General features: G+C 40.7%; 1 protein-coding gene and 1 pseudogene across 1 annotated transcript; both read left to right on the forward strand.

Moving 5' to 3' along the window:
* Window positions 1-20,034: 20,034 nt before the first annotated feature.
* LOC132485237 (adiponectin receptor protein 1-like) lies at window positions 20,035-22,027 on the forward strand. Its single transcript, XM_060091723.1, has one exon. It carries the CDS (start codon window positions 20,210-20,212, stop codon window positions 21,335-21,337), a length of 1,128 nt encoding a protein of 375 aa, XP_059947706.1. The 5' UTR covers window positions 20,035-20,209; the 3' UTR covers window positions 21,338-22,027.
* Window positions 22,028-36,863: 14,836 nt separating this feature from the next.
* On the forward strand, window positions 36,864-58,231 carry LOC132486767 (B-cell CLL/lymphoma 9 protein-like; annotated as a pseudogene).
* The last annotated feature ends 13,858 nt before the right edge of the window (window positions 58,232-72,089 follow it).

Here is a 72,089-nt window from a genome sequence, read left to right on the forward strand (position 1 = left end):
TTGGCATACAGCCTAGAACACTCCTTTTCTTCACACTTTGCTTGTTCATCTTCCCTAGTCATCTTTCAAATCTCAGCTAAGATGTCCCTTCCTCAAGGAAGCATTAACTTTGCCACTAGATTAGATTAAATGGTCTCACTAAACTTGCCCATGGCAACTATGCTTCTCTTCTTAATACCTTCTTCAGAATGAAATTACTTCAGTGTATGGATTCCCATCCAGAGGCTAAGATCTCTGTGGAGAGACGTTATGTCTGGTAAACCATCCTATCCCTAATTCTTAGCACTATGTCCAGGGCATAAGAGGGACTCAGTATTGTTGAATTTCAGTCCTTTCTTCATTACTTCCTCCCTCTTCTTTATTTCCTCTCCTGAACACTACAGGAAACATGAGTAGTTTCTTACCCAATATTTATTTCCCGGTCTTCTTGTTTGCTAACAGAGCCCTGATTTTGTGAAAGTTTATGTCTATAATGTGTCAAGAGATGGTGGAACCCTTTTGAGGATATTCGATGAGAAGACAGTTACCTTATTTCCAGTGCAGATACAGAATTAAAAGCACACAAAACAAACTAAAACAAAAAAGTTAAAAGCAAGAAAACTCTTGATTCTGCAGTATGAAAGAAACTCATGCATTCGTCCATCCACCTATCCAATAAGTACTACTATGTGTGAAACAGTCTACTAGGCACTGGGGACCAATGGTGAACAAAGCAGATATGATTTCTTCCCACATGAACAAGTAGGAGTTGCCCAGGTGTGTGTGTGTGTGTGTGTGTGTGTGTGTGTGTGTGTGTAAGTGGACAGTGGTGTTCCAGACAGAGGAAATATCATGTGTAAAAACCTGGAATTAAGAGTCTGCATGACTTGGTGGAACTGAAAGCAGCTTGATCAGAGCAGAGAATGAGGTGGGAAACAGGGAGATACGTGGCCTACTATATACATAGAGGCAGATCATGAAGGACCTTGTTAAGATAAATCCCTTAATGTGGCTAAGAACAATGGGCAATTTTGGAAGGAGTTGAACCAAGGCAGGGTATTTTAGCAGGCTCCACCTTGATGTGTGTGGCAGTTAAACTGGAGAGGGGAGAGAGGAAGCAGTGAAAGTAGAGGATGCTGTGGAAGGTCATTAATCCTGTCATTCCTGATTTTTTTCCCATCATGTAACATGTGGAAAAAAGTTGATGTTTTTCTCTATCAATATTTCTATATTGGTTAAATTGAAAGGAATTTAAATCCTCTGATTTAAGTTTTCAGCTCTTGGAGGGGACAGGCCTGGGGACCAGTTCTCCCAGGCCAGTAGACTACTCCAAGGGCTAAAGAGAATCACTAATCTAGGCATTTCGGCACACCTGTAAGTTTTTTTCTGCACATCAGAGCTTCTGAAAGCTCTGATTCAGTCCTATCTCTGGTGCTTACATTCTCTCTTGTAAGAAATCAATGTGAAATGCAAATGACCTCAGTGATAAGGAAGACCTTTGGCTAAACTGCCAGAGCAGTTCCTACTACCCATCTCTGCCTGGTCTTCTCCTGTGGCTTCTAGAGAACTTTCTCTACCTCCTTTCAACTCTACACAGCCAGCCCTCTGTGCACATTCATTCCCTCAGGGCTCTACTCCAAGAAGAGGACAGTGAGTACAACATCCATAAAGCCAGTTAGTTCTGTCACACTTATGTTTAAGTCAACACAGTATCACCCCACCAGAATAACAACACATGGGTGTCAAGAAGGTCATTAATGTGAATGATACTAGTGGGATTTTCTGACGGGGAGCACACTGAAACAATTGAGGTGAAAAAGTAGAGAGGAATTGGGAGGAAGTAGCAAGGACACCCATAGAGCCCCTGACCTAAGCTTTCTGCTGGCCCAGTAATTTGCCAGGTGGATTGAGATGGTGCTTAATTTGCATAAAAAAGCAGCTAGGCCTTGCTGGAGACTGCACTTTCTCGAGGCTGGACCTCCATATTAAACAACACTTTGTAGTTAGAAAGTTTGTTTCATCAAAAGGCTTCATGGAGAGCTTTAACAAGCATTTAGTAATTAAATTTCACAACATCCCTAGGTAGCACGGAGTTCATGACAGTGGATGTCTCAGGAAAGCTAGCCTCTTTGTTTCTGTGTTTCACAAAGCATCTGACATAAAGTGAAGGTTCAGTAAATGTCTCCGTGAAAGTAAGTAACTCCTCCTAAAAGGTTAAGGATATCCATAGGGTGAGTAGACTGATACATCACTAAGCTCTATAGACCAGTGGATCTCTGTTTTTGTGACATCAAATGTATCTCTTTCAAATTTTTTACATGTTGGGGCCCTAATACCTGGACATTCTCATTGGTGGGTTAAAACCAGGCCTGTGGATCTTTAAATAAGTGTTTCTGAGCGAGTCTTAATAGAGACTATATTAATTTGCTAGGTCTGCCATAACAAAATACTACAGACTGGGTGGCTTAAACTATAGAAATTTATTTTCCCACAGTTCTGGATGCTAGAAATTTGAGATCAAGGTGTGGACAGGGTTGGTTCCTTTTGAGGCCTCTCTCCTTGGCTTGCAGATGGCCACCTTCTCCCTGTATCTTTAAATGGTCTTCTCTGTGTACTTGAGTGTTTCCAAATTCTTCTGAGGATGCCGGTGTTATTGGTATACAGTCTAACCTAATAACCTCATTTTACTTAATCACTTCTGTAAAACCCTATTTCCAAATATTGTTGCATTTTGATGTACTGAGGGATAGGACTTAAACATGAATCTTTGGGGGGCGGGGGAGGGCACAATTCAGTTCATAGCATAGACCAATTGTTTTGGTCCTCTGCTATAGGCCAACTCACTAAATGTGAATGTTAAAATAGAATAGGCTTTGAGACTGAAGTCGTTGCCCTTTGTTTTATGGATAAAAGAAGCCTAAAGACGAATACCTTCTTGAAGCAGAGTGATAAGTAACACTACACCTTCCCTTCACAATCCAGGAGGGCAGGAACTTTCCAGTTTTTATTCATTATTTATCCACAGAGCTGAATACTGTGCCAGGGCTTAATCAGTATAGGTCAAACGAGTGAACAAATGAATGAATCCAGTGTTGTTTCCCCTGTAGCACTCTTCCCCATATCATCAGAAGATGATGATGGCTATCTGTTGCTCTTTTCAAGTTGTGAAAAGGATAATGAAATGAGGATCCTGGAAATATAAATTCTTTTCCTAAGTGGCAAAAATATAAATTCTTTTCCTAAGCTTGATGAAAGGCAAGAGCCATTGTTTTCTCTGGAATTCTATTTCATTTTCTTAGAGCTCTTTTTCTTCATACAAGTTGACAGGAAAACTCCCCTTGACCAGAATCATGAGGAAAGGGAAGCTTTTGTTCTTCTTCTCAACTTTGTCAGTACATGTCCCCCATCTTGTGCCATTGGCTTGATGAGCACTGTGTAACCGTGTGTCTAACTAAACAGCAGCAAGTATGGCTTTGTCCAGGGCCAGGGAAAGGTTCCTAGTCTTATTTTATGTAATACTCAGGTGGGGGAACTACTTGTATTGTAGCTTTGCTACTGGAGATGCCCGATACGTGAAGAAATGAGTGCCTAGTTGTCACTGCCACCGATCACTCTGTGGCAGCATAGACCAGAGCTTAGGAGAGATTCGAGGGAGCTACCTCCTTGCCAGAGTGGTTTGTATCCCTAAGCTTACACCTACAAATGGTAAGCTTATCCATTCCAGTTTGATTCAGAAGCGAGGGGTTCTAAAATCTCTAGTTTATTTAATCTACCCATCTCTATCCCTCAGAACTTCCTTGAGAACACGGAGACTAGCCACACTTACCCACTTGGCCTCGTGACCACACTTCCTCTCCCACGGCACATGGCAGGTGGCCTTGGGGTTTTGAAGAGGCTGTGAGGACCCACCGTGCAGCAGGGTGTGACCTCCTCCACCCCTTCACAAGCCGTTTTGAAAGTCAGCGGCTGCAATAATTTGCTGTAAACATCCCATAAGGCTTTTGAACCTAAGAAATAGGTTACATAATTTTACAAAGGCAGAGATGTGTCAGCTATAAACCTCAGCTACTGCAGAATCTGTAACAGTGACAAGGATTTTGCAAGATTCATGGCTGCCTTTCGGGAAAGGTAGTGAATGGTTCTAACCAGGCCATGTGACCTTGCTGCTTTAAGAGAGCACTGAAGAGGGAGGGAAATTTTTCTAGCGGGATTTAGCCCCTTTTCCATTGTTTATAAGCCCCACCTCAGGTTTAGACCAGGGTACTGCACACACATTCCTCTTTCTCCCAGAAGGTCTCACCTCTTGGAGGTTCGAGGTCCTCTAATATGGGAGCAGCCTTCTTGGCTTGGTGCCTCCCAGCAGTCTCTCTAACCCAGTGGCTCTCGACCAAGGGTGATTTTGCCCCTGCCTCCCCCAGGAGACATTTGGAAGTATCTGGAGACCTTCTGATTCTCACACCTGGAGGCTTGCTATTGGCATCCAATGGGTCGAGGTCAGGGATGCTGCTAAACACCACACACAGAGTAGCCCCTCACAACAAAGAGTTATCTAGCCCAACGTGTTAACAGTGCTGAGGCTGAGAAACGATGCTGTAAGCAATGGCCGCACCTCACCTTGTCCACAGCTCATGGTCTGGAATTCCATCGTGCTGTCCTCCACTTCTGCTGTTTCAGAACAGGAGGTTCCCTCCACCCCCTACCCTTCCTTCTTCTTCCTCCGAGTCTTTACTCCATCACCCATCCCCCTCCTTCTCTTTCATCCATCATTATTCCTCTTGTAATTCCTCTTTCCCCCTTGGTCTATAAATATAGACCAGATCTTTCTAACTTAGTAGGCCTCCCCCAAATAGATATTAAATGATTGGTGACTCAAAAACTCTTCTCTCAACCATTTGAAATACACCCTCTTTCTTTTTTACTGCAACATTTCTCATATACGAGTAAAAATGTCTTCTTCCCTCTGTCCTTCCCCACCCCCATTTTTCTAATTCTGGTTTCTTCTAATGTAACCCTTACAAGCCTTAGCTTAGACTTCAGGCTTCACTGGACATTCAGCATCATCGTTGACCACACACTTTTTCATAAAGCTGTCTTCTTCCTTGCCTGCTATGTGTGCATTCACCTACCTCCAAAGCTGCTGTGTTATCTCAGTTTAATAATCATTAACTGATGAAGCACTGCTAAAATTCAGAAGTTTTTTTTTTAGCTGAATTTTTTTGCCACATGGTGTCGATAACACAGCTTCTAGCATCTGATGTGTGAATAGTGAATTGGCAGCAGGTTTTGGGTAGTGTTAGAAATCTCTTTCAATCACATTTTTATAAATCCCAAACTTCTGTCCCTGCCTTTGATCCTCACTTTCTACCACAAAATGGAGAGGTGAAAGTTCACTGTGGTCACCCCTCTGTCTTTGAGAGTCACACTCCTTCTTCCCATATGATTGGCACATGTTACACTGCCCCTCAGAGATTTCATTCATCAGCATGGCTTCAGTTGTTACTTTTACTGAACCCCTTTTACTGAACCCCTTATCTACATACCCAACTACATTTTCTCTTAGAATCATGGAATGCTCCCATTATTTTTTCTCTGAACTTCTTGAAGTTATTTTCCTAACTAAACATGTGTGTGTGATCTTTGGATTTGGTTGGCCTTTGCAGTGAGAGGCCAGAATGGTCTGCCCATTTGATGAGTTCCTGCTGAAGTATGACTGGTCCTGTCTGGCTCTTTGGAAAATTCTTCCAACAATCAAGGTCCTGTTCATTTGCCGCCATCTTGAATTTCCTGCCTACAGAGACATCTTCTATCCCTCCCTGTGCCTTTGCCACTCAGCAGATTCTCTCAGAACCTCTGCATTTCCTCATGAACCCCCCCAAGGACTTCTCGGCTCCTTGACATCCTGTGCAAAGTGTGGTGAACTGAAATGCTCTTGCAACATCTTTCCTCCTTGCTGCCTTCTCCCACACAGACATTTCTGTGTTACATTTGTGTTAGCATCAAATTGTAGGCTGGGGTTCCTCCAGGGGGTTACAGGTTACTCTTCATTGTGACTAGCAAGGCAGGCCAGTACCTCCCAATGTCACTCATCTAATGTTTCTAAAGTGTCTTTCTTCCTGTCTTCCTGTCACCTCTCTCCTCCCCCTCCCGCCAAGGTTGGAGCACAGACTGAGAATGGGGATAATAAAATCCAGGCGTGGGGTTTCATTCCTGATTTCACTCTCTCCTTTTCCCTACTGTCCCTCAGATCAGAAGAAGTGAGCTTCAAGGATTTTCTTTTTGTGTGTCTACGCCCAGCCTGGGACAGAGAAAGTACAATAACCTCCACACTCACCTTGGAGGTTGGGTTGGTCCAGGTTATCCCAGTCCTTGGTGATCAAATCCTCTCCTCTCTGAAGGCTTGTAACACTGTAGTGAGTCAGTAGTGCTCAATGATGATACGTATTTTTTATTGTTCATTATACTGTTATGTCCATGTCCTGCCTCCACAACTTGGTTACAAAACATTCAAGGGCTGTTGACCCTGTATGTGGTATAATAGGTATTTGGTCTTTGTCCTCAGTTCCTGGTTCAGAACTCCTAAAACTTTTGGAATTTCTAAGTGATAAGGGTGATGGGAATGTGTTTTGTCCTAAGGAGGTGACTCTTGGCGGACCCCTAGTTTCAGTATGGGAGTTGGTTGCCAGAAAGCCCAAGCCTTTAATTTTCAATTGAAGTTTGGAAGATTTAGCCTCAGTCCCCAATCTACAGGGAGGAGAAAGGAGCTGGAGATTAAGTTAATCGCCAATGGCCAATAATTTAATCAGTTATGTCTATGTAAGGGAACCTCCTTAAAAGCCCCCCTAAATGATAAGAATCAGGGAGCTTCCAGCTGGTGAACACATTCATGTGCTGGAGGGTAGCACACCTGAAGAGAGCATGGAAGCCCCCCCCACATACACACCCAACGCCTTGCCTATAAATCTCTTCCATTTTGTCGTTCCTGAGTTGTACCCTTTATAATAAGCCAGTCAATGTAAGTTGTGTGCTCCTGAGTTCTGTGAGCCATTCTAGCAATTATCAAACCTGAGGAGAGGGGGTCGTGGGAAATCCCAATGCAGAGTCATTCAGTCAGAAGGATGGAAGTCCTGGGACTTGAGACAGGCATCTGAAGTGTGGGGGAGGGGTCTTGTGGGACTGAGCCCTTAACCTGTGGGGCTGTGCTAACTCTGGACAGTTAGTGTCAGCACTGAGTTGAATTGCTGGACACCCAGTTGGTGTCTGGAATCAGAACTGGTTGCTATGAGGGAAACACACACACACACACCCTCTTGTCTGGTGTCAGAAGTGTTATGAGTAAAAACACCTCACTGTCGTATATGTCTTTGCATTCCCAAGCCCTGCATTTCCGTGGTTTTGATAGACCCTCTACTAGTGTCAGAGAAAATGCTTTGAAACCACTGGGGGCAAGTTAGGGGGCAATATTGTGGACATTTCGAGTTGAAACTCAAGAAAAGAATCAGGGGCAACTAGTCAAACTTTCTTCTCACATGGGGTTCTTTCATCCTCTATTAATGAAGGCTGTTGTTCAGGTGCTTAGCTATCTCAATTCCTCAATAAATGGAGGTCATGGAGCCTCAGATCATCATAGTATTCTCAGGTTCATTTGGCTTATGTTGTAACCATGAGTGAAATGTTGGACTTCCATTTTGGGAGTCCAGTAACCTGTGAATGTGAAGTAGAAGTGGTGAAAATGGGGAGGTAGGAGGTACCCTAATAAACTGTAAGTAATGATCCCAAACCATAATTTTGAGTGAAACTCTATCTGATATAGTAAATTACAATAAAGCATATTGTTTGAAGACTCTTATTGCCTTATACCAATTTTATTTGCCTAGCTTATGATAAAACTCTTTCTAAAAGCTATTGGTTGATGCATTCAGGAAAATTTCCCCACAGAGTGCACTGCAGTGAAGATAAATACCCAACATCTGATATGTGTCTAATGAACTAGCAGTAAGTTGGATGTCACTTGGAATTTCTTCCCATGAGAACCAGATGGGCCACAGATAGATTACCTCTGACATCCATCTAACATTCAGATATTTTCCCTTGATTATCCAAAGAGTAAAATGTGGAGATAAACAGTCCTGTCTGTTTACTGAGATAGAAAACTAATATTCTCTTTCCTTTTCCTTGCTTCTGCCATCTAGCTATGTTCCTGTGAGGTAAGTCTCCCCAGCTAACTCACCAGTAATTCCATGTATGGAAGGAAGATAGATAAAGGTAACTGGATTTGGCACAACTAATTGCATTTCACTTGCTCCTCTGAGTTCCTCTCTATCTGTTAGATCCAAGTGGAATATAAAATCTTCGAATTCATTAGAAACTCCACATGGTGGCCATCTGTTGCAGATAGAGCAATTGGCTTGCGCAACATCATTCCAACCCCCTTGTAGCATGCTTTGCCTCAGTGGTGCTGTGGTCTCCAGGACAGGCAGCTTCAGCATCACCTAAGAACGTGTTGGAGATTCAAATTCTCAGGCCCTACTGCAGACCTACTGAATCAAAAATTCTGGAAGTGGGCCTTAGCAATCTGTGTTTTAGCAAACCCTCCAGGTGACTCTGAGGCACACTAAAATTTGAGAACCACTGCAGTGCATCTCTACTACTAAAAGCCTCATCTGCCTCAGCCTTAGCATCACCTGAGAGCTTATTAGAAATGTAAAATATTGGGCCCCAACTCAGACCAACTGAATCAGATTCTGCATTTTCACAAAATACCCAGATTATTCATGTGTACAGTGAAGTTTGAGAAGCCATGCTTTGTGTCTCTGCTAGCTACACATTGCAATCAACTGTGATGCTTTTTATTAGATAACACATGAAGCCCCATAGATTTAAATTGACTTGTTATGAGGTGTAGCCTGGGTATTTGGATTCTCAAAACTTCCCAGGTAGTTCTATAAGCAGCAAAGTTTGAGACCCACCACCTTATGTCATGATAGTAACTGGGGAAACTAAATATTTTATTTTCTACTGATCTATGTCTTCAAATGACCTGACTTCCTCCAAATAAATGTATCTGAGCACTAGTTGGGAGGCATATGTATGGAGGCATACGTTGGTACATAGTCGTGGTTTTCCTGTAGAAGCAGTTCAGGGGCCTCAATGTTTATCTCTGGTTTCCCGCATGTCAAAAGGTAAGGTAACCATTTTTCTGAGCTGAACTTCAGCAGAGGTGCAGTGGAACAAGAGCCTGAATTTGGAACAGAAACTCCCTGATTTCCTGGGTGCCTGATGATGATGGAGAACAGTGTCCCTGGTGAGCAGGTTCTGCAGTGTTGTTCTGTGAGTCACTTATGCAGAAATCAGCCTAGAGCCCTTTGATCCATTTTGTAAGCATTTAATTCCTTTTAAATCCTCTTCCACTTAAAACATCTAAAGTGGTTTTGTTATCTGAATTCTGACTGATCATTTGTGTGAGATATAAATTCATGTCCATGTCAATCATTGATTGTTCATAAAGTGGCTGAATTGAGCCATGTTATGTTAATATGAGTGCTTTTCTTTCCATTTAAAAATTGGATTTTTGTCACCAGAAACAAAAACTAGTCATAGGAAAACAACTATGCAATCCAAACTTATGATCCTAGGTAAGAATGACTCTTTTCCTAAATGTTATCCCCACCATTCCCACCAGGATGCTTCCCTCCCAGACTTGAGAGTTCAAGTCATATTTGTGGTGATTATAAAATCTTCTGTACTGCCACTTGTCCCATCCAAGTTTTCACTCCTGGCTAAGAAATGTAAAATGATTTTTTTGGACTTATTTCGGGAGTTCGAATCAAGCATGAGTTTTATCCTATAAATTCACATATCTGCTTTATATCTACCCAAAAGAACGAAATTTAGTTAAGAAACAATTTTATTTTCAAATGATGTTTGTGATGACTATAGTCTTTTACATTAGGCAGCTCTGATTTTTCAAGAGTTTTCTACACAAAAAGGGTGAAAGTGGCTTTTGGTGTCCGAAATGTTTGGTCCATTCAGGGGACGAATAGGAAGATGGAAAGCAGAAAAGGGGTGGGTGAAGGGGAGACTGAGGAAGAGGAAATTCCCAGCACAACAAAAGTAGCCACAGATACCCTGCACATGTGAGTTAAAAGTTGCCTATAGGCCCCCACCCTGCATTTTAAATACAGTTTTTAATCTTCCATGTGTTTTTGGATGTCCTCTTGCACATTGGTGGTTGGAAGTTATTAAAGCATTCCCCAAAAGCTGTTTATATGGAATCTCCTGCATAGGGATGAGTGGACATTCTGTATAGACTTTTCACACAGTGACCATTATTCTCAAGAAGTAGAGTGGCCAGACTCAGTGGTCCATCCTTATTAAGACTATCCCAAGTGCTTTTTGTAGGTTATCTCATTGCCTTTCCCAAACTGAGCTCTGGTAAAGGAAGCAACGTAGGTAGTTGAAGATAATTTCTTGGGCTCTCCCAAGTAAGAAGGCTCCCTTTCTCATTGCCTTTGATCTTTCTCTGAAAATTGTCTTAAAGAGTATCCCCCATCGTACAACAGCTTCACTCCCAGATGGTGCTGGGGTATGTGCAGTTAGACTTGCGCTCTCAGGGAAGGTAAAAAGAGAAACCTGGCAGCCTGAATTGGACTTTCTGAAGTCACGCTTTCTGGATATATCAATATAAGCATTAAAGATTTTCTTCATCTGCAGTGAGTGGAAGCCAAATCCCACATGGAGGTTGACATGTACTTAGAGACCCAAGATTTACTTACACTCTCCTATTATGTGGGTGTTTATCATATTTAATTTGTTGTAGGTTTTATGCATTTTTCTTTCATTGGTTGTGGAGGTTTGTGGCTTGCCTTTTAACTTTGCAAAACTTTGGTGCAAAGGAAATTTGAGAACACCAAAACATTTTCCAAATAATTTCAAAATAAACTGGATCCCCAACTAATTTGATTTGTAGGAAATAAAGAACAAAGGCTTGTTAACAGAGAGCTTTAAAATATAATTATTCACATGTGCAAACATGTTTAAGTGTGGGTTCTCAGCAAAGGCATATCATGCAATACTTTCATGCTCTAACTCTTGCCCATTAAAAAAAAACTCCTATGCCATATGCAGGTGTGATAACACAGCCAACTGCCAATTCTGACTAGCTCAAGGATCCTTTTAAAAATGTCCAGATGGATATGAATGTCAGATTTGGCAGTTAAATTATAGAGCCCAATATATCCCTTTTAAGTACTAAGGCATTGATGCAGAATATTGATGTCCCCCCCGCCCAAATGGATTTCAAAAGAACAGCTTGGTTTTTAAGCTGGGAATTATATTTCCCCATTTCTTTTGAATCTCAGGACAAACTTTGTTCTGACTTTTATCACTTTTCTTGAGTGTAAATATGTTATGAACAATGTTAAAAACATTTTTTTGGTGGATATGCAAAAAAATGAGTCAGAAATTGGCTTTTCAGGGGATGAGGTGTCTTTAAATGAGTGCACAGGGAAGGGGAAATAAAGCAATGGCATCATAGCTTCCCTGGGTAGTTCCCCAGAGCCTGTTATCTGCCCTCCAGAGACCTGGTTTACAGGAGGAGGACATTAAAAGAGAATAGAGAGACAGGAAGGCATTGCCTTGGTTCTTGATGTTATGGATCCTAAAGGTACACATCTGCAGCCCTCAGGAGAACAAGGCTCAGCAGTAACTTGCTATCAGCACTGCTGTGGGAAACACCATAAATGCCATTGTTACTGTTTCCCTTGCTCACATTTCAAGACCTCAGTGGTAGTCAGGAAACTCCAGATGATTGGTCCTCTTTTCAAATAATCTGTGTGGCTGATAGAATATGGGGTTGTCTCATCTAATGTGCTTCTTGCAGATAGGAGCATGTGCTACACATCCCTGGTCCATTACCTAGGGCAGGGCCTCTCCACAAGATTGCTGAAGTGGGATGCTGCCCCATGATAGACCCAGCAGAGCATATATAGGTGCTTCAGGCATGGGGGGGGCAAAAGAAAGGAAATGGTCTTTTATACAGTGCCTGCTTCAGTCCCTGTGGAAGGCAACCATGCTATGGTATTTGTAGTGATGACTTGGGGGTGAGCTGTCAAGTGGTCCAAGACTCCCACTGTCTGCCACGGGACAGCCAAACCTTACTCTTGCACCTTTCACATTTGGAAATAAGGTCGGAATGAACATTTTAAATGAAATGTAACAGAAAAAGGAAATCTGGAAAGAAAATCTGGAAGTCTTGAGGCTTCATATACCTGTTTAAATACTTTGAAGTATAAACAGTGACCATGAAGAGAGGAAGCAGGTGATAGGCAATGGGATTGAAGCAGTGACCTCACATTTTCTGCCCTCAGCTGGGTTCCTTGCAGGCACATGCTCCCTGCACAACCTACTCCATCTGCTTCCTCCTTACATAGGTACAGCTTAAGGATTCATCCAGATTACATACTTTAGTTCCTTTGAGCATCACGGAAATGAATAGACATGACTAAAAGACATCCCAAGCCTATCCTGCCTCAGATTGAACTCCTAAAGTCTGTATCCTGTCTCACTGATGGCAAGTCCAGCCTTCCCATTACTCAGGCCAAAGACCTCCATGTCATCGTGATTCTTCACTTGCTCTTACATTCTACATCCAGTTCTTCCCAAAATTCCTCAGAAGTGTTACCCTCAAAATACTTTTCATGACTTCACTGTTACTACCCTGGATCTGAGCTGATGTTACCCACCCCACGCCCCACTCCTTATCACTGCAGTAGCCACACTACTACTGACACGCATGTAACTCTAGAGTTTATTCTCAGCCAGAGGAGCCTTTCACACATAAATTGGATCAAGTTGCTTCTCTATGCCAAACCCTCCAATGGCTCCCCATTTCACGTAGAGTCAAAGCCCGGGTCATCATCAGGGTCCGTAGACTTCTAATGACCTGGCCTCTAACCTCTTCCCTTACAGGTCTCCCCTCCACTGGACTCCTTGTTGTTCTGCTGCCTTAGTGCCTTGCACTGCTGTTGCCTCTACCTGGAATGCTCTTCCCATGGAGCTGACTGCCTTTCTCACTTCACCATTTCTTAAATGTTACCTTCTCAATGAAGCCTGCCCTGACCATCCCATTTATTATGATAACTGAGCCACCATGATGCTCTTAATCCTCCTTGACACCTTACTTGCTCCATTTCTTTCCTTCTGAATACTTACTACTTTTTATCATGCTGTAGCATTTATTCATTTATTATGCTCCCTGTTCATCACCCCTAATAGACTGTAAGCACCATGAAGGCAGAGATTTTCCTCTTTTGTTCTCTAATGTACCCTAAGTGCCTGGAACAGTGTTAGCACATGGTAGGTGCTCAATAAGTATTTATTCAGTGAATGAGATCACCTCAGCTATAATGTTATCAGATTTTACCTTCATAATCCAGACATATTTGTAAGGCATTTGCACATTTGTGTGGCACCACTTAAGCCACACAAAACCCCTATGTGGCAGGCATTATTATCATCCCAATTTAAGGAATGAGAAACAAAGGCAAGAGAGGCAAAAAGCCTAATTTAACACGACCAGGAAGTGGTAGAGCCCGAATTGAAACCCATGTCTCTCCCACCGCAGAGCCCAAGTCCCTCACCCATTCTACCTCTCAGATCTCACTTATGTGAATCTTCTAAGTATTCATGACCCCTTCTGTCATCATTCTCAGTCTCCTTCCCTTCCCCCTCTGACTCTGGGGATTTCAGTGTCCTTTACCACTGCTCAGGTGTGCCTCTCTGTATTTTTTCTGTGTTTTTTTGTTTTTTCTTTTTTTTGAGTCTTATGAACTTAGAGCCCAAATCTTCTGATTCCTGGTTGAGAGCTCTTTTTGTGGCACCAGGTTTACTTGCCTACATGAACATGAATTGATGATGTTTGATGTCACATGTCATAATACAAAGAGATGCATACAGCAAAATCCCTGCAAAGAGCAGGAGAATTTGCCTGTGTTTTGATTGATGATTCAGTTCCAAGAAGAATTATTTTAACTTAAACTTAACTTGTTTTTCATAGGGTACTATCATATAAAACACTGGGGGGAAAAATCAATAATCAAGCTCTGCTGGGTAGGAAATAAGTTCATGCTGGATCTAGGGTGTGGATATATTCACTTCATTTTGGGTTACTTTATCCATGTGTGCTTTTATTTCTCAGTAATGTCCAAAAGTTGGGTCAGGTCCTAGCAACCTAGAGATTGCAACTAAGGATTTGAGGCATACTTTTAATCTCGCTGGCTGGTAAATAAATTATTACTGTGAGTGTCAAAATGGAGTCTCCACCATTATGATGCAAGATTGTGTTGGAAAGACACATCTATGATCACTAGAGGGGTCAGGTTGTGGGCATCTTTCTATAGCTCGTCTGCACTGGTGCCCAGCTATGGACATTACAAATACTGTTTACCTACATCACTTTCCTCCAAATGCTGGAACAGTGCTTGAATTTTCCACAGAATTGATCTAAATCCTGCCCCTACCTGCTAGTTTTTCCCTTGCCCTAGTCCTTTTTCCTCCTTTATTAAAACTTTTTACTTGAATGATACTGTCCTGCTTCTTGCATTTTTCTTCTTTCTACTTTAAAATCTACTTTTAAAATGATCTATAGGAATAAGATCAGGAAGACATCAAAGATTCTGCTCTCACCATTCTATTAAACATTGTATCAGAGCTTCTAGACAGTACATTAAGAATAAAAATAAATGAATGAATGAATAAAGAAAGCATCTAGATTGGAAAGGAATAAGTAAAACCTTTATTACAGACAACATGATCAACTATTTAGAAAATCTGACAGAATCCACAAAAAAAACCTCACAAGAACTAACAAGTAAGTTTAGAAAGTTTGCAGGATACAAGATCAATAAAAACATTCTGTTGTATTTCTGTATACTAGCAAGGGACAACCAGAAGTAGAAATAAAAAGATCTCAAATAGCATCAAAAAATTAAATATTTAGGGACAAACCTGATGCAAGATGAGAAAGATCTATATACTGAAAACTATAATACTGTGCTGGGAGAAATTAAAGAACACCCAGGTAAATGAAGAGATATATTCATGAGTAAACTACTTAGTATTGTTCAGTTCTTTCCAGATTGATCTATAGATTTAACAATCTCAGTCAAAACCTAAGCAGTTAGCAAGGTAATTCTAAAATTACATGCAAATGCAAAGGATATAATATAGACAAAACAACTTTCACAAAAAGAACCAAGTTGGAGAACTAACACAACCTAATTTCAAGATTCATTATAAAGCTACAGTAATCAAGGCTCTGTGCTGTTGATATAAGATTGACAAATAGATCAATGGGCCAGAACAGAGAGGATGGGAGTATACCCATATATATATGGTCAACTGACTTTTGATAAGGTGTAACAGGAATTCAGTGTAAAAAGAACAGCCTTTTAAACAATTGGATATTTATATGGAAAACAAAAAAATTAAATCCACAACTCACACTGTATACAATCATGAAAATGGATCATAGACCTAACTATAAATCCTCTAAAAGAAAACATAAGTAAAAACCTTTGTGACTTCGGGTTAGCCAAAGATTTGTTAGCTTTGATACCAAAATGCAATCCACAAAAGAATAACTTGATAAGTTGGATTTCATTAAAATGAACACAACCCAGCTAAAGGATGGGTGAAAGACATGAACAGACACTTGACCAAAGAAGATTTGCAGAGGGCAAATAAGCACATGAAAATATATCCAGCATCATTTGTCATTAGGAAATGTAATTAAAAATACAAAGAAATACCACTACACATCTATTAGGATGACTAAAATTAAAAAGACTAACCATACCAAATGTTGGTGAGGGTGGAGAGCCACTGGAATCCCCATACTGGTGGGAATGTAAAACGGTACAACTACTTTGGAAAAATTTAATGGTTTCTTTAAAATTTAAACAAACGTGCACCATGTGATCCAGCTACTTGATTCGTAGTTGTTTACCAAGAGAAATAAAAGCACATGTCCTACAAAGATTTGAGCATGAATGGTCATAACCCCAAACTGGATACGACTGAAATGTCCATTAATAGGTGAAAGGATAAACAAACCTTGGTATATCCATACAATGAAACATTACTCAGCCAAAAAGAGGCATAAAGCTACATTATGAGCTATAATATAGATGAATCTCAAAATAATTGTGCTGAGGGAAAGAAAGCAGACAAAAACTGTGTTCCATTTATATAAATTTCAAGGAAACACAAACTAATTTATATGACAGATCAATGGTTGCCTGGAGGTAGAAGGGGTAGTATTGGGAGGAGGGAATTATAGAAGGGCATGAAGAAACTTTTGACAGTGATGGATATATTCATTACTTGATTGCAGTGATGGTTTCAAAGATGTATACATATGTCAGGACTTCTCAAAAGGTATGCTTTAAATATGTAAAGTTTATTGTATGTCAATTATACTTCAATTAAACTGTTTAAAAATAAATGACATTAAGGGGAAATTTCTTTCCATTTTCAGTCTCTTGCTAACTCTTCTTAATGTATTATTAGAGTGGCAACTGAGGCTCTTACTTTCCTTTTATGTTAGTAGCTTCCTCTGTGAACTCTTTTTTGTTTTTTCTTTTCAATTTTAAAAATTTATTTATTTATTTATTTATTTATGGCTGCTTTGGGTCTTCGTTGCTGTGCACAGGCATGTCATTACGGTGACTTCTCTTGTTGCAGAGCATGGGCTCTAGGTGCGTGGGCTTCACTGGTTGTGGCATGCGGGCTCAGTAGTTGTGGCTCGCAGGCTCTAGAGCGCAGGCTCAGTAGTTGTGGTGCACGGGCTTAGTTGCTCCACAGCATGTGGGATCTTCCCAGACCAGGGCTCGAACCCGTGTCCCCTTCATTGGCCGGCGGATTCTTAACCACTGCACCACCAGGGAAGTCCCCCTCTGTGAACTCTTATTTAAGATTTCACAGGCTTCAAATTACTTCACCGTTCTTAACTTCCACCACATTGGTTTACTCTCCCTCCTTTCTCTTTCCATGGTAGGGATATCACTTTAAAACGCTCTCTATATTCATTCTGCCTCTGCTGACTCCTTCCAGAAGATGGTTGAATCTCCAGGCCTTTTTGTAAACATTAGAGCAGTTGTCTTTCCACAGAGTCAGACATGTTCCTTGGGGATTCACAGGAAGAAACAATGAACCAGATCCTCCTTGCCACTGAGCATACCAAGGACAAATCCTCTAGGTTTTCCCTTACTTTTCCTCCATAAAACTGCTGGACTCTGTCCAGGAAAGAATGGGGTCTTGGGAAGATGCTGCCTTTGCTGCCCCTGGTGTGGCTTGAGCCAGCCTGCCACCCTGTTCTGGTCTCCATCTTTAACACCTCATACCTTCACGTCACCAATGGGTGACGTGGTGTGGGCAGTGAGAGCATTTCTTCCAGAGCAGTTTCTTCCTTTAGGCACCTATAAAACATCTCTTTGAAGCCCCCTGCCTCAGCTGATCAAGTGGTTAAGGAGTTAAGCAAAAGAGAATTTGAAAGAGAAACTGACATTTGAAACAAAAGTCATGCTAAAAATGAAGAATAGGTTAGGCTTTTATTTTAAGCAGATGTTTTCTTTCCCCTCTCTCTAGGATGGAGGAAGCTAGCAAGTTCAGAGAGGTGGTACCATATCACACATCAAATATTTTAGAATGTTTTAATGTGAAAGTTCTACAGTGAAACCTAATGGCAATTTTGCATGTGAAATTCCACAAGTTTTTTTTTAATGGTCTGTCTCATAATTTTAACTGTACAGTTGAACTAGAAGTTGAAGGAAAAAGGTAACTTACAGTAGAATGTTCTTTAGTTTAAGGAATCCAATAATTATGTCTCATAATGTGTCTTAAAAATAATAGCATAGCTTTTCATGTTTCATCTTTCTCAGCTTGTAATGTGTCACACATATGATATACTTTGTTGGAGGTTGGGGTCTTACTCTTTGAGTTCTGATTTGGAGAAATGAAAAGAACATGGGCTAAAAGTAAGGTAGATATGTATTTGTATCTTGGTCCTGGCAGTAATTAGCTGAGTGACACTGAGATATTATTGAACTTCCTTGAGCCTCATTTTCCTCATAGGTATCATGTAGATCAGGGGTTGGCAAACATTTTCTGTTAAGGACCAAATAATAAATATTTTAGTCTTTGCAGGAAAAATGATCTCTGTTGTAAATACTCAATTCTGCAATTATAGTAGGAAAACAGTCATAGACAAAAAACAAATGGGAGTGGCTGTGTTCCAATACAATTTCACTTACAAAAACAAGCCATAGGCTCGATTTGGCCTATGCACTATAGTTAGCTGACCCCTGTTATGGATAACAATACTTTCCTCCCAGTGTTGTAGGAAAGTTGGGACGTGAGGGGATAGTCATGTCCCAGGTCTCAGGTGAGTCCCTGGTACAGGCTTCCAAGTGAGGGTCCTTGCCTTTGTGCAGGAAGTAATTCAAGAGTGAGCCATAGTAAAGTGAAAGCAAGTTTATTTAGAGAGATACACACTTTGTAGACAGAGCGTGGGCTGTCTCAGAAGGTGAGAGGCCCTGGAGTGCAGGGGTGGTTAGTTTTTATGGGCTGGGTAATTTCATAGGCTAATGAGTGGGAGGAATATTCTGTCTTAGAGAAGGGGCGGGGATTTCCAGGAATTGGGCTACCGCCCACTTTTTGGCCTTTTGTGGTCAGCGTTGGAACTGTCATGGCACCTGTGGATGTGTCACTTAGTTGATGTATTACAATGAGCGTATAATGAGGCTCAAGGTCTACTGGAAGTTGAATCTTCCTCCATCTTGGGCCTAGTAGGTTCTAATCAGTTTTTGTTGTACAGTAAGCCCCCTACATACGAACGAGTTCTGAGAGCACATTCGTAAGTCCAGTTGGTTTGTAAGTCCAACAAAGTTAGCCTAGGTACCCAGCTAACACAATCGGCTATATAGTACTGTACTGTAATAGGTTTATAGTACTTTACACACAAATAATACATAAAAAACAAGCACAAAAAATAAAGAAAACATTTAAATCTTACAGTACAGTAGCTTGAAAAGTGTAGCAGTACCAGCTACATCAACGTTGCTTTTAAGCTTGCTTCCAGACATCCTGGGCTTGAAATAAAGATACCGTACTACCGTACTCTATACAGTATTGTACAGTAAAGTACACAATAGCAAAACCACTTGTAGAGGATGCAGGCATGTGACAGTGTACGCCAGACACGTGAACTAACTTATATGATTGGACATGAGAACACATGTTCGCATCTTTGAAAGTTTGCAACTTGAAAGTTCGTATGTAGGGGACTTACTGTATCATGTTCTTCTTAATGGTAGTGTCATTCTTTTAATGGTTGTGCCCTGTCCCCTTCCTTCCAGTCTCACCAGTGTTGTCATAAGGACTTCATACTGTACGTCAAGTGATGAGAACAGTGCCCGGCCTAAAGTCAGCTCTATGACTTGGTGAGTTCCCCTATTCAGTGCCTCTGGGATCCCCTTCGCTGCCACTTGTAAACCAAGTTAGAATGTGCTTAGGTAAGGGGGTGTGTTTTTCACCAGGGCATCAGACTATTTTGGAGAGTTTCTCTTTGCATTCTTTTTATTACTTGCGAAAGTACTTCTAAGGCTCTGAGTATGAATGCCAATTTATTTCCATCCTGGTGTCAGGGCAAGGAGAGAGAAAAGCATTCTCAAAGGAAGTGACCCCTTGGACCAAGGCAGCCTCTTTATTAAAGCTTCCTGTAGAACCTTTGAGAAAAAGCAGAGCTGATTAGGCAGTGTCTTTTCCCCCTTCTGGATAAGTTTTCTAAATTTGTGATAAAGAAGATGAGGGTACATGTAAGATTTTAGTTTGAGAAAAGTGTGGCATGGTCGAACTATTTCTGTTTAGGCCTCATCTCAACATGTCAAAATGAAGGAGATTTATAGAAAAGTATCTGTTGCTATCGAATTGATATTAGGAAATAGAAGCTACCCTCTCATTGGTTTAGAGAATAACCTTAAAAATAACATTTATTATTCGGGCCGCTCGGCCACAGGCCGTCTCCAGCGCCGCGGGATGTAGCGCGGGGTCCGCGGCCCCGAGCAGAGCCCGCCGCCCGCCTGTCTTCCATCACAGGGAACTCTCTGCCCCCTGGGGCCGAGAGACCCCACCCTTTCCCCAAGCTGAAGCCGCAGAGCATTGAGCTACCGGCCAGATGTCTTCTCACAAAGGACCTGTGGTGGCCCAGGGCAGTGGGGCTCCTGCCGGGAACAGGGAGGCGGACACAGTGGAGCTGGCTGAGCTGGGCCCCCTGCTAGAGGAGCAGGGCAAGCGGGGCATCGCCAGCCCAACCAAAGCTGAAGAAGAGCGGGCATGCCCAGTGCCTCAGGAAGAGGAGGAGGAGGTGCGGGTGCTGACACTGCCCCTGCAAGCCCACCATGCCATGGAGAAGATGGAGGAGTTTGTGTATAAGGTGTGGGAAGGGCGCTGGAGGGTCATCCCCTACGACGTGCTCCCCGACTGGCTGAAGGATAACGACTACCTGCTGCACGGCCACAGGCCGCCCATGCCCTCCTTCCGGGCCTGCTTCAGGAGCATCTTCCGCATCCACACGGAGACCGGCAACATCTGGACCCACCTGCTTGGTTTTGTGCTGTTTCTCTTTCTGGGAATCCTGACCATGCTCAGACCAAACATGTACTTCATGGCACCCCTCCAGGAGAAGGTGGTGTTCGGGATGTTCTTCCTGGGCGCGGTGCTCTGCCTAAGCTTCTCCTGGCTCTTTCACACCGTCTACTGTCACTCAGAGAAGGTCTCTCGGACCTTTTCCAAGCTGGACTACTCAGGGATCGCCCTGCTCATCATGGGGAGCTTCGTGCCCTGGCTCTATTACTCCTTCTACTGCTCCCCGCAGCCACGGCTCATCTACCTCTCCAGCGTCTGTGTCCTGGGCATCTCTGCCATCATTGTGGCCCAGTGGGACCGGTTTGCCACTCCTAAGCACCGGCAGACAAGAGCAGGGGTGTTCCTGGGGCTTGGCTTGAGCGGCGTCGTGCCCACCATGCACTTCACCATCGCGGAGGGCTTTGTCAAGGCCACCACGGTGGGCCAGATGGGCTGGTTCTTCCTCATGGCCGTGATGTACATCACCGGAGCCGGCCTTTACGCCGCGCGGATTCCTGAGCGCTTCTTCCCTGGAAAATTCGACATATGGTTCCAGTCTCATCAGATCTTCCACGTCCTGGTGGTGGCAGCCGCCTTCGTCCACTTCTACAGGGTCTCCAACCTTCAGGAGTTCCGATACGGCCTGGAAGGGGGCTGTACTGACGACTCCCTCCTCTGAGCCGCCCCGCAAGGGCACAGCAGGAACTTCCCAAGTGCTTTTAAAATAACTTCTTTGCTGAAGTGAGAGGAAGAGTCTGAGTTGTCTTGTTTCTAGAAGAAACCTCTTAGAGAATTCAGAACCAACCGAGCTTCAGCCCACTTCACACTCACCGGGCAATAAACTCTCCATTCCCTCGCTGAGAGCAGTGGGGATGGGCAGACGTGGCCGCGCCCCCCTCGGTAAGGCAACTACTGTCCCCTCACAGAGACGGGGCTTTGAAGTTCATGTTGAGATTTTACCCCTCCTCCCACCATTCTGGGGAAAAATGGACTGGGACTTTTCAGAAATTCTGTTTCTGGAAGAAACTGTCCCTCCCTCACCCCCATCTTGACTTTGTAACCTGGCTTATAACAGGCCATCCGTTTTTGTAGCACACTTTTGAAAAACAGTTATAACCTCGTCCATCTTTCTAGGGCCTGGACTTGCTCACACAGCAGGAAGAGCAAAGCCACCAACTTTTACACAGCCGGCTAATCATGGAAGTGTGTCCAGGCTTCAAATAACTTGAGTTTTAATGTTTTCTTGGCAGAGTAATGTAAAATTAAAGTGGGGAAAGATATTTAATATTTAATACTAAGCTTTAAAAAGAAACCTGCTATCATTGCTATGTATCTTGATGCAAAGACTATGATGATAATAAAAGGGTACAGAAGAAAAAAAAAATAACATTTATTGGGAGTCTTTATTTTTTAGAAGTAATATATTTCTATTCAAGAAAATTTGGAAAATGTAGGAAAGTATATAGACAAAAAAAACCTTAGAAAAACAAAAAACCCAACTAACCTTTAATCTCCCCTTCTAATGTTGACGTTAGGTCTTTTACTCCTTCTCATCTTTTATATCTTTTTAGTTTGCAAGATTGTAATCATACCCTATATTCATAGGGTTACATTTGTAAGCTGCTCTTTTCATAACAATAGCATGAAGCAAACACATTCCCATGTCTTTATTTTTTTTTAACATCTTTATTGGAGTATAATTGCTTTACAATGTTGTGTTAGTTTCTGCTGTATAACAAAGTGAATCAGCTAGATGTATATATATGTCTCCATAATCCCCTCCCTCTTGCATCTCCTTCCCACCCTCCCTATCCCACCCCTTTAAGTGAACACAAAGCACTGAGCTGATCTCCCTGTGCTATGGAGCTTCTTCCCACTAGCTATCTAGTTTACACTTGGTAGGGTATATATGTCCATGCCACTCTCTCACTTTGTCCCAGCTTACCCTTCCCCTTCCCCATGGGCTCAAGTCCATTCTCTATGTCTGCGTCTTTATTCCTGTCTTGCCCCTAGGTTCATCAGAACCATTTTTTCTTTTTTTTTCTTAGATTCCATATATATGTGTTAGCATACGGTATTTGTTTTTCTCTTTCTGGTTTCCTTCACTCTGTATGACAGACTCTAGGTCCATCCACCTCACTACAAATAAGTCAATTTCGTTTCTTTTAATGGCTGAGTAATATTCCATTGTATATAACTGTGCCACATCTTCTTTATCCATTCTTCGGTCAATGGACATCTAGGTTGCTTCCATGACCTGGCTGTTGTAAATAGTGCTGCAATGAACATTTTGGTACATGTCTCTTTTTGAATTATGGTTTTCTCAGGGTATATGCCTGGTAGTGGGATTGCTGGATCATATGGTAATTCTATTTTTAGTTTTTCAAGGAACCTCCATACTGTTCTCCATAGTGGCTGTATCAATTTACATTCCCACCAACAGTGCAAGAGGGTTCCCTTTTCTCCATACCCTCTCCAGCATTTATTGTTTGTACATATTTTAATGATTGACGTTCTGACTTGTGTGAGGTGATACCTCATTGTAGTTTTGATTTGCATTTCTCTAATGATTAGTGATGTTGAGCATCCTTTCATGTGTTTGTTGGCAATCTGTATATCTTCTTTGGAGAAACGTGTGTTTAGATCTTCTGCCCATTTTTAGATTGGCTGTTTGTTTTTTTGATATTGAGCTGCATGAGCCACTTTTATACTTTGGAGATTAATCCTCTGTCAGTTGCTTTGTTTGCAAATATTTCCTCCCATTCTGAGAGTAGTCTTTTCATCTTGTTTATGGTTTCTCTTGCTGCGCAAAAGCTTTTAAGTTTCATTAGGTCCCATTTGTTTATTTTTCTTTTTATTTCCATTTCTCTAGGAGATGTGTGAAAAAGGATCTTGCTGTGATTTATGTCAGAGAGTGTTCTGCCTATGTTTTCCTCTAAGAATTTTATAGTGTCTGGCAATACATTTAGGTCTTTAATCCATTTTGAGTTTATTTTTGTGTATAGTGTTAGGGAGTATTCTAATTTCATTCTTTTACATGTAGCTGTCCAGTTTTCCCAACACCACTTATTGAGGAGGCTGTCTTTTCTGCGTTGTGTGTTATTGCCTCCTTTATCAAAAATAAGGTGACCAGGGTTTCCCTGGTGGTGCAGTGGTTGGGAGTCTGCCTGCCGATGCAGGGGACATGGGTTCGTGCCCCGGTCCGGGAAGATCCCACATGCCACAGAGCAGCTGGGCCCGTGAGCCATGGCTGCCGGGCCTGCACGTCTGGAGCCTGTGCTCCGCAACGGGAGAGGCCACAACAGTGAGAGGCCCGTGTACCACAAATAAATAAATAAATAAATAAGGTGACCATATGTGTGTGGGTTTATCTCTCAGCTTTCTATCCTGTTCCATTGATCTGTATTTCTGTTTTTGTGTCAGTACCATACAGTCTTGATTACTGTAGCTTTGTAGTACAGTCGAAAGTCCAGGAGCCTGATTCCTCCAGCTCTGTTTTTCTTTCTCAAGATTGCTTTGGCTATTCGGGATCTTTTGTGTTTCCAAACAAATTGTGAAATTTTTTGTTCTAGTTCTGTGAAAAATGCCTTTAGTAGTTTGATTGGGATTGCATTGAATCTGTAGATTGCTTTGGGTAGTATAGGCATTTTCACAATGTTGATTCTTCCAATCCAAGAACATGATATATCTCTCCATCTGTTGGGATCATCTTTAATTTCTTTCATCAGTGTCTTCTGCATATAGGTCTTTTGTCTCCTTAGGTAGGTTTATTCCTAGGTATTTTATTCTTTTTTTTTGCAGTAGTAAATGGGGGTGTTTCCTTAATTTCTCTTTCAGATTTTTCATCATTAGTGTTTAGGAATGGAAGAGATTTCTGAGCATTAATTTTGTATCCTGCTACTTTACCAAATTTATTGATTAGCTCTAGTAGTTTTCTGGTAGCATCTTTAGGATTCTCTATGTATAGTATCCTGTCATCTGTAAACAGTAACAGCTTTACTTCTTCTTTTCCAATTTGGATTCCTTTTATTTCTTTTTCTACTCTGATTGCTGTGGCTAAAACTTTCAAAACTATGTTGAATAATAGTGGTGAGAGTGGACAACCTTGTCTTGCTCCTGATCTTAGAGGAAATGGTTTCAGTTTCACACCATTGAGAACGGTGTTGGCTGTGGGTTTCTCATATATGGCCCTTATTATGTTGAGATAAGTTCCCTCTATGCCTACTTTCTGGAAGGTTTTTATCATACATGGGTGTTGAATTTTGTCAAAAGCTTTTTCTGCATCTACTGAGATGATCATATGGTTTTTATTCTTCAATTTGTTAATATGGTTTATCACATTGATTGATTTGCATATATTGAAGAATCCTTGCATTCCTGGGATAAACCCCACTTGATCATGGTGTATGATCCTTTTAATGTGCTGTTGGATTCTGTTTGCTAGTATTTTGTTGAGGATTTTTACATTTATTTTCATCAGTGATATTGGCCTGTAGTTTTCTTTCTTTGTGACATCTTTGTCTGGTTTCATTATCAGGGTGATGGTAACCTCGTAGAATGAGTTTGGGAGTGTTCCTCCCTCTGCTTTATCTTGGAAGAGTTTGAGAAGGATGGGTGTTAGCTCTTCTCTAAATGTTTGATAGAATTCGCCTGTGAAGCCATCTGGTCCTGGGCTTTTGTTTGTTGGAAGATTTTTTATCGCAGTATCAATTTCAGGGCTTGTGATTGGTCTGTTTATATTTTCTGTTTCTTCCTGGTTCAGTCTCAGAAGGTTGTGCTTTTCTAAGAATTTGTCCATTTCTTCCAGATTGTCAATTTTATTGGCATAGAATTGCTTGTAGTAATCTCTCATGGTCCTTTGTATTTCTGTAGTGTCAGTTGTTACTTCTCCTTTTTCATTTCTTATTCTATTGATTTGAGTCTTCTCTCTTTTTTTCTTAATGAGTCTGGCTAATGGTTTATCAATTTTGTTTATCTTCTCAAAGAACCAGCTTTTAGTTTTATTGATCTTTGCTATTGTTTCCTTCATTTCATTTTCATTTGTGTTTGATCTGATCTTTATGATTTCTTTCCTTCTGCTAACTTTTTGGAGTGTTTTGTTCTTCTTTCTCTAATTGCTTTAGTGTAAGCTTAGGTTGTTTATTTGAGACGTTTCTTGTTTCTTGAGGTAGGGTTTTATTGCTATAAAATCCCTCTCAGAACTACTTTTGCTGCATCCCATAGGTTTTGTGTCATTGTGTTTTCATTGTCATTTATTTCTAGGTATTTTTTGATTTCCTCTTTGATTTCTTCAGTGAATTCTTGGTTATTTAGCGGTGTATTATTTAGCCTGCATGTGTTTGTATTTTTTACAGATGTTTTCCTGTAATTTATATCTAGTCTCATAGCACTGTGGTGAAAAAAGATACTTGATACGATTTCAGTTTTCTTAAATTTACCAAGGCTTGATTTGTGAACCAAGATATGATCTATCCTGGAGAATGTTCCATGAGCACTTGAAAAGAAATTGTATTTTGTTGTTTTTGGATGGAATGTCCTCTAAATATCAATTAAGTCCATCTCATTTAATGTATCATTTAAAGTTTGTGTTTCCTTATTTATTTTCATTTTGGATGGTTTGTCGATTGGTGAAAATGGGGTGTTAAAGTCCCCTATGATCGTGTTACTGTTGATTTCCCCTTTTATGGTTGTTAGCATTTCCCTTATGTATTGAGGTGCTCCTATGTTGGGTGCATAAATATTTACAGATGTTATATCTTCTTCTTGGATCGATCCCTTGATCATTATGTAGCGTCCTTCTTTGTCTCTTGTAATAGTCTTTATTTTAAAGCCTATTTTGTTTGATATGAGAATTGCTACTCCAGCTTTCTTTTGGTTTCCATTTGCATGCAATATCTTTTTCCATCCCCTCACTTTCAGTCTGTATGTGTCCCTAGGTCTGAAGTGCATCTCTTGTAGACAGTGTATATACGGGTCTTGTCTTTGTATCCATTCAGCCAGTTTATGTCTTTTGGTCGGGGCATTTAATCCATTTTCATTTAAGATAATTATCAGTATATATGTTCCTATTCCCATTTTCTTAATTAGTTTAGTTTTGTTATTGTATGTCTTTTCCTTCTCTTGTGTTTCCTGCCTAGAGAAGTTCCTTTAGCATTTGTTGTAAAGCTGGTTTTGCGGTGCTGAATTCTCTTAGGTTTTGCTTATCTGTAAAGATTTTAATTTCTCCGTTGAATCTAAATGAGATCCTTGCTGGGTAGAGTAATCTTGGTTGTAGGTTTTTCCCTTTCATCACTTTAAATATGTCCTGCCACACCCTTCTGGCTTACAGAGTTTCTGCTGAAAGATCAGCTGTTAACCTTATGGGGATTCCCTTGTACATTATTTGTTGTTTTTCCCTTGCTGCTTTTAATATTTTTTCTTTGTATTTAATTTTTGATAGTTTGATTAATATGTGTCTTGGCATGCTTCTCCTTGGATTTATCCTGTATGGGACTCTGCACTTCCTGGACTTAATTGACTATATCCTTTCCCATGTTAGGGAAATTTTCAGCTATACTCTCTTCACATATTTTATCAGACCCTTTCTTTTTGTCTTCTTCTTCTGGAACCCCTATAATTCAAACATTGGTGAGTTTAATGTTGTCCCAGAGGTCTCTGAGACTGTCCTCCATTCTTTTCGTTCTTTTTTCTTTATTCTGCTCTATGGTAGTTATTTCCACTATTTTATCTTCCAGGTCACTTATCCTTTCTTCTGCCTCAGTTACTTGGCTGTTGATTTCTTCTAGAGAATTTTTAATTTCATTTATTGTGCTGTTCATCATTATTTGCTTGCTCTTTATTTTTTCTAGGTCCTTGTTAAATATTTCTTGTATTTTCTCCTTTCTATTTCCAAGATTTTGGGTCATCTTTACTATCATTACTCTGAATTCTTTTTCAGGTAGACTGCCTATTTTCACTTCATTTTTTTGGTCTAGTGGCTTTTTACCTTGCTCCTTTATCTGCTGTGTGTTTTTCTGTCTTCTCATTTTGCTTACTTACTGTGTTCAGGGTCTCCTTTTTGCAGGCTGCAGGTTTGTAGTTCCCATTGTGTTTGGCATCTGCTCCCAGTGGGTAAGGTTGGTTCAGTGGCTTGTGTAGGTTTCCTGGTGGAGGGGATTGGTACCTGTGTTCTGGTGGGTGAGGCTTGATCTTTTCTTTCTGGTGGGCAGGGCTACATCGGTGGTGTGTTTTGGGGTGTCTGTGAACTTAGTGTGATTTTAGGCAGCCTCTCTGCTAATGGGTGGGGTTGTGTTCCTATCTTACTAGTTATTTGGCATGGGGCATCCAGCACTGGAGCTTGCTGGCCACTGGCTGGAGCTGGGTCTTAGGACTGAGATGGCACTCTCTGGGAGAGCTCTCACCAATTGATATTACATGGGGCTGGGAGGTTTCTGGTGGTCCAATGTCCTGAACTCAGCTCTCCCACCTCAGAGGCTCAGGCCTGATTCCAGGCTGGAGCACCAATACCCTGTCAGCCACCCGGCTCAGAATAAAAGGGAGGAAAAAAAGAAAGAAAAAAAATTAAAATTAAATAAATAAAATAAAATATTTTTTTAAAGTTATTAAAATAAAAAAATTAAAATGTAATAAAAAAAGAAGAGAGCAACAAAACCAATAAAGAAATTCACCAATGATAACAAGTGCTAAAAACTATACTAAGATAAACATAAAAATCAGAAACAAGTCAGTTGCAGACAGCAAATCCCAAGTCTACAGTTGCTCCCAAAGTCCGCTGCCTCAATTTTGGGTTGATGCATCATCTGTTCAGGTATTCCACAGATGCAGAGTACATCAAGTTGATTGTGGAGATTTAATCCACTGCTCCTGAGGCTGCTGGGAGAGATTTCCCTTTCTCTTCTTTGTTCGCACAGCTCCTGGGACCTTTGGATTTGGACCTGCCTCTGTATGTACGTTGCCTTCAGGCTTCTGTTCCCGCCCAGACAGGACGAGGTTAAAGCAGTGGCTGATTAGGGGACTCTGGCTCACTCAGGCCAGGAGGAGGGAGGTGTACAGTAGTTATAATTGGAATGCAGGACGAGCCTGCATTGGCAGAGGCCGGTGTGACATTGCACCAGCCTGCGGTGCGCCGTGTGTTCTCCTGGGGAAGTTGTCCCTGGATCATGGGACCCTGGCAATGGTGGCTGCACAGGCTCCCGGGAGGGGAGGTGTGGATAGTGACCTGTGCTTGCACACAGGCTTCTTGGCGGCTGCAGCTGCAGCCTTAGCGTCTCATGCCTGTCTCTGGGGTCCGTGCTGATAGCCGCGGCTTGTGCCCTTCTCTGGAGCTCGTTTAGGCGGTGTTCTCCATCCCCTCTCCTCGTGTACCCTGAAACAACTGTCTCCTGCCTCTTAGGCAGTTCCAGAGTTTTTCCTGGACTCCCTCCTGGCCAGCTGTGGTGCACTAGCCCCCTTCAGGCTGTGTTCATGCAGCCAACCCCAGTCCTCTCCCTGGGATCTGACCTCCGAAATCCAAGCCTCAGCTCCCAGCCCCCACCCGTCCCAGCGGGTGAGCAGACTGGTGCTGCTCAGGCTGGTGAGTGCTGGTCGTCACCGATCCTCTATGCGGGAATCTGTCCGCTTTGCCCTCTGCATCCCTGTTGCTGTGCTCTCCTCTGTGGCTCAGAAGCTCCCCGCCCCCCCACCCTCCATCTCTGCCAATGAAGGGGCTTCCTAGTGTGTGGAAACCTTTCCTCCTTCACGGCTCCCTCCCAGAGGAGCAGGTCCCATCGCTATCCTTTTGTCTCTGTTTATTCTTTTTTCTTTTGCCCTACCCTGGTACGTGGGGAGTTTCTTGCCTTTTGGGAAGTCTGAGGTCTTCTGGCAGCGCTCAATAGGTGTTCTGTAGGAGTTGTTCCACATGTAGATGTATTTCTGATGTATTTGTGGGGAGGAAGGTAATCTCCACATCTTACTCCTCCACCATCTTGAAGGTCCCCCCCCAAAATAAATGTTTCAATTCTGCGTACAAAGGTATAATTTAGCAAATTACTGTAAGTCATAATTAGTTTGAGAGAAAGGTTTCCTTATACCTGGTCACACAGAAATCCACAGGTAAGTGAGGACAGGTAGAACTTGAAGTATTTTCAACATAAACTTGAGCTCCAGAGATGCCCTCATTGTCAGGCGGGCTTTGGCCGGGAAATGCTAACAAGACAAAACCTGCTGCCTTAGGGCAAGACCCCAGGCCCTGCCCCCCCCCCCCATGTCTTTAAGAACCTTTAGCAACATCATTTTTAATGGCTGCTGAGACTTCCAGACATTGAGATAACACATTTGGTTGGAGACTGATCTTTCAAGAACACCTTTAGGAATTTTCGCTTCCCCTTAATACCTTTGTCAGAATTGGAAAAAGAAGAAAGGAGAGAGATTAAAATTCAAATTAGTTTCTCTCCTTTTTGAAGTGGTGAAATGTTTGGTGTGGGAGAATCATAAGACAACAGGATTGTCCTTTCCAGCTGGGTCAGAGCTGAAGTGAGGCAATTGAGCATAAGTCTGATGTGGCAACAGACTATCGGGATCCCCACATCAGTGGCCAACCTGTTCTGGCTGGGGCCTTGCCTCAGCCACGAGGCTGCATAGTGACAATTCAGGAGCTGACAGCATCTGCTAGTACTGCAGAGTCACCACATGCTTGCCCCATCTTGATTAATTGGCTTGTTTCATTTTAGACATTCTCCTGTCACAGAACATTCCATGATTGTACAAGCGATAATGAGTTACCCTAGGGATAACCTCTTCAGAACCAATAAATCTGTAACTCTTTGAATACTGAATACATCAGCCCTTCTCTAAAGTTACACAGCAAGGCATTAATACCATCTAATATTATAACATTTGTGCCAGGGTGGGTCTGAAACATTATATGTTAGCAATTAACCCTTTTGTTTGTGGCATTAATGAATGAGATTAGAATTGGATTTAAGGATTTGTTAAATGGCCAAGTCCAGTGACCTTAATTACTCTAATCTTATCTGACCTAAATGAATGAAATGCATTTCCACGTAAAATGGTAGGCATTGTTACCTCATAATGTGTAAGCTGCTGGTCTGATCTCTAATGTTAAAAACAAAAATGGAATGAGAGATAATGCAACATAGACTAATTTATGCATAAATCTCCAAAAACAATTAAAGGTATTTCAAGCCTGGACCACATAACATCTCCTAACAATCCTTTCCTAATTTTTACATAAAAATTGCTTTCTTGCCCTGATATAAAAGTTTTACCTACCCATTGTGAAAACAACAGATAATTAAAAAATACTTACAAAGAGAAAATAAAAACCACCTATGATTTGACCACACAGATATAACCATGTTATATTTGTTTGTTGTTTTTGTATTCCAGAGATATTTTAATTTACAAATTGACTATACATATATATCTCTATATATATACATACACATATAAGCCAACATATACACACATATGGGCATGCATAAGATATTACTATAGTGTTATTTTGGCTTATATTCTTCCAGGGGCTTTTCTTCTATGCATAAATACACAGAAATATATATTTACTTTCCTAGTATTTGGGAATGGCATCATGTTATACATATTACTTAATAGCATTCTCTTTTTTCATGATAAACAGTATGCCCTGGGATGGTATTGTCTCTCTTCCTCCCTTCAGGCCACAGGGACTTAATTGCTTTTTTTCCTTTTCTGAGCAGCCATCACCTCACCAATTTCTTGAGGTGTCTCCCTAATACGTACTGTGGAAGACAATACAACAACCCCAGATTCTGCTTTCCTCACTGTCCATGAAGCCCACCACACAGACCATTGCTAAAGATTTCACTGGTAATTGAGTAGGAAAGCAGATAATACAAAAATAGCCATTGTGGCATGTTCTGTAAGATTTGACAGGCCTTCCTGGTTCCCTGGCCAGAAGTGCCTGGGTGGCCTGAAAGGGTATTGTTTGTCATCTTTTAACCCTGGTAGAAAGTTTATCAAACTCCCCCTCACTTAGGCCTTTTCCTACCTTCAGCCTCTGAAATTCAGTGATTCTCAAGCTACCTGGAGGGGAGATGAAGTTACTTGTTTGTTTTAAGTATTCTTTTTCTGTGGTAAAATACATACCACATAAAGTTTACCATTTTGCCATTTGTAAGCATGCAGTTCATGGGCGTTAAGTACATTCATGTTGTTGTGCAACCACCAGTGCCCATCTCTAAAACTTTTCATTTTCCCAGACTGAAACTCTGTACCCATTGAACAATAACTCCCCATTCCGATCTCTCCCCAGCCCCTGGCAACCACTCTTCTACTTTTTGACTCTATCAATTTGACTATTCCAGGTACCTCATGTAAGTGAAATCATACAGTATTTGTCCTTTGCTGTCTGGCTTATTTCACTTACAATGTCTTCAAGGTTCGTTCATGTTGTAGAATATGTCATGATTTCCTTCATTTTTAGGCCTGAATAATATTCTATTGTATGGATATACCACATTTAAAAAATCTATTCATCCTATAAATACTTGAGTTGCTTTCACCTTTTGGCTATTGTGAATAAGACTGCTATGAATATGGTGTACATATATCTGTTTGTGTCTCTGCTTTCAGTTCTTTTGAGTGTATATCCTGAAGTGAAATTGCTAGATCATAGGGTAATTCTATTTTTAATCTTCTGAGGAACTGCCATATTGTTTTCTACAGAGGCTGCACCATTTTATATTTCCATTAGTGATGGACAAGCGTTTCAATTTCTCCCTCACCAAGACTTGTTTTCTGGAGCTTATTGTTGTTGTTTAAAATAGCCATTCTAATGGGTATAATGTGGTATCTTATTGTGGTTTTGATTTGCATTTCCCTAATGATTAGTGATTTTGAGTATCTTTTCATTTGCTTATTGGCCATTTGTAAATTTTATTTGGTGAAATGTCTTTTCAAATTGTATGTTCATTTTTTAATTGAGTTGTTTGGTTTTTTTGTTGTTCTTTTTTTTTTTTTTTTTTTTTTTTTTTTTTTGCTGTACGTGGGCCTCTCACTGTTGTGGCCTCTCCCGTTGCGGAGCACAGGCTCCGGATGCACAGGCTCAGCAGCCATGGCTCACGGGCCTAGCCGCTCCGTGGCATGTGGGATCTTCCCAGACCGGGGCACGAACCCGTGTCCCCTGCATTGGCAGGTGGACTCTCAATCACTGTGCCACTAGGGAAGCCCTTTTTTGTTGTTCTTTTTTGCTTTATTTTGTTGTTTAACTTCTCTTCCATTATAGATTGATACTTTTATAAAATACAGTAAAATTACCACCAGTGAATTACTGGATATCAAGATGAAGGATGTTAAGATGAGGTCCTAGTACATCTGTTTCTAGCCATAATGAAGTAAAAGGGATTCATTCACTCTTCTACCTTAAACATTTAAGAAACCAGAATAATATATGAAACAATGGTTTTCAGATATTGAACAAAAGTCACATTAGGAGTGTGATCCCTTCAGAGAAAAGAAACAAACAAGGTGAGACCTGTCACCTCAGCTTATTGCTTAGAGGCAGCCCACAAGCACACTTGAGAGGATCAAACTGAGCCCTGGTAACATAACTGCATGCCAGAACGAAGACCACCACAGCTACATAAAGGAATACAGCAAAATTCAGTACCCAGTAGTGAAAATTTACACAGTCCCCAATCCAATTAAAAAAAAAAATTACCTGGTATGCAAAAAAGCAGGAAATATGATCCTTACGAAGAGAAAAAACTCAACTGTTAGAAGATGAATTATATAAAAATGAAACAAAAAATTACATAAAAATATAAGACCCATTTTTAAAAAATTATTAAATTTAATGGACATAAAAGAAATTATTCTGTCAAATTGCTATAGAAGTTTCTACATGCTTGCTCCCATGTTTTATACTTATTGTTCCATGAAATGGCCAGTAACAATCCACAGATCATCAGCTGGTCTGTAGACCACACTTGATATAGCCCTGATTAGACCAGTATTTTTTTTAACCTCAAGCCGACTGACTTAAATATGATTACAGAAAAAAACAAAAACAAAAACCACATTTGAATGTACGGCCAGCGGTACAAGAGAAGAGCCTGTGTCCCAAAGTGAATTACATGTCTCTAGGGATTCCAATCTGAGCGGCTCCCACCTCAGGGTGTTCCCAGCACTATGCCAGACCCTGAGGGAAAACCTGAGGTGAAGACACAAGTCCTCAGAGTGAAGCATGGCAGGGAAATTTATGAGAGGCTTAATTAGCACAGTCATTTTATAAAAGTAGAGACACAAGGTTTTAAGTAAAACCCTTCTGAGCCTAATTATTTCCTCTGTTATCAGGGACTTCAGAGGAAACTGCACTAAATCATTCTGGAAATAGGTCCTCAGTTCACAAGAGAACTGAGAACTAATTACTTAACGCATTGAATGGAGTGCATGTTTTAACTGCAAAATATGAAGACTGGATTAGAAGAGCCACCACGAGCTCTTTACCAGCTACCTCTTGGAGGCAAATGTCCATGGACACATTGTTCCAGAGGAGAATGGAACATTGTCTTCTGGAAAGCTGCTAATTAAGAGCTGCTAATTAACAGCAGCTTTCCCTTACAGTCCTGAAGATGGTTGCTCAGCCTATCCAGGTTCAAAACTGTTTTGTGTGATGAAGCTGGGAGAAAGGAAAAAAAAAAAAAGACAAAATAAGTATGTATAAATTGGGGATATGCAAATGTCATTGTTGACATTCTATTTGTTACTTTCATTTTGGAACTCATTGCAACCCATCTATCAACGTCTTTTTCTATTCCTGTTGTTTCTCATCTATGAGAAGAATATAATGATAACAGTATCTTCCTCATAAGGTTTAAATAATTTAATACATGTAAACATATTGGTACATACTAAGTGCTCAGTAAATATTAACTGTCTATACCTGTATCTATACATCTATAGATATTTACTTATTTTTTTCATTCATTCAAATCCACTGAAGAACTACATGGTATCTGAGGGATCAACCTAAAAATTATACAATTGAGCTTTTTAAATTAAAAGCTCTGGTATAATTTTACAGAATGTAGCACTGTTAGTTTCCATTTAGACCTTACCATTATTGTCTGTGGCAAAAGCACATCACCCCAAGGGCAAGGAGTTGAGTCCTTAGGTGTGGGCAGTAGAATCAATCTGCAAGGGCAGGTTGTCTGGCATCAACTTCATCATCTACAAAGGTTCAACATCCCCTTTGGTCTCCTCGCAGAATCATTAGTGCCCATTTCTTATGACTGTGTCATTTTGGTCTATTGGCGAAAAAAACAATTATGGGACAGAGCACTGAGTGACACCTGCCTTGGCTGGGTATTGCCACTCGCACCCGGAGTGCTCAGAAGAATGATAGAGCTGATGTGTTAACTATGCTCAGTCAAAAGTAAAAGATGGGGCTTCCCTGGTGGCACAGTGGTTGAGAGTCCGCCTGCCAATGCAGGGGACACGGGTTTGTGCCCCGGTCCGGGAAGATCCCACATGGCGCGGAGCAGCTGGGCCTGTGAGCCATGGCCGCTGAGCCTGCACGTCCGGAGCCTGTGCTCCGCAACGGGAGAGGCCACAACAGTGAGAGGCCCGCGTACCGCAAAAAAAAAAAAGAGTAAAAGATGGAGAATAGTGTTTTCATTTTTCAGTTTCAAATCTACATCCCTTTATCCTACTGTACAAAATAGGATCTCATGGTGATCACAGTAAGGTCTTGGAGGACACTCTGCCAAGACATGTGAAGAGGTGCCCCTGACCTGGGCATTCTGAAATTCTTGATGAGCACCTTGCCTGGTTACTGACAGCTATAGCAGCTGCCTTCTCCTGTTTCCAGGGAGGAAACAGTGCTCTGTGTGTGCCTGAGTTTCTTCACAGATTTCAGGGATGCTCCCTGTATGAATGTGGAAACTTCTCATAAGATGACCAGTGGCCACTAGGGATGAGTGCTCTAATTACTTTTGGTGACAGTAAATAAAATTATTTTGAAATGGATCAGAGGTCTTGTCTATAGAGAAAGGACCCTTTCAGTTATCCTAATGCTTGACTAAATTGGTTTTCTGAAATGAGAATGTAATATTCCTGAGAGAATGAGTATTCATATTGAACTATTTTCATTTAAAACTAATCATTGAGGGGGTAGAGGTGAGCTCTCATACTAAACTAGAAGTAGCAAAAATTAGATAATAAGGAATTTATGTTTTTGTTTTTCTGCTTCCCAGTTTTCCTCCTTGACATTCTACAGATTTCTGTTATTGGTCAATTTTTGTTGCTGTTGTTTCTGTGACCTTTCTTGACACCCTCAGTCAGTCTCTTGGTTTCAAATATCATCATTGCTCTGTGAAAAACAACTGCATCTCTCTTTACAGTTACGGGGCTTCTTATTATATGAGGTAATAAATCTCTATCATCCAAACCATCTTGGTTTGGTATTCTCTTACTTGCATCTGGAAGTATCTTGATGCTTTTCCCTCTAAACAGTAATGGGAGAGTGAATCGTTCTAAAGCCAAGTCAAGATCATGTTGCTCCCGCGTCCAGAAATCTTCAGTAGTTCCCCACTCCCTACCAAAGAAACCCTCCAAATTTATTATCTAGCATTTAAGACTTTCCTAAAATCTGTGCCAACTAACCTTTCCAAGCTTATTTATTATATGCTTTCTTGACCTGGTCCTTCCAGTGGTTAAAACACGCTAAGAGCTGCAGTGGGGGGACAGAAGAAGGGAGGCTGCCACCCAGCTAAACAGTTGGCTGGGACCTGGACCCAAGCCCACTCCCCATTCCCTGCCACCACCCTGCCTCCAGGGACTAAATGTGGAACTAGCCGGTGTCAGCCCAATTTTCACCTAGAAAGGCACTTCACTTTAGGTGGCAGCAATCATCATTGGAAAGTCCTTTTGTGTCCCAATGTAGATTAAAGAGCAAATTGAACTCCCAAAAGGTGGGGGTTGCCTTTGAGAACATGGCTCCTAGACCCCAGAGCTCCAGGATCAGCACGGCAGCATGGTGGCCCTTGTGTATTGTGTGCCCTCAACATGCAAGGTTCTCCTCTGGCAGCAGGAAGCACACTCTGAGAATGCTGAAGCTGCAAGACCCACTTCCAGAGCACAGAAGAACAAAGAGGAACAAGCTATACTGGCAGCCAACATGAAGGAACGCACCCAGCAAGCAGCAAGCCACTGTCACTGACTCAGCAATGGTTTCTGCTGTGGTCCAAGAAGAACTCAGAGAGCCTGTCCCTGTCTGTGACTGCAGGCTCAGTCGTTCAACCAGTGCAGTCCAGTAACCCTAAAGGGAGGAACTCCACCACGAAAGAGTCAAAGTCCAACAAACAATGATGAACAATAAATGAAAGTAAAAATTCTCTAGAAAGAATCAATAGCAGAATGACTGAGGCAGAAGAACGATAAGTGACCTGGAAGATAAAATAGTGGAAATAACTACCACTGAGAAGAATAAAGAATGAAAAGAACTGAGGACAGTCTCAGAGACCTCTGGGACAACATTAAACTCACCAACATTCAAATTATAGGGGTCCCAGAAGAAGAAGAGAAAAAGAAAGGGACTGAGAAAATATTTGAAGAGATTATAGTTGAAAACTTCCCTAATATGGGAAAGGAAATAGTTAATCAAGTCCAGGAAGCTCAGAGTCCCATACAGGATAAATCCAAGGAGAAATGTGCCAAGACACATATTAATCAAACTATCAAAACTTAAATACAAAGAAAAAATATTAAAAGCAACAAGGGAAAAACAACAAATAACATACAAGGGAATCCCCATAAGGTTAACAGCTGATCTTTCAGCAGAAACTCTACAAGCCAGAAGGGAGCGGCAGTACATATTTAAAGTGATGAAAGAGAAAAACCTACAACCAAGATTACACTACCTGGCAAGGATCTCGTTCAGATTCGATGGAGAAATTAAAACCTTTACAGGCAAGCAAAAGCTAAGAGAATTCAGCACTGCAAAACCAGCTTTACAACAAATGCTAAAGGAACTTCTCTAGGCAGGAAACACAAGAGAAGGAAAAGACCTACAATAACAAAACCAAAACAATGAAGAAAATGGTAATAGGAACATACATATTGATAATTACCTTAAATGTAAATGAATTAAATGCTGCAAGGAAAAGACATAGCCTGGCTAAATGGATACAAAAATAAGACCCGTATATATGCTGTCTACAAGAGACCCACTTCAGACCTAGGGACACATACAGACTGAAAGTGAGGGGATGGAAAAAGATATTCCATGCAAATGGAAACCAAAAGAAAGCTGGAGTAGCAATTCTCATATCAGACAACATAGACTTTAAAATAAAGGCTATTACAAGAGACAAAGAAGGACACTACATAATGATCAAGGGATCGATCCAAGAAGAAGATATAACATCTGTAAATATTTATGCATCCAACATAGGAGCACCTGAATACATAAGGGAAATGCTAACAACCATAAAAGGGGAAATCAACAGTAACACAATCATAGGGGACTTTAACACCCTATTTTCACCAATGGACAAACCATCCAAAATGAAAATAAATAAGGAAACACAAACTAAATGATACATTAAACAAGATGGACTTAATTGATATTTAGAGGACATTCCATCCAAAAACAACAGAATACGCTTTCTTCTCAAGTGCTCATGGAACATTCTCCAGGATAGATCATATCTTGGTTCACAAATCAAGCCTTGGTAAATTTAAGAAAATAGAAATCATATCAAGTATCTTTTCATTGCAGCTCTTTTTACAATAGCCAGGACATGAAACCAACCTAAATGTCCATCGACAGATGAATGGATAAAGAAGATGTGGCACATATATACAATGAAATATTCTCAGCCATAAGAAGAAACAAAAATGAGTTACTTGTAGTGAGGCGGATGGACCTAGAGTCTGTCATACAGAGTGAAGTAAGTCAGAAAGAGAAAAACAAATACTGTATGCTAACACATATATATGGAATCTAAAAAATCAAACAAACAAATGGTCCTGGAGAACCTAGGAGCAGGACAAGAATAAAGATGCAGACATAGAGAGTGGACTTGAGGACATGGGGAGGGGGAAGGGTAAGCTGGGACAAAGTGAGAGAGTGGCGTGGACATATATACACTACCAAATGTAAAATAGATAGCTAGTGGGAAGCAGCTGCATAGCACAGAGAGATCAGCTCTGTGCTTTGTGACCACCTAGAGGGGTGGGATAGGGAGGGTGGGAGGGAGACTTTAGAGGGATGAGATATGGGGATATATGTATATGTATAGCTGATTCACTTTGTTATAGAGCAGGAACTAGCTCACCATTGTGAAGCAATTGTACTCCGATAAAGATGTTAAAAAAAAAAAAGAGTCAAAGTCCAAGTCAAAGCAGGAGATGATGGCCTTTCCTTACAGTGATGACCCCATCTGGGAATCCCCACCTGCCTTTCAAATTCTCCAGAGAAAACAAGGGGGCTGGCCAGTCAATCCTAGTCCCCCCTCTTAATGACTCCAAGAGTGGGAGCCATACACTGTAAGCACTGCTTCGGCCTGGTGGGAGCCTGGACCTGAAGAATGTGGCTGCAAATGGTGCCAAGGGAGCAAGGTATTCCCCGTCCCCTGCCACCTCACTGCTTTGGTCAGAGCTCCTGGGACTGAAGAATGGAATTCTGCTGAGCACTAAGGTCCCAGGATTCCCAGTGCACAACCCACTGATGACCCCATCATGTTATGCGACCCACAGCTCTTCCAGGCCTTTCCACAGCCAGACTATTATCCAAAGCCCACACCTGCTTCAAAGACATTAGACCAAATAGTGTGTATGTTTTCAAGCTGCAGATTCTGCACTAAGTGTCAAGTTGAAACTGCTGCCCCTTTTCACATCCGTGACATCCCTAGAAGCAAGACAGAGAGAAGCAAACCTCTGTGAACAGGCAGATATGTGCCTTTGGAATGACCTGAAACCTCTCCCAGTTCCAGCCAACCAGGGTTGGAATTCTTCCCTGAATACCACACCGCAGCCAACTCTGTGCGTTCTGGCACCAGCACCCACACCTGCTGCTCCCATATGTCCCCTGCGATAAGCCTGGGGTAGAAAACAAACTGATTCCTTCTGCAGGCAGCCCTGCCAGCTCTACTGCACTGCTCCGACATGGTACTGCACCAGGCCTGATGCCCCCAAACCAAGCAGTTACCTCTGTCTCCTACAGGGGCAATGGCTCTGGCAGATCCCGAGGTACTCCTTCCCCACCTCCCTCCACTAGTGTCCAGTGGAGATCCCCCCACCCTGGGAGAAACCCCAGATAGACTACATCATGAGCAGCATCGGGAGCACTCCTTACAAACTCTGAAATCTAGCACATGCTTTCCCCTGATGAAAAGACATTCATAGCAGCACAAGGGATGCAGAATGCTGGAGTGTTAAATGAACCTCCAAAGAAACCAGAAGGGTTGATACAGGCCAGAGTGGCTTAATAACAAAGCTTAGGTAAGGGACCTGGGTCCTAGACAGCTGTGGAGGCTCCACTTGTCCTTCCAGGATACAGAGATGTGCCCTTTTGTCCAGATGAAGTGATTCCACCTTCCATGAACTCCTAGTCTGGGCCCCTAAGACCCAACCACCCAGATCATATGACTCCTGAGCAGATAGTTTGGCTGAAATTATAGCAGGAGTTTTTAATAAACAGAAGAAGAGGTATCAGGGAAAAGTGGCTGTACCCTAGTGCTCCCTCCAGGTTACAAAGGTTTATCTGCACGGACCTTAGAATTTCTCTAAGGGCCTCTCCCTAGATACCAGATGACCCCTAGTGAAGGCTGGGCACCTGGGCAAGCAGAACCATCTTCTGATAGTATGACTACACCATGTTCTCTGCTCTTAGGGACATGGCCCTCGACTCTAACATACCAGGGATCAGATATGCCTTCCTGGATTTGCAGGAATGATCATCTGAAATGGAAGGACAAATGTCACCAACCCTGCATCCAGACCATGTCTTTCTGGAGTCAGTTGGCCAGACAACATGTCAAAAATTCCAAATAATTGAAACTTCTTTCCTGGCCAGGGGGTCTTTTTGATTGATGGGATTGCTTCCAAAATCCCCAAAGATTGTCTGCAGAGATGCTTCAACAGCAGCTTGCAGAGAAATTTCAAGGTGGTCTCCCTGGGATAAGCATAACAGGAATAAGGTCCAACATGGAGATGACTAGCAGGATCCCAGGCTCTCAGTGAGCATTCCCATTTTCCTGTAGTCCTGCCAGGATAACTTTCCAAAAACTATTCCCCACCAATGAGCCCTGGTTGGGAATTTGAGTTTGGGATGGTCCTTAATGTCATGAAAGGAAGTGTCAATTTAAATGTCAACAAGGGATCCAACTTTCAGATGATACCTCAAAAGATGAGAGGCGGGCTTCCCTGGTGGCTCAGTGGTTGGGAGTCCGCCTGCCGATGCAGGGGACACGGGTTCGTGCCCCGGTCCGGGAAGATCCCACATGTCGCCGAGCGGCTGGGCCCGTGAGCCATGGCCGCTGAGCCTGCGCGTCCGGAGCCTGTGCTCTGCAATGGGAGAGGCCACAACAGTGAGAGGCCCACGTGCTGCAAAAAAAAAAAAAAGATGAGAGGCTCAGTGTGCCCTGGGGAGATGATGACTTGCACTCAGGTGGCTCCGAGATGCTGCCTGCTGAGCGGAAGATGGCTCCCCTGCCATCTGCTGAGCGCCCTCAGCAGGAGTATGTCCTGGGCTTTAGGCCACACTTTCCGTGTCTCAAGGTCCAGGAAGCAACGGTGGTTTGCAGAATCTCAGAGAAACAGTCGGACCCACCAGAAGGACTAATGACCAGCTCTGTCATAGCCACCAATACATCTCAACCCTCTAGAAACCCCATTAGCCTCAACACAGCTCCTCCAGTTTGAAATGGCCTGGGGCAAAAGCCCTTGAATAAATCTGCGGCAAGCAGCCCTGTGCATTCTCCTGGTCTGAACCCTCTGCAACCTCCCACCATGTACTGTCCAGTCATCAATGCTGGGCTCACCCTCAGGAAACCTCAAGTGCCTCCAGATTCCATTGTACATGGTAGGCCTGATGGCAGGCCCAGATGCTGCTGCCTTCATTAAACAGCCTTCTTAGGGTTTGCTGCTGCTCTGTGGATGATCTGCTTCTGTGAATATCCAGATGTCTTCTCTCTAGTACAACTCGCCTCCAGAGCCTATCCTTCCCCAAGCCTGCTCTCCATTGTGGTGTCTTAAATGTTCAAGTTTGCAATGTCCAGTTCTACCTGATTATTCCATCATACCATCAAGACGGCAGTCGACTCAGATGACAAGCTCCCGTCCAGCTCCTTCACTTAACTTCTCATCAATGAATAACCTGCCCGGAATGGGCATTAATACATAAAAATCCTCGAATTTCAGGTTCTGATGCTAACACTCAACCCCATGGGAATGACCCAGCCGCTCCTCACTATAACCAGATGCCCTCCTTGGTTACCATGGAAACCAACATGCTTCCTCATGGTGTTTCAGTGGGGTCTGATTTGATGTCACACAAACCTATTGTGGGTCTTGGGTCCCAGGAGCCTGAGATGGCATCTCAAGGACAGATGGGTTTGCGCAGGAGTTCCCTCCAAGATGAGTCTCTTCCACAGCAGGTATCATTTTCTTGCCATGGCCCCAGTGGAGGCAGAGCAACTTCCTGGCGCCATGGGGTCCCAGGAGAAGGCACCTTTGGCCATTCTAACACCCAATTGAGAATTCAGCACTTTAAAAGCCTGGGGGCCTGAGGGGTCCTGACTCCATCACTGTGCTGGGGAGTGGCCTGTCTTCAGTCTTTTCGGACCCAGATCTGCAGGAAGTCCTACCTGAGTTGGACCTGTCCTCTACATTCCACCTGAGAAGCCCAGCCAGACACTGAAATGGTTCCATGAGGGGAAGTCCCAGGCCATAAACAGCCCTGGGGTCCTAGACCTGGGATTTGCACAAGGGATGATGGGCAAACCAGCCCCCAGAATGTACTAGCTTTGCCTGGCTTGGGAGGTCTGGGGTTTGTGGAAACTCTGGGCATCCTTCCAGGTACAGGTGTAACCATGCCAAGCCTCAACCCAATACGATCACGGGCCTCTCTCAGGCAAGAGCAAAATATTAATGAAACACACACACACAGACACACAATTTTTTAAAAAACTGTTAATAAGTTCAGTGTAGGGTAGGAATAATAAGGAAATCTATTTTTTGTTTAATAATGAAACTTAGGACATTGCTTTTCAGTTTAAGTGCACCTCATCTCTGTCTGTCTCTCTCGATATACACATCCACCTCTTTCACCCTTCACCATCTCCTTCATTAAATGTGCTTCTTTCCCTCATGTCCACCCCCAGCCTGCTCACGCCCTGCCTCCCTCCCCTCTTTTCCCTTGGATGCTGCGTACTCAGCATTATTTGAGGGAGATAGATCTAGTAAAGCCTCAGCATCCCTGCTGAGCATCCTCCTGGTTTTGGGAGGGAGAGTGAGGTCTGTCCCTGGAATGCTCTGTGGCTTTCTCCTCTCGGCTGACTTTTTCTTTGCCAATATGCCCTCTTTTGCCTCCACTCTTGTTGTCTGGTCTCCTTTTATGTGGTATTTCCAGGTGAATTTTATTAATGTGGGATGGAACAGATGCTAACAGTTATCCAGGATTTTGTTTTTGTTTTTTGAAATTTTGTGGTTACTTCCCTCTCTTCCTGCTCCCACACACAAAGTGTTCTATGGAACTCCATTAAATTCAGTACAAAACCACTTGCTGGGGCTGTGATGTCAGAAAAATTAAATATATTGCTTCATATAAAATTAAAAAGAATATTTCAAGGCTCAGTCCAAAAATGACTTCTATGAGACTCTTCCTGATCTCCAGGGGAGACCAAATGTCATTTTCCTTGGAACTTGCTACTAACATCTAACAGTTTCTTCCATCCTTTTCTTGTAACATACTTTTTTATGTTTTATCTTTCCTATAAATTGAAACTATGTGAGAGTTGGTTCTGACCCTGATTCAACTTTGGATGCTCCACAGTGTTTTGCATGTAGATGTTCACTGAATGTTAGGCAGATGCATACATTTTTTTCTCTAACCACTGCAAATTATCCCTAACATGGGGAATGATGGAGGGAACAATTAAAACAAGCCTCACAAGTTGAAACATGACACTCAACTTATGAAATGAGGAGAAAAAAAGAGGAGTCAGAGCAGGATATAACCTGAGCTATAAATAGCTTTAAAGAAACTAAGCAACATGTGACAGGGATTTGTATGGGCTTACAAGGTGCTGTGGGTAAAATGCTGGAGTTTATAAGAAGGAAGGGGAAGTTTATAAAGTTTGCTTCTTAGCAGTGCAGTCAGGCAGTATCAGGGCTTACTATGTGTCTCTGTGCAGGCTGCTATAACAAAATGCTGTAATAGACGGTGGGGGGGGGTGCTTAAACAACAGACATTTATTTCTCACAGTTCTGGAGGCTGAAGTCCAAATTCAGGGCTCCAGCAGATTTGTTGTCTGGTTGGAGCCTGCTTCCTGGTTCATAGATGGCTGTCTTTTCGTTGTGTCCTCACATGGTAGAAGGGATAACAGAGCTCTCTGGGTCTCTTTCATAAAGGCACTAGTCCCATTCATGAGGGCTCTACCCTCGTGAAATCACCTCCGGAAGGCTCCACCTCCTAATACTGTCACATTGGGGGTTAGGTTTTCTAACATGTGAATTCTGGGGGGACAAACATTCAGTCTCTAACATTATAGTTCTGCATAGGCTCAGACATCCCCACCCCACACATCAAATCAAGTGAAAAGTGATGCTGATGACAGCCCTACGCTGCCAGTGGTTTCTCTTGAAGCCTTGGAAACTGGGGATTTTAATAAAAATCTTCCTCACAGTGTCCCTCAGGAAAACTTGGAGGTTAAACTTTTATCAGATCCAGTGCTATTATAAAATGACTCTTTTGTAGCCTCCCCCAATTAGTTTCCTATTCAAAGCAGCTTATTTCACCCATTCCCTGCTTACTTAAATGAAGGCTTGGAAATACAGAGGGCACATGGAGAAGAGAGAAAGGTCTCTGTGTCTACTTCAGAAAATATTCGGAGTACATGCCTACATCTTAACAGTTTGCAGCCATCCTCTTTTTTTGAATTGCTATTTTGACGCTTTATTTTTACTTACATTCAAGAATGACTCTTCGGAAGACTTCATTTAAAAAATGTTTTCTATTTACCTTGCTTAGGTATCATGATGAAAGTACTCTGGAAGTAGTCATATACAGATGGGGGCAATAAATATGTGCTTTTAAGAAATGTCATGTCCAAGATTCTTAGCTTCTAAATGCAATGACAGTGAGGAACCCTCATGGCCTGGCTGCCGCAGGCTCCAAACACCAGCTCCAGCCCGTCCACCAGGAATTATGTCACTCTCCTGAGGTTAATGCTCTCTGTTTACTCACAGGTGTGCTCACTTTAAATAAATCCAACTTATAAAAAAATTTAGACTTGCCAAATAGAAAAGCTGGCAAAGTGATTGCTGAAGAAATGTGTCCTTTACCGTGTCAACACTTTAAATAAGAAGCTGTTTTAGTACCTTTTAAAGTTTGAAAACATTTATTTCCCAGGAACTCTGGATTTGCTGGAAATGCTGCACACCTGTGTTCTCTTCATTGTTCTAGCACAGACTTGGACGCTTTCTGAAGCCAGCCAGAAGTAGGATAAACAGCTAATTGTCTGTGTCATGTGCTGTGTGGCTTGTGAATCCAGAATAAGAGGCCAAAGAAGAAAATGATTGTTCCAGCACTGATTTGCTGTGAATCAATTTCCATCCTCAGAAAATTCATTTTATTTTACTCACAGGGAAATCATATTAAACTGCCTACTCCATGTCAAGTTGTTTGGATTTCTGTGAAGGAAGAAAATAAGATTGGGATTGGCAAAACAGCGTGTTATATGGGGAAAATCAGATCATCAGAGAATATTGGAGCTTTAATGGTACTTAGCACCCTCTTAATCAGGCAAAATCCTTCATATTGTAGGTGCAAAAAGTAGAATGAGCATCTTTGTTTTTTCTTCCAAGCATTTCTGTTTCTCTTCCCAAGCTAACCTTTAAAGATGGATCCACTTCCAATGAACAGTTCCGAAGAAGGATTGACATTGTTGGCTTCAGAGGCGGAGACCTTCTGAAGTGGCTCCTCTGAAGATTCTTGGCTTAGGTCACACTCGGTACATGCAATTTTTTATGTATAGTGGGTACCGGGGAAAGGCAGCTTTTCATGTGAATTTATTATTGGCATCAAACAAGGCAGGATTTTGTTTTGGTTTGTTTTTGCCCATGGTAGGGTAGAACAGAGAATGGAATTACATAATCAGGCATTCCCAGGCAAACAAATTTAAATGTAGCTTTGAGTTTGAATTAGTCTGCTTAATGTCTAAACCCCACAGTTCTTCCTTCTATCTGTAGTCTAACCTAAAACATAAAAGACAAAGCATTCTCTGGGTTGAGATCTCACCCTGTACTCTGTCTTATACTCTGATCTACAAGGATGTAGAATTTGCTGCAATGGCATGTTATAGAGACATGTTCTGTTTTGAAAATAAGTAAGATATTTCTGTTAAAAATAGATATGGAGATTAGTGGTGGATAAATCTCATTAAGTTTGGAATCTGGGTTGACTTTATATAAGGGTTCCAGGAATTCTGGGGCTTAGTGACAGATTACACAAGTATTTGGAGATTAAAGAGCTCATCAAATCCAGGGAAAAAATGCATGTCCTTTAAGGATGTCCCCCCAAATATATATGTTTGTGTATACACACACACACACACACACACACACACAAACACACACACACACACTTAGGGAAGAATTAATAACCAAAGCTTCAAGTTTTCAGAGGCTTATGTCTTTTCTACTACTGTGGGAGAAGAGAACTCTATTCTAAACCATGCCTACCAGAGCAAGCAAGCCAAATAGGACACACAGTGTTTTCTCAATGGCCATATTAAGAACTGAGCTCCCTTGCAGGTATAAAAAGAGACAGCCTGGCTTGAGTTCAAATCCTGTCTCTCTCAACTTAGTTGCTATGTGACCTATTCAAATTATTCTACCTCACAGAGCCTCTATTCCTTCAACCTGAAGGCAGAGGGGGTAACAGTGTGAGGATAGATTTCCTATCACAAAATAAAAATTTGAAACCATGTTTGATTAAAAAATAATATTCAAGAAAACCTGAAAGTAGAAATCTACATTTACATTGACTGTATGAAAGGTTTTTACAGTTCCTGTCTCCTCTGTACCTCTAAGGGACCACTGCTTCAGTATCCATTTATTCTTTCCTGGTTCAGTAGTTGTTTATGAGCCTAACACAGGGAGAGGCAGTGACCCTTCAAAGAGAGAGTCCTAGACTTGTAGAGAAAAGAACTGGGCTTGAGATCTGACTTATCCATTATCTCAGACCTTGGAAAAATTATTACATTTCTCTGACTTATGGTTTCTCATCTGTAAGATGGTGTTTTAGACCAAATGTTGGTGTCCTCCCAAAATTTGTATGTTGAAGCTCTAACCCCAATATGATGATATTTGGAGGTGGGGATTTGGTAGGTAAGTTTAGATGAGGTGATAAAGGTGGAGCCCTCATGAATGGGATTAGTGCCCTTATAAGAAGAAGAGACTAGAGTGCTCTCTCTCTCTCTCTCTCCCCCTCTCTCCCTCTCTCCCTCTCTCCCTCTCCCTCCCCCGGCCCCACCATGTAAGAATTCAGTGAGAAGGTGGCTGTCTGCAAGCCAGGAAAAGGGGTCTAAGCAGAAACCAAATGAGCTGCCATCTTATTCTTGGACTTCCCAGCCTCCAGAACTGTGAGATATAAATGTATATTTTTTAAGCCACCTAGTCTGTGGTATTTTGTTATAGCAGGCCAAGCTGACTAAAACAGATGGGGATAAAAATACCAACCTATATTATAGAGTCCTTAGATCACAAATGAGACATATGTAAAATCTCTGCAAATTTTCAATCACTAAACAAATTATGAGTACTGTGTTAGGAACTAGAGAGATGTAAAAATGAGCCAGGTACAAACCTTGACCTCAGAAAGCTCAGTTTCCTAGGTGAGGTAAGACTCGTGTATAACCAACTATGATACAAAAGAGAAAGGGCCATATTCATTCATTCTTCATTCATTCATTCATTTGTTTAACAGACATGTATTCAGCATCTACTATGTGCCAAGTGCTAGATTTGGGGCAGCAATAAACAAACAAACAAAAAATTCCCTGTTCTTACAGAACTTCTGTGTGGGTCATGGAAGCAGTCAATAAACAAATACATAAATATTAAATAATATATTCAGTGGTAGGAAGTGCTTTGAAGAAAAATAAAGTAAGGCAATGGAAAAATCGTGGTGAGGGGGCCTTGGCTATTTTGTACAGTGTGATGAGAAAAGACCTAGTCAAGTCATGTGACTGGAGGGTCAGTCTGATAAGGGACATTTGAACAGACACTTCCATGAAGTGAGCAGGTGAGCTGAACAGGTTTCTTGGAGGATAATGTTGCAGGCAGGGAAAACAGCAAGTGCAAATGTCCAGAGGCAGGAATGTTAGTCATAAAAAATATTCTTCTAACAGGCTCTAGGAATTCAGAGTTGATGAGATTATTTCTAGCTAAGAGAGTCAATAATGATATAAGACCCTCAAGATCAGTTCAGGGAAAATAGAGGTCCTGCTAAAGAAGAGGCTTGTATAAAAGCACCACATATTTACATCGTCTTTTATATTTTTCACTCATCTTTTGCTTAGACCATAACTCATAAATTTCTATCCACAGGTACATATTTATAATTATTATCCAACCCACAAAGATAGTCGTAAATGATCACATTTCAGTTTCCTATAAACATAATAAGTAGACATCGTTATTAGTCACCCCTTTCCCATTTCAGATTATTATTATCATCACTTCAGATATAGGATAGTTTAGAACCCGTACTTTGGAGTTAGGCAGATAGAAATTCACATCCCAGTTCAATTGGTTCTAGACTTCTGACCTTGAGGATATTGCTTAGGCTTTTGAAACCATAGTTTCTTTATTTGTAAAATGGAAATGATGATATCTTGAGGAGTTTGTTGTGAGAATGAGAATGTTGTGGGATTTCACACACACATACACACACACAGTATTTAGCACAATACCTGACATAAAGTAAATAATTCACAAATAATTGTTTAAAAATAAAATAGTGGGAGATGCCCTCTTTTTACCTATTGTCCTTCATGGAGGTGGTATTGAAAAATTGTTCACTGATGCTATTCTTTCCCACCCATTCTTTATTGAAATATTCACAAACATCAAACTATAAATCAAGAAACTTAGAATCTAAAAGTCATACAATACAAATGATTCCAAGATGAATGCAAGAGAAGGTATGAATGGAAGTAACAAGAACAAGTATTTACAAGTTTTTACTGCATAAAAAGGCTTTCAAAAACATTAATCTATTTACTCTCTGATAATAAACCTGTAGTCTGAATATTATTTATCTTCCCCATTTTACAGATAAAAAAATATGACTCAGATAGGTTGAGTGATTTTGGCTAAAATCATACAGCTTGTAAGTGGTGAGACTGGAACTTATATTCAGGTCTTCTGATTCCAAGTCCCTGGGAGTAGTTATTGGGGCAATTGGTGCCCAAGAAATTCTTGCAAGACTGGAAAAACTTCCAAGTGATTAACTGAGTTGGTTGCATTATGGGCCTCCCTCCTACTTGTGGGTTTTGATTTCTCATTGAGGATTATTAAAGAAAGTTACCTAAGCCTCTTCACAAAGCTCCAGAAATTTCTGGTTACAGGCAGCTAATGAAGTACATGTTTCTTTCTGAATGGATTTCAGAGGATCTAGATTTTAAACAGCCTTGCTGGAAAGCAAGGTCCCTGTGTTGTTTAGGCTCGTTTCATCACTTGTCTGAGCTCTGCAAGGACAGGGACCATGTCTTACCCATCTTTGCATCCCAAGGCCCAGCAAAGAGCCTGGCACCCAGGAAGCTCCCAGGCAGGGCTTGAGGACCAGGCTGACAGGCCCTGTGATGGTTGATATCAGTTAGCATCACCAGTTTAACTCTGATTTTGGCTGCAGTGAATACACTAGACATCAGCTGTCATGAGAAAACATATCACATGGTAATTTTTCAGCTTTTAGTTCTGAATCCAAGCCCCTGGCCTGGATGATGAGACAATAGAGCCCTCCAGCCTCTATACTTCCCATGATTTCTCCTCTCTTTCTGGTTCCTTTTCAGAAAGAGCTTCTCTTATAGGAGCCTGAGCCAGAGCTGCAGAGCCTGAGCCAGAGCTGCAGACCTTGTTTGCCTCAATAGAGAAAATAATTTTAAAACAAGGACGTTAAATCTGCCTTCAGCTTTGGGTCTTGAATATCAGTGTTGACTTAAGCCTTCCCCATGGAGAAGAGTGGAATTGGTCAGCAAAACTGGTGAGCAGGTGGCATTAGCACCAGCATGGAAGGGAGCTGCAATGAGTTGAAATCTCTGCACTGTCATGTAACAAGGGCTGAATGTATTGACCAGCTTAGGTATTGATCACTTTACACACATTATTTAGTCCTCGATGGAGGATTCCTATGAGTATTCTCATTTTCCGGAGGAGAAAGTTGGAGAATAGAGGTGAAGTGACTTGCCCCAGGTCACAGAGAGTAAGTGGCAGATCTGGGATAAAACAAAGCAATTGGACTTCACAGCCTGTGCTCTTAACTACGTGACCTTGGCCAAGGGAATGACCCTCTCAGTGCCTCCATTTCCTCATTGGTAAAATGAATAGAGGAACAACTACTTCCTTAGATGGTTAGGAAAGGTCATTGAGATCATACATGCAAAGCCCTTGACACTTAGTAGGCACTTAAAATATGTCAGTTCCCTCTCTTCCCTCAAATAACCTGAGATTGAAGAGTGTCACCTCTTGAGCGATCCTTTAGAAACTTAAAGCTAAAATTAATCCAGGCCATGTCAGAGCCAATGACAATAAAGCTGATTTGTCCAGACTTATTATTTTGTTTCAATAGGGGACCTGCCTCCACTTTCCTGGGCAGGTCCACAGGGCCAGCCCAGACTGAAAACGCACGTGGCCATTGCAAACGCATTGTTGAAACATGACGGACACTTCAGGAACCAGGAGATTCCTTCTGGAAATGCCTTGCTTCTTAGCCAAAACAGAGATGGTTAAACAGTACAGCAGTGCAGCTGTGGCCTTCAGGGCGCACAGTGGGGCTTCATGCTCCTGGGGCAAATGGAAACACAGGGACACACTTGCCAGCTGGCACTGTCCCTCAAGGGACAAGATATGCATGGCCTCGCCTTCCAAGTTGAGAGCAATTGCTGGCAGGACACCGTGAGCATGTCAAGTTAAGGGAATATTTTTCTTAAAGGCCCATCACTGTTTTTCTTTCTTTAAATGGTAGCCACCAAAAAGTTATGCAAACACTTCAGCTGTGGAATATTTAATCTGACATCTGGCATAGCTCCCTTGTTGATCCAAGACATGAAGTATGCAGTATAGGCCTTGCAGTTGTTTCATTGTTCACTTAAAAAAAAGATAAACCAGACACAACAATTTAATTTTCTATCCCCTCAATTTTAACTGGGTCACTACCAGGATCCATCCTTGATTCCCAAGTAATAGGATGACAATTATGAACCACAGTCCATAAGATGAATAGCTCATTTAATCAAGTTGGTGGATTTAGTCTTTTTTTTTTTTTTTTTTTTTTTTGGCCCTGCTGAAAGCTTTAGGAGTCCCTGTGCTTATGGTTTTTTCTAGGGTTTAGCAGTTCTTTTATTTGGGTCTGGTGTTTTGGGGTTTCACGTGCTCTTGTAGAAACATTGCCAGAACTGTCCTCCCATCATCCTTGTCATTGGGTTTTAAGCGAGAAAAGAAGCACCTTGCTGCCGTCTTCTGCCCATTCACATGGGACATGTGTCCTGGCTGCCTGTGGTCATCCATTAGTGGACGTTATTCACCCTGTTCCTTCTTCTTTAACTATCTCACTGACAGTTGTGTTTTCCTAAAAGAGGAATTTCCTCTGGTTCTCTTTGGATATCAGTCACATGGTTTTAGATCCCTGACAGGTAAGAAGAACATTGCCACTCCTCAGAAAACACATGGATACTAAAAATCCTAGTTAGTGAGCAGTTCACATTTCGTACCGTGTGGAGGGAAGGATGCAGGACTGGCCAACATTCCAAAGGAAAGGAGAACCTTTCCAAATATCCCTCCACTGATGAGTTAGAACAGTTGCCTCACGTAAACAAGCATAATTCCTCAAGTCCCATCCTTCCTGCAGGTGGGCCAATAGGCTAAAAAGCACTAGAAAACGTAGTAAAGTGCAGTCTATTTCTTCATTCTCCTCCACTTCCATGCTCACTGTTATAACAATGCTGATTTAAACATCAGGTCGCTGTCACTGGGCTCCAGGCAATGGCATCATTCTGCTTCCGAGAAATACTGAAACAGTGCTCATCCTATACAAAGCGATGGGTGGAGAAGGGAGAGAATCAGATGGCAATGCTTAAAAAGGAAACTGGAGACTGATGAATCTGGACGTTTCCTTAGTTCAATTCGAGTTTCCGGGTCCCATTCCCAATAAAAATATATCATTGTTTCTAATGGACAATTCAGAGGACACAAACCTGAGTGTTAAAAGCCGTGTCTCAGTTTTATGGTTTGAGGGATTCAATTAGGTGAGGAAGAATCTTCTCTACGTCAAAAAACTTTAGCCAACACATGAAATGTGCTTGAGAACAGAGAAATGCTAAAAAAAAAAAAAAAGGGCCTTTTTAGCAGGTAAATGTTCTGATAATTGATTTGTTTAAAAAATATCTACATATCAATACTTTTAATGGCAGTTTTTCAAAAATAGTGGGATAATAGGCAATTTTAACTTTCTCTTTAGATTTCTCTCTCTCTCCCTCCCTTCCTCCCTCCCTCCCTCTCTTAGTTTTTGACATTGAATATTTGTTTGTTATATAAATGGAAAATGGCAATTAAGAATGCACTCTTTCTCCAAGGATCTAGTAGTGTACTTTTGCTGGGAGTATGCTAGTGAGTCCTGAAATTAGGTCATTCTGTATATTCTCACTGTAATGAGATGCTCCAGGTCAGGAAACTTCTGTAGAAAGTTTCTAGCAGCGCTTCTACCAGAGGGCAAGATTCTAAAGCTCTTTGCTCACTTTTTTCAAGCTTTATCCGCATAAGAAGGAATTAATATCGTGTTCTTACAATGGATCAATTATAACTAAAACTAAAGTAGAGATAAACTAAATTCCATAAGCCAAGAATATTTCATAGAAATTTCTTCTCAAAGTTTTCTCCAAGTATTTGAAGTTGCGAAGTTTCTTCAAGGAAGATGGCAGGGCATTTCTCAGTAAATAATTGGCAAGCAGTAGGGCACTGCAAGTTCCCTCAGGTTTCTGAAACTGGAACTTACTGTGGATATTGAGTAACTCTTTAGGGTTTAGGATGGCAGAGCAGTGACATCTTACATGCTGACCCTCACTGACAGGGGCAGTTTCTGGAATGCTCTGTTGAGAGGGGGAGTGGGAGGAACGGGCTCAGTGCCGATGCTCAGACGTGATGAGTGATATCTGCCATGTGTCTGAGGCAACAGTACTGGCATCACAATTGGTTTTAAATTGTCAGGCCTGTTCTCGTATTTGACCAAATGAGTTTCTAGTGATTTGCATAGTGATCAAAGTGTTTTCCCACAATATTTAGTTGGACAATATCTAAGCATACCCTAGGGGCTACTGAAACTATTTCTATCTCCCTGCCTGCTTGACTTCTTTTGTTCGTGCTCAGGAGCTTCAGCAGACCCCTCATTTGTAATTGCACACCTGAGGCTCTTTGTGTTTCAGAGTCTGAGAACAGGAAGGAAGCTTGGGGACCTCTAATGTTACCCCGTTATTTTACAGATTGAAAAGCAGATGCTTGGAGAAGTAAAGTGACTCACCCAAGGTCACACAACTGGTTTAGGGCAAGGGCAGTACTAGACCCATATCACCTGATTCCTAATCCAGTCTTGACTTACTACACCATAGATTCTTTTATCAGACCATATTCACAAACTCTTATAAGAGATCTAATAATTCAAAGAGATGATACCCTTGCAGAAGGACATACTGTAGAGCAGCCCCACTGCTTCTGTATTCTTTTCTTTTTTTTATGATGTTGAGCACTGAGAGCCGTCAATTTATATCTGATCTTAAAAGAAAGTGAAAGGGGTGGAAACGAGAGGTTTAGAGATCACAAATGCTATTTTTAATAACTTACTTTATATGTGCATTTCCCCTAGCCCCATACCACTCTACAGTGCAAAGGAATTTTTAAAACAAAGTGACTGTATGAAAGCGCTGTTAAAGTATCTCTCATCATCTTTTGCGATTGGATTTCAGAAGCTTTCTTATTCATGTATAGATTACAGTGTATTCGATTTATGCAGTGGAAACCTTCAAGAAATGAACTAAAACTGAATTCTTATGGAAAAAACACTTTACTTCCTGCCATATTGCTGCAACAGAAATTTTATTGGCAAAGTAAGTCGCAATATTATTCCCAGCAGAAGAATTCTGCATATGTGAAAAAGAGTATAATTGCCTCATTAAAAATCAAAGAGAGAAAGAAAAAAGTGAGCAAATTGTGAAGTATGTTGCCATAACCACAGTTAAGCTCCATATGTATTAAACCTAATTTATGAAAAGCCACACTTATTAAACAGATAAAGAAAATGGTAAATTGTCCCAAGATATTATACCCTGTAAGGCTTAGGTCCATACAGGATTCATTAAGAAAAACAGAAAAGATATACAACATCTAATACTGAAAATACAAGGGTTTAGTAGAAGATGGAAGTGAAAGCAATTTTAACAGTGCTTCCCTTCTAATCATCAAAACCGACTCAAAGACTACAAAGAGGAAAATATAAAAAATTATACCAGCATTTAATCTTTGTAATTGTGTCAATCTGGAACTCTAAAATTTCTCACAGAAAAAAATGACCTTTGAAACATAGCAGAAAATGATTCAGTGAGCTACCACACAACTGAGAGAATGATGGGGGAGTATGAATTCTGACAAATAAGAATAGATCTTCCTGGAACATTCTTCTAAATATCCCTTAGTTTGAAAGGACAAAGACTGAAAGAGTTGGGAGAAAGCATTGAAGTTGGAAACCATCTGTGTGCTGTGTTTAGAAGTCATAGATCCCTTGAGGAAAGCAAGGGATGTTTTCCCTGGGGCTTCTTTGACTCAGAAGTTTATTAGCAGTGGTAATCTGGAGAAGTAGTGTCTAGAATATGGATCATTGAAGAGATGGAACTCACCTCACTTGGACCTATTTCTGCTGTACATATAAAGTGGATGGTAGTATGTGAAGGGAAGAAACTGGTGATGAAGAAAAAAATATATGCCCTTTCACCAAACAAAAAGGACATAGTAGTGGGAATTTCTTGATGTTGAATTTGAACCAGTATGGCTAGTAACTAGAGCCTACTGAATAAAACAGAATATTCTCCCAACTCAGTGGAACTGGAACTTGATGAACTAGTTTCAAACATATGTAGGAAAAGCTTATAATTAAACATTTTTTAATCGTAAGCATTCATAATCCCAACTATCTGCTCAACAAAAGACTTCTGAATGACTTAAATGGCTGAACAGATGACATTAGTTTGTCCAGTCAGGCATTCAGCCTAGATTCAAAGGAGAGACAGGAAATTCACCCAAGTACAATGAGAGGAAATACAAGACTCCATCTATACTATTTATTGTTTGTTTATTTAAAAATGACAGTTATAGATAGCCTTGTCTCTTTAACTCAAGCAAAGGGATAAATGAGACTTCTGAAAAAAATCTGTAATAAAAAAGGAAAATAAATACTACATTCCAAGAAAGAACATCGTTTTAGAAAATATTTATTCTGGGAAACTGAAAAAAAGTAGATAATAAATATTTTCATTTTAAAGGAAATATAGAAAAAAGAGAGAAATACAAACTAAGAAAAAAAAGGGAAGAGATGAAATAAAAAACTGCACATTTATGAGTACCAGCTTTGTTATAAAAACAAATAAGTTATTTCAAATTTTTAATGGTAGTGTAAGTCAAAGAGAGATACAGATATAGAGAAAAGAATAAAAAATGCAGAAAGGCAAATCCGTAGCCTGAAAAATGAATAGGAGGAAATTCTAAAGCATGCAGAAGGGAAGGGCAGAAAGCTGGAAATAATAAAAGAGAAAGTAATAGACATAAAATGCAAAAACAGAGATCCTGCATATGAATAATGAGTGTGAATGAAGTACTTAAAAAAAAGTTAAAAATACAAAAGAAAAAACTGTAATTGAATTAAAAGAAACTGTGCAGAGTAAAAATAATTACTCCACTAGGTGAAATTATTGGAATGCTGTCAACAATTTCTTATGACATTTTGAAATTCAAAGGCAAATAGTTCTAAAAGGATTGAGACAGAAGTCATAGATCACCTAAAATGGGAGAAAAAACCATGCAGGTTTCAGACTTCTGTACATGTTCATGCAAAGGCAGCAGAAGTAGCCCAAGACTGGAAACTATTCAAATGCCTATTAACAGGATAATGTATAAATAAGTTTTATATTCACACAACAAAATAGTATATAGCAGTAAGACTAAACTACTTACTATATGCAAATCTCTCGGGTGTTCTTCCCAATATGTTGGGTTGCCCAAAAAGGTCATTCGGGTTTTTCCGTAACATCTTATGATAAACCCAAACGACCTTTTTGGCCAACCCAATACATAACCTTAATCCATTCTGAGAAAATGTCAGACAAAGCCAAACTGAAGGATATTCTACAAGATACCTGACCAGTATTCTGCAAAAGTGTCAAGTTCATACAAGACAAGGAGAAACCAAGGAACTATCACAAACTGGAAGAAACATGACAATTAAGTATAATGATCAGGATCCTGAATTGGATCCTGGAACAGGATTAGTGAAAAAACTGGTGAAATCTGAATGAAGTCTATAGTTTAGTTAATAGTATTACAGCAATGTTAATTTCCTGGTTTTTGTAATGTTACTATGGTTACATAGGATGTTAACACTAGAGAAAGATGGGAATTCTGTACTATTTTTGCAACAATTCTATAAGTCTAAAATTATTTCAAAATAAAAAGATTTTTAAAAAATCAGACTGTTAAGTTGTGGAGACCTCAGTAGCCTTTGAATTTCTGTATTGTAATTGGTTAATCAGATTTTATTCATGTTTTTGCATCTATATTTATAAAATGTTCTTCTAGAAAATATGAATTATCAAAATTGACTCAAGAATAAGTAGACAATCTCAGTAGAACAGTAACTATCAAAGTTTGAAATTATAGCAAAAATCGTTTTCTCACAAAAAACACCCACCTACCCAGACAAATTTTCAGGCAACTTTTACAAAACGTAAATAGATAATCCATATACTATATAAGTTGTTAAGAGCATAAAAAAAAAGGAAAAATGCCCAACTTATTTTGTAAGGGTAGTATAATCTTGCTATCAAAATCAGATGAGACAAATTTAAGAAAAAAATACCTAGTCCCATTACTCTTATGAAGGTAGATAAAAAATACTAAAAACACTAGTCAATTGAATCCAGTGTGTGCATGTGAGTGTGTGAATGTGTGTGTTCGTGTGCATATGTATCATGCCTAGCTGGTATTTATCCCTGGGATACAATAGGAAATCTATCAGTATCAGTGTATTCTAAGACGCTAAGTGAGAAAGCAAAAAAAGAATAAAGAAAAGCTATTCAGAGAAGAAATACAGGTGACAAGTAAATCCATCTGATAAATTAATCTCACTGATAATCAGAGGGAAACAAATTTAAAATACTGTATTTTTTTGCCAATTAAATTGGGAAAAATAGGACAAATTGTACCAAGCAATGATGTTGCACCCATGAGATGAGGGTGTAGATTATCACAATATTCTCAAGGGGGATTTAGCAAAACAGATTACAATTGTAAATAATTGTGGTCTTCATCTCAGAAAGTCCATTTCTAAGAGTGTGTTTTAAGTAAATAATTGGACAAGGGTACAAATATCATGTGTAAGAATATTTATTTTTCAAATGGTCTTTTTAGGTGAGGAAATATTGGCTTTTATTTCCTATCACTCCCAACTCTGGATGTGATACCTGAGTTAGGTCATTAAATTGGACTTAAGGTGAGGATCTGACACAGCTCCATGAATCAGGAGACAACTCATAATGACAAAATCTTCTATTTTTGTGCATTTGGGTTAACATCAGTTATTTGCTTCCAAAATATTAATTGTTGACTATTAATTTTCAACAGATGGGAAACACTTAGGAGTAACCTGGGCTACTGGCTCTCAAATTTGCGTGTGCATCAGAGTTACCTGGAGGGCTTGTTGAACCACAGATTGCTGAGACCCACCCCCAGAGTTTCTGATTTAGTAGACCTGAGAATTTGCAGTTCTGACAAACTTCCAGGTGTTGCTGATGTTGATAGACCAAGGACCACATTCTGTGAACCACTGCTGTAAGAGAAGCCTGCTGACTCTTTCTGTTTATTCATGGAGTAACTGACTAGAGAGAAAATAGAGACTCCAGGGCATAAGCCATTCTTACTCCTCCTCTCTTCTGACATTCTATCGTTATTTTACTTTGAGGGACCTTTACAGCATCAGTTCAACATATGTGCTCTGAAACCTCACTGTAACACCCTCCTCTTCCTGTATAAAAATAAAGATTAAAAAACAAAACAAACAAAACAACTTGGGCATGAGGCAAGTTCTTCCTGCAGCTCAGCTAATAGGATCTAATTACCGAAGTACCAGGATCTTTCTAAAAACCCCAAGAGCACACTTAATGGTCTCTACTCTATTGACATTGGAGTCAATCTAAGCAAGGCTCTGTCTCGTATTAGAGTCTTCACAATCTTGGGCTACACTTTTCCAACAGTCTCTCTACTCATGGCCTTCTTATCAAAAGGAAAAGAGAAATAATGATAAAAGATAAAAATAAAACTATAATTTGTCTATTTTACTTCTAACATAACCACCTTGAGAAAAGATGCAGAAAAAGAAGCATTTGGCGCTTTGGCTGAAGTGTCATGATCTGATCACCTGCATCAGTGGGGAAGACTGGGAATCAGGTCTGTCCAGTTGATCCTTTGCCAGAGAACACATCAGCACTTTGAGCTGATGACTGCACTTCATGGTCTAACTTCACATTTTATTAAACTATAAAATGTAATTCAATATGACTGAGGTAATGAGGCTTAATATGTTGTCTTGGTACACGTTAAAAGACGCAAATCACTGGCAACCACAGTTCCATGTTTAACCCACCATCCCAGCCAGTGCTACCTGCCTTTGAAACCTTTTTGTTCTCCTTTAAATTTTGAGATAGTAATTTTGTTTCTTTAGTCACATCATAAATTTCCAACTCTATATTTGCTAGAACAATTTTTAATTAGAAAAATAGCCAACTATTCTTCCATAGTCAGTCCTTTTTTCTCTTTTCTCTTTGTCAAATATCTTGGTCGTTAAGAACAGAGTCTCAGGCACCCTATCACCAGAGTTTAAATTCTGGCCTTGACATTTGTAGTTGTGTGACCTTGGGCAAGTCAGTTATCTTTTGTGTGAGCCTTATTTTCCTCAACTGTAAAATGTTCTCATTGGATTAAATGAATTAAGATATGTAGAATACTTAGAACAACACTTGGAATTTGGTATGTGCTTAATAAATGTTAGCTCTTATTAAATATTAATTTCTTAGATGTTTTGGTAGCAGTCTCTGGGACAATCCTGTTTAGGGGAACAGGCCCCTAAACAAATGCAACCTCATTTCTAAATAAGTGGAAACCTGTAGGCTTTAAATAAGCTGACTGACAAAAGTAAATTATAATATAGGAGCTTAAATTTAGCTTCCAATATTATTTTTTGTTGGAATGTAAAAATGGAAAATCTTTTAGCATTATTTTTTAATTATTCATGGGTGACATGCTCAACAGATGAGCCTGTAGATAGCTGACCTGAATGGTTCCCCTATGGTTGGGCTTGCTGAGACCTGCCTGCCTATGGAATTGCTGCTTCTTCCTGGACTGGACACAATGGACACAATGGAGCCTTATTTCCTTGGGGCCCTGTAGGCTGTCAAAAGAGCTCCACCCACCGCTTCTGCAGGATCAGCAGCCTCATGAGGCTCTGTGGGTGAAGACTCAGCCACGCAGAAAAAATAACTCTGGGAAAACTGTTTCATTAAACTGATATATCATTATGAATTCATTCAGATGAATATTAACTATTTAGTTGCCAGCTACTGTGTTAGATTTTTAAGTTCAGTGACAGTAAGATGGATAGTTTTTCAATGATTCATGAAAGAAAGTCTCTAATTAAAAAGTTTATTTATTCTCTAGCTTTATTGAGATTATAATTGATATATAACACTGTGTAAGTTTAAGGTGTACACAGGTTGATTTGATACACTTATATATTGCAAAATGATTACCACCATCACATCACATAATTATCATTTCTTTTTTGTGATGGGAACATTTAAGATCTATTCTCTTAGCAACTTTCAAGTATGTAATATGGTATTATTAACTATAATCATCATGCCGTACATTACGTCCCCAGAACATATTCTAAAAAGAATTTTTAATTTAGAAAAAGAGGTAAGAACTTTTCATTCTTTATTTTCATACAAAAATCTTTTCTTTCAGCAAATTCATGGCCTGCTAATATACAAAGTTTTATATTATATCATATATTGTTACATTATATATAAAACTTCTACTGTTATAAAATATCTTCATTCCTTTGCTCAGGAAAAACATTATCTCGTTTGTGATTTACTTTGCATTCCTTGATTACTAGTGAGAGTAAATATTTTATTGTCCCTTTGTAATTCTTCTTTTGTGAATTTCTTATTTTTTTGCCCTTTAATTTTTATTGGCATCTCTTTTTTTTTTTTTTCTTTTGGCTGCATTGGGTCTTTGTTGCTGCATGCGGGCTTTCTCTAGTTACGGCGAGCGGGGGCTACTCTTCATTGTGGTGCGCGGGCTTCTCTCTGCAGTGGCTTCTCTTGCTGTGGAGCACAGGCTCTAGGTGCACAAGCTTCAGTAGTTGTGGCATGCAGGCTCAGTAGTTATGGCTCGTGGGCTCTAGAGTGCAGGCTCAGTAGTTGTGGCGCATGGGCTTAGTTGTTCCGTGACATGTAGGATCTTCCTGGACCAGGGATCAAACCCGTGTCCCCTGCATTGCCAGGTGGATTCTTAACCACTTCGCCACCAGGGAAGCCTGACATCTCATTTTTTAAGTAAAAAAATAACTTCATTGTATGTTACATGTTATAAATATGCCCTTTTTGTTTTCTTTTTGTCTTTCATTTATCCTAACGTCATTTCGCACGTACAGGCATACCTTGTTTTATTGGACTTTGCTTTCTAGTGCTTCACAGATACTGCATGTTTTACAAATTGAAGGTTTGTGGCAACCCTGCATTGTCAGATGATGGTTAGCATTTGTTTTAGCACGAAAGTATTTTTTGTGTGTGTGTGGTACTCGGGTCTCTCACTGCTGTGGCCTCTCCCGTTGCGGAGCACAGGCTCCAGACGCGCAGGCTCAGTGGCCATGGCTCACGGGCCTAGCCGCTCCGTGGCATATGGGATCTTCCCGGACCGGGACACGAACCCGTGTCCCCTGCATCGGCAGGCGGACTCTCAACCACTGCGCCACCAGGGAAGCCCCCGAAGAAAGTTTTTTTTTTTTTTTTTTTTTTTTTTTTTTGTGGTATGCGGGCCTCTCACTGTTGTGGCCTCTCCCGTTGCGGAGCACAGGCTCCGGACGCGCAGGCTCAGCGGCCATGGCTCACGGGCCCAGCCGCTCCGCGGTATATGGGATCCTCCCAGACCGGGGCACGAACCCGTATCCCCTGCATCGGCAGGCGGACTCTCAACCACTTGCGCCACCAGGGAGGCCCAAGAAAGTATTTTTTAATTAAGGTATGTACAATTTAAAGACAGAATGCTATTGCACAGAATGGACTACAGCATACTGTAAACATAAATTATATATACACTATGAAACCAAAAAATTCCTGTGACTCACTTTTTCCTATCTGCTTTACTGCAGTGGTTTGGAACTGAGCTTGCAGTATCTCTGAGGTATGCCTTTATGTACAAACATAATTTTTATGTTGGCCAGTCTATTATTTTTCCTTCTTTGGCTTTTCCTTGAATGTGAGGCTTTTAAAACCTTCCCTCTTCCAGTATATACTACTATATAATAAACAAGTGTTGTTGTTGTTTTTTTCGTACTGTAAGGGTTTTTTTTTGACATATGCTTTTAATCTATCTTTAATATATTTTGAGGTATGGTATGATGAAGAGAAAATTATTATTTTTTTAATTAGCCAGTCAACCTGATAGTATTTATTGACTAATATAACATTACATGTTAATATTTTCAAAGATAATTTTGATGAGTTTAATTTTTGTTTCTTTTTTTAATTGTAGTCGATTTACTATGTTGTGTTAGTTTCAGGCATACAGCAAAGTGATTCAGTTATACATATTTATGTATATTTTTCAGATTCTTTTCCCTTATAGGTTATTACAAAATATTGATTATAGTTCCCTGTGCTATATAGTAGGTTCTTGTTGGTTATCTACTTTATACATAGTAATGTGTTTTTTTTTTTTTTTTTTCTTTTTTTATTTTTTTTTATTTTACAAATTTAATCAGTTATACATATACATATGTTCCCATATCCCCTCCCTTTTGCGTCTCCCTCCCACCCTCCCTATCCCACCCCTCCAGGCGGTCACAAAGAACCGAGCTGATCTCCCTGTGCTATGCGGCTGCTTCCCACTAGCTCTCTACCTTACATTTGGTAGTGTATATATGTCCATGCCGCTCTTTCACTTTGTCACAGCTTACCCTTCCCCCTCCCCATATCCTCAAGTCCATGCTCTAGTAGGTCTGTGTCTTTATTCCTGTCTTACCCCTATGTTCTTGATGACATTTTTTTCTTAAATTCCATATATATGTGTCAGCATACAGTATTTGTCTTTCTCTTTCTGACTTACTTCACTCTGTATGACAGACTCTAGGTCCATCCACCTCATTACAAATAGCTCAATTTCATTTCTTTTTATGGCTGAGTAATATTCCATTGTATATATGTGCCACATCTTCTTTATCCATTCATCCGATGATGGACACTTAGGTTGCTTCCATCTCCGGGCTATTGTAAATAGGGCTGCTATGAACATTTTGGTACATGTCTCTTTTTGAATTATGGTTTTCTCAGGGTATATGCCCAGTAGTGGGATTGCTGGGTCATATGGTAGTTCTCTTTGTAGTTTTTTAAGGAACCTCCATACTGTTCTCCATAGTGGCTGTACCAATTCACATTCCCACCAGCAGTGCAAGAGTGTTCCCTTTTTTCCACACCCTCTCCAGCATTTATTGTTTCTAGATTTTTTGATGATGGCCATTCTGACTGGTGTGAGATGATATCTCATTGTAGTTTTGATTTGCATTTCTCTAATGAGTAAAGATGTTGAGCATCCTTTCATGTGTTTGTTGGCTGTCTGTATATCTTCTGTGGAAAAATGTCTATTTAGGTCTTCTGCCCATTTTTGGATTGGGTTGTTTGTTTTTTTGCTATTGAGCTGCATGAGCTGCTTATAAATTTTGGAGATTAATCCTTTGTCAGTTGCTTCATTTGCAAATATTTTCTCCCATTCTGAGGGTTGTCTTTTGGTCTTGTTTATGGTTTCCTTTGCTGTGCAAAAGCTTTGAAGTTTCATTAGGTCCCATGTGTTTATTTTTGTCTTTATTTCCATTTCTCTAGGAGGTGGGTCAAAAAGGATCTTGCTGTGATTTATGTCATAGAGTGTTCTGCCTATGTTTTCCTCTAGGAGTTTGATAGTGTCTGGCCTTACATTTAGGTCTTTAATCCATTTTGAGCTTATTTTTGTGTATGGTGTTAGGGAGTGATCTAATCTCATACTTTTACATGTCCCTGTCCAGTTTTCCCAGCACCACTTATTGAAGAGACTGTCCTTTCTCCACTGTACATTCCTGCCTCCTTTATCAAAGATAAGGTGACCATATGTCCGTGGGTTTATCTCTGGGCTTTCTATCCTGTTCCATTGATCTATCTTTCTGTTTTTGTGCCAGTACCATACTGTCTTGATTACTGTAGCTTTGTAGTATAGTCTGAAGTCAGGGAGCCTGATTCCTCCAGCTCCATTTTTCGTTCTCAAGATTGCTTTGGCTATTCGGGGTCTTTTGTGTTTCCATACAAATTGTGAAATTTTTTGTTCTAGTTCTGTGAAAAATGCCATTGGTAGTTTGATAGGTATTGCATTGAATCTGTAGATTGCTTTGGGTAGTAGAGTCATTTTCACAATGTTGATTCTTCCAATCCAAGAACATGGTACATCTCTCCATCTATTTGTATCATCTTTAATTTCTTTCATCAGTGTCTTATAATTTTCTGCATACAGGTCTTTTGTCTCCTTAGGTAGGTTTATTCCTAGATATTTTATTCTTTTTGTTGCAATGGTAAATGGGAGTGTTTCCTTGATTTCACTTTCAGATTTTTCATCATTAGTATATAGGAATGCCAGAGATTTCTGTGCATTAATTTTGTATCCTGCTACTTTAACAAATTCATTGATTAGCTCTAGCAGTTTTCTGGTAGCATCTTTAGGATTCTCTATGTATAGTATCATGTCATCTGCAAACAGTGACAGCTTTACTTCTTCTTTTCCCATTTGGATTCCTTTTATTTCCTTTTCTTCTCTGATTGCTGTGGCTAAAACTTCCAAAACTATGTTGAATAAGAGTGGTGAGAGTGGGCAACCTTGTCTTGTTCCTGATCTTAGTGGAAATGGTTTCAGTTTTTCACCATTGAGGACGATGCTGGCTGTGGGTTTGTCATATATGGCCTTTATTATGTTGAGGAAAATTCCCTCTATGCCTACTTTCTGCAGGGTTTTTATCATAAATGGGTGTTGAATTTTGTCAAAAGCTTTCTCTGCATCTATTGAGATGATCATATGGTTTTTCTCCTTCAGTTTGTTAATATGGTGTATCACATTGATTGATTTGCGTATATTGAAGAATCCTTGCATTCCTGGAATAAACCCCACTTGATCATGGTGTATGATCCTTTTAATGTGCTGTTGGATTCTGTTTGCTAGTATTTTGTTGAGGATTTTTGCATCTATGTTCATCAGTGATATTGGCCTGTAGTTTTCTTTCTTTGTGACATCCTTGTCTGGTTTTGGTATCAAGGTGATGGTGGCCTCGTAGAATGAGTTTGGGAGTGTTCCTCCCTCTGCTATATTTTGGAAGAGTTTCAGAAGGATAGGTGTTAGCTCTTCTCTAAATGCTTGATAGAACTCGCCTGTGAAGCCATCTGGTCCTGGGCTTTTGTTTGTTGGAAGATTTTTTATCACAGTTTCAATCTCAGTGCTTGTGATTGGTTTGTTCATATTTTCTATTTCTTCCTGGTTCAGTCTCGGCAGGTTGTGCATTTCTAAGAATTTGTCCATTTCTTCCAGGTTGTCCATTTTATTGGCATAGAGTTGCTTATAGTAATCTCTCATGATCTTTTGTATTTCTGCAGTGTCAGTTGTTACTTCTCCTTTTTCATTTCTAATTCTATTGATTTGAGTCTTCTCCCTTTTTTTCTTGATGAGTCTGGCTAATGGTTTATCAATTTTGTTTATCTTCTCAAAGAACCAGCTTTTAGTTTGATTGATCCTTGCTATTGTTTCCTTCATTTCTTTTTCATTTATTTCTGATCTGATTTTTATGATTTCTTTCCTTCTGCTAACTTTGGGATGTTTTTGTTCTTCTTTCTCTAATTGCTTTAGGTGCAAGGTTAGGTTGTTTATTCGAGATGTTTCCTGTTTCTTAAGGTGGGATTGTATTGCTATAAACTTCCCTGTTAGAACTGCTTTTGCTGCATCCCATAGGTTTTGGGTCATTGTGTCTTCATTGTCATTTGTTTCTAGGTATTTTTTAATTTCCTCTTTGATATCTTCAGTGATCACTTCGTTATTAAGTAGTGTATTGTTTAGCCTCCATGTGTTTGTATTTTTTACAGCTCTTTTCCTGTAATTGATATCTAGTCTCATAGCATTGTCGTCGGAAAAGATACTTGATACAATTTTAATTTTCTTAAATTTACCAAGGCTTGATTTGGGACCCAAGATATGATCTATCCTGGAGAATGTTCCATGAGCACTTGAGAAAAATGTGTATTCTGTTGTTTTTGGATGGAATGTCCTATAAATATCCATTAAGTCCATCTTGTTTAATGTATCATTTAAAGCTTGCGTTTCCTTATTTATTTTCATTTTGGATGATCTGTCCATTGGTGAAAGTGGGGTGTTAAAGTCCGCTACTATGAGTGTGTTACTGTCCATTTCTCCTTTTATGGCTGTTAGTATTTGCCTTATGTATTGAGGTGCTCCTATGTTTGGTGCATAAATATTTACAATTGTTATATCTTCTTCTTGGATCGATCCCTTGATCATTAGGTAGTGTCCTTCTTTGTCTCTTCTAGTAGTCTTTATTTTAAAGTCTATTTTGTCTGATATGAGAATTGCTACTCCAGCTTTCTTTTGGTTTCCATTTGCATGGAATATCTTTTTCCATCCCCTTACTTTCAGTCTGTATGTATCTCTAGGTCTGAAGTGGGTCTCTTGTAGACAGCATATATATGGGTCTTGTTTTTGTATCCATTCAGCCAATCTGTGTCTTTTGGTGGGAGCATTTAGTCCATTTACATTTAAGGTAATTATTGATATGTATGTTCCTATTCCCATTTTCTTAATTGTTTTGGGTTCGTTATTGTAGTTCTTTTCCTTCTGTTGTGTTTCTTGCCTAGAGAAGTTCCTTTAGCATTTGTTGTAAAGCTGGTTTGGTGGTGCTGAACTCTCTCAGCTTTTGCTTGTCTGTGAAGGTTTTAATTTCTCCATCAAATCTGAATGAGATCCTTGCTGGGTAGAGTAATCTTGGTTGCAGGTTTTTCTCCTTCATCACTTTAAGTATGTCCTGCCACTCCCTTCTGGCTTGTAGAGTTTCTGCTGAGAGATCAGCTGTTATCCTGATGGGGATTCCCTTGTGTGTTATTTGTTGTTTTTGCCTTGCTGCTTTTAATATGATTTCTTTGTGTTTAATTTTTGACAGTTTGATTAATATGTGTCTTGGTTTATTTCTCCTTGGATTTATTCTGTATGGGACTCTCTGTGCCTCCTGGACTTGATTAACTATTTCCTTTCCCATATTAGGGAAGTTTTCAACTATAATCTCTTCAAATATTTTCTCAGTCCCTTTCTTTTTCTCTTCTTCTTCTGGAACCCCTATAATTCGAATGTTGGTGCATTTAATGTTGTCCCAGAGGTCTCTGAGACTGTCCTCTGTTCTTTTCATTCTTTTTTCTTTATTTTGCTGTGCAGCAGTTATTTCCACTATTTTATCTTCCACCTCACTTATCCGTTCTTCTGCCTCAGTTATTCTGCTATTGATCCCATCTAGAGTATTTTTTATTTCATTTATTGTGTTTTTAATCGATGCTTGATTCGTCTTTAGTTCTTCTAGGTCCTTGTTAACTGTTTCTTGCATTTTGTCTATTCTATTTCCAAGATTTTGGATCATCTTTACCATCATTATTCTGAATTCTTTTTCAGATAGACTGCCTATTACCTCTTCATTTGTTAGGTCTGGTGGGTTTTTATCTTGCTCCTTCTCCTGCTGTGTGTTTTTCTGTCTTCTCATTTTGCTTATGTTACTGTGTTTGGGGTCTCCTCTTTGCAGGCTGCAGGTTCTTAGTTCCCGTTGTTTTTGGTGTCTGTCCCCAGTGGCTAAGGTTGGTTTAGTGGGTTGTGTAGGCTTCTTGGTGGAGGGGACTACTGCCTGTGTTCTGGTGGATGAGGCTGGATCTTGTCTTTCTGGTGGGCAGGTCCACGTCTGGTGGTGTGTTTTGGGGTGTTTGCAGACTTTTTATGATTTGAGGCAGCCTCTCTGCTAATGGGTGGTGTTGTGTTCCTGTCTTGCTAGTTGTTTGGCATAGGGTGTCCAGCACTGTAGCTTGCTGGTCGTTGAGTGAAGCTGGGTGCTGGTGTTGAGATGGAGATCTCTGGAAGATTTTCGCCGTTTGATATTATGTGGAGCTGGGAGGTCTCTTGTGGACCAGTGTCCTGAAGTTCGCTCTCCCACCTCAGAGGCACAGCACTGACTCCTGGCTCCTCAATTTGGGATGATTTGTTGTCTGTTCATGTATTCCACAGATGCAGGGTACATGAAGTTGATTGTGGAGCTTTAATCCGCTGCTTCTGAGGCTGCTGGGAGAGGTTTCCCTTTCTCTTCTTTGTTCTCACAGCTCCTGGGTCTCAGCTTTGGATTTGGCCCCGCCTCTGCGTGTAGGTCGCCGGAGGGCGTCTGTTCTTCGCTCAGACAGGACAGGGTTAAAGGAGCAGCCTCTTCGGGGACTCTGGCTCACTCAGGCCGGGCGGGAGGGAGGGGCACGGAGTGCGGGGCGAGCCTGCAGCGGCAGAGGTCGGCGTGACGTTGCACCAGCCCGAGGCGCGCCGTGCGTTCTCCCAGGGAAGCCGCCCCTGGATCCCGGGACCCCGGCAGTGGCAGGCTGCACAGGCTCCCGGAAGGGCGGTGTGGACAGTGTCCTGCGCTCGCACACAGGCTTCTTGGCGGCGGCAGCAGCAGCCCCAGCGTCCCACGCCCGTCTCTGGGCTCCGCGCTTTCAGCCGCGACTCGCGCCCGTCTCTGGAGCTCCTTTACGCGGCGCTCTTAATCCCCTCTCCTCGCGCACCAGGAAACCAAGAGGGAAGAAAAAGTCTCCCGCCTCTTCGGCAGCTCCAGAGTTCCCCCGGACTCCCTCCCGGCTAGCTGTGGCACACCAGCCCCCCCCAGGCTGAGTTCTCGCCGCCAGTCCCAGTCCTCTCCCCGCGCTCTGACCGAAGCCCGAGCCTCAGCTCCAGCGCCGCTCGCCCTGGCGGGGGAGCAGACAAGCCTCTCGGGCTGGTGAGTGCCACTCGGCACCGCTCCTCTGTGCGGGAATCTCTCTGCTTTGCCCTACCCAGGTATGTGGGGAGTTTCTTGCCTTTTGGGAGGTCTGGGGTCTTCTGCCAGCGTTCAGTAGGTGTTCTGTAGGAGTTGTTGCACGTGTAGCTGTATTTCTGGTGTATCTGTGGGGAGGAAGGTGATCTCCGCGTCTTACTCTTCCGCCATCTTACCCGGAAGTCTCAGTAATGTGTTTATGTTAATCCCAAACAACTCCTAATTTTTCCCTTCTACCCACCTCCTTTCCCCTTTGGTAACCGTAAGTTTTCTGTGTTTGTGGGTCAATTTTTGTGTGGTATATAAATTCATTTGTATTAATTTTTTTAAATGTTCCACATATAAGCAATATCATATGATATTTGCCTTTCTCTGACTAGTTTAATTCACTTAGTATGATAATCTCTAGGTCCATCCATGTTGCTGTAAATGACATTATTTCATTCTTTTTTATAACTAATACTCCATTGTATAAATATACCACATCTTTAACCATTCATCTGTTGATGGACATTTAGGTTGTTTCCATGTCTTGGCTATTGTAAATAATCCTGCAATGAACATTGGAGTGCACGTATCTTTTCAAATTATAGTTTTCTCCAGATATATGTCTAGCAGTAGAATTGCAGGATCATATGGTAACTCTATTTTTAGTTTTTTAAGGAACCTCCATGCTGTTCTCTATAGTGGCTGTACCAGTTTACATTCCCACCAACAGTGTAAGAGGGTCACTTTTTCTCCACACCCTCTCCAGGATTTATTGTTTGTAGATTTTTTCGATGATGGACATTCTGACTGGTGTGAGGTGATACCTCATTGTAGTTTTGATTTGCATTTCTCTAATAATTAGCGATGTTGAGCATCTTTTTATGTGCCTTTGACCATCTGTATGTCTTCTTTGGAGATATGTCTATTTAGAGCTTCTGCCCATTTTTGGATTGGGTTGTTTGTTTTTTTGATATTGAGCTGTATTGGCTGTTTATATATTTGGAGATTAATCCCTTGTTGGTTGCATCATTTGCAAATATTTTCTCCCATTCTGTATGTTGTCTTTATGTTGATTTATGGTTTCCTTTGCTGTGCAAAAGCTTTTAAGCTTAATTAAGTCCCATTTGTTTATTTTTGTTTTTATTTCCATTACTCAAAAGATATTGCTGCGATTTATGTCAAAGAATGTTCCGCCTTTGTTTTCCTCTAGTTTTATGATATCTGGTCTTACATTTAGGTCTTTAATACATTTTGAGTTTATTTTTGTGTGTGGTGTTAGGGAATGTTCAAATTTCACTCTTTTACATGTAGCTGTCCAGTTTTCCCAGCACCACTTATTGAAGAGACTGTTTTTCCTCCATTGTATATTCTTGCCTGCTTTGTCATAGATTAATTGACCATAGTGTGGGTTTATTTCTGGGCTTTCTATCCTGTTCCATTGATCTTTATTTCTGTTTTTGTGTTAGTACCGTACTCTTTTTTTTTTTTTTTAATGTTGAGCGTTCTTTTAATTTATTTATTTTTATTTTTGGCTGTGTTGGGTCTTCATTTCTGTGCGAGGGCTTTCTCTAGTTGTGGCAAGTGGGGGCCACTCTTCATCGCGGTGCACGGGCCTCTCACTGTCTTGGCCTCTCTTGTCGCGGAGCACAGGCTCCAGACGCGCAGGCTCAGTAGCTGTGGCTCACGGGCCCAGCTGCTCCGCGACATGTGGGATCTTCCCAGACCAGGGCTCGAACCCATGTCCCCTGCATTAGCAGGCAGACTCTCAACCAGGGAAGCCCAGTACCGTACTCTTTTGATGACTGTAGCTTTGTAATATAGTCTGAAGTCAGGGAGCATGACTCCTCCAGCTTTGTTTTTCTTTCTCAAGATTGCTTTGGCTATTCAGGGTCTTTTGTGTTTCTATACAAATTTAAAAAATTTTTGTTCTAATACTGTGAAAAATGCCATTGGTAGTTTGATAGGGATTGCATTGAATCTACAGATTGCCTTGGGTAGTATAGTCATTTTGTCAATACTGATTCTTCCAATATAAGAACATGGTATATCTCTCCATCTGTTTGTATCATCTTTAATTTCTTTCATCAATGTCTTTCTTATAGTTTTTAGAGTACAGTTCTTTTGCCTCCTTAGGTACATTTACTCCTAGATATTTTATTCTTTTTGATGTGATGGTAAGTGGGATTGCTTCCTTAATTTCTCTTCCTGATCTGTCATTGTTAGTGTGTAGAAATGCAACTGATTTCTGTATATTAATTTTGTATCCTGAAACTTTACCAAATTCATTAATGATCTCCAGTAGTTTTCAGGTAGCATCTTTAGGATTTTCTTGTATAGTATCATGTTATCTGCAAACAGTGACAGTTTTACTTCTTCTTTTCCAATTTGGATCCCTTTAACTTTTATTTTTTCTTCTCTGATTGCTGTGGCTATGACTTCCAAAACTATGTTGTATGAAAGTGGTAAGAGTGGACATCCTTGTCCTGTTCCTGATCTTAGAGGAAATGCTTTCAGCTTTTTTCACCATTGAGTATGTTAGCTGTAGGTTTGTCATATATGGCCTTTATTATGTTGAGGTATGTCCCCTATATGCCCACTTTGTAGAGAGTTCTTCCCATATATGGATGTTGAATTTTATCCAAAGCTTTTCCTGCATCTGTTGAGATGATGATATTGTTTTTATTCTTCAGTTTGTTAATGTGGTGTATCACATTGATTGACTTGTGGATATTTGAAAATTCCTTATCCCTGGGATAAATCCCACTTGATCATGGTGTATAATTCTTTTAATGTATTGTTGGATTTGGTTTGCTAATATTTTGTTGAGGACTTTTGCATCTATGTTTGTCAGTGATATTGGCCTGTAATTTTCCTTTTTTGTGGCATCTTTGTCCGGTTTTGGTATCAGGGTGATGATGGTTTCATAAAATGAATTTGGAAGTGTTCCTTCCTCTGCAATTTTTTGTAATAGTTTCAGAAAGATAGGTGTTAAATCTTCTCTAAATGTTTGGTAGAATTCACCTATGAAGCCATCTGGTCCTGGACTTTTGTTTGTTGGGTGTTTTTAAATCACACATTCAATTTCAGTACTTGTAATTAGTCTGTTCATATTTTTTAAAGGCAAGAAATCATCCACACACAAATATGACATCTAAACCAATAATCATAAGAGGAGGAGTGTAAGAATATTTGAAGTGTATTTGAAATTAAGTGATCATCAACTTAAAACAATTACCTGTCTATATAAACTGCCATATCAAAATGTCATAGTAACTGCAAACCAAATATCTATATAAATATTCAC

Source organism: Mesoplodon densirostris, chromosome 3 (assembly GCF_025265405.1).
Source record: "Mesoplodon densirostris isolate mMesDen1 chromosome 3, mMesDen1 primary haplotype, whole genome shotgun sequence".
Taxonomy (NCBI): domain Eukaryota; kingdom Metazoa; phylum Chordata; class Mammalia; order Artiodactyla; family Ziphiidae; genus Mesoplodon; species Mesoplodon densirostris.

Excerpts from the sequence above, each read along its gene's own strand:
- LOC132485237 (XM_060091723.1), top strand. The coding sequence starts at position 20,210 with ATGTCTTCTCACAAAGGACCTGTGGTGGCCCAGGGCAGTGGGGCTCCT.